This window comes from Biomphalaria glabrata, chromosome 10, assembly GCF_947242115.1.
Source record: "Biomphalaria glabrata chromosome 10, xgBioGlab47.1, whole genome shotgun sequence".
In the NCBI taxonomy this organism is placed as follows: domain Eukaryota; kingdom Metazoa; phylum Mollusca; class Gastropoda; family Planorbidae; genus Biomphalaria; species Biomphalaria glabrata.
Genome location: NC_074720.1, coordinates 9525832 through 9597920, shown reverse-complemented (window position 1 = coordinate 9597920; position 72089 = coordinate 9525832). Strand labels below are relative to the sequence as shown.

General features: G+C 34.5%; 2 protein-coding genes across 5 annotated transcripts; one reads left to right on the top strand and one right to left on the bottom strand.

Annotated features, from left to right (window-relative positions):
• Positions 1-21957: 21957 nt before the first annotated feature.
• On the bottom strand, positions 21958-28691 carry LOC106051409 (uncharacterized). 2 transcript variants are annotated; one of them, XM_056045380.1, is made up of 3 exons: positions 28546-28691; positions 25602-25796; positions 21958-22471 (listed from the first exon to the last, which is right to left on the bottom strand). In XM_056045380.1, exons 2-3 carry the CDS (start codon positions 25746-25748, stop codon positions 22151-22153), a joined length of 468 nt encoding a protein of 155 aa, XP_055901355.1. In that variant the 5' UTR covers positions 25749-25796; positions 28546-28691; the 3' UTR covers positions 21958-22150. The 2 variants fall into 2 exon arrangements, with proteins under 2 accessions (XP_055901355.1, XP_055901356.1); XM_056045381.1 differs by having other exon boundaries at positions 25602-25754; positions 28546-28666.
• Positions 28692-38509: 9818 nt separating this feature from the next.
• On the top strand, positions 38510-70826 carry LOC106076078 (cartilage matrix protein-like). 3 transcript variants are annotated; one of them, XM_056043833.1, is made up of 19 exons: positions 38510-38527; positions 38906-38998; positions 39428-39512; positions 50168-50269; positions 52763-52876; positions 53254-53395; positions 53805-53928; positions 55706-55781; positions 59902-60003; positions 60703-60816; positions 61865-62003; positions 62867-62990; positions 64089-64155; positions 64967-65068; positions 65524-65637; positions 65880-66021; positions 67143-67266; positions 68447-68522; positions 70685-70826. In XM_056043833.1, the coding sequence occupies exons 3-19, from the start codon at positions 39452-39454 to the stop codon at positions 70696-70698; spliced, it is 1737 nt and encodes a 578-aa protein (XP_055899808.1). In that variant the 5' UTR covers positions 38510-38527; positions 38906-38998; positions 39428-39451; the 3' UTR covers positions 70699-70826. The 3 variants fall into 3 exon arrangements, with proteins under 3 accessions (XP_055899808.1, XP_055899807.1, XP_055899806.1); XM_056043832.1 differs by lacking the exon at positions 38510-38527 and adding an exon at positions 38537-38554; XM_056043831.1 differs by lacking the exon at positions 38510-38527 and having other exon boundaries at positions 38591-38998.
• The last annotated feature ends 1263 nt before the right edge of the window (positions 70827-72089 follow it).

The window sequence follows — 72089 nt, the reverse complement described above, 5'->3', positions numbered from 1 at the left end:
TTAGAGAATATTAGGTTAGACAAAGAAATTTTAGGAATAAAACCCCCGGTCCAAGCCCCGTAGTCAAAATTAAAGCTTATGCCGACGATACCACACTTTTCCCCACCTCAGAAACAGACATAGCTAAAATTATAGAGAAATTTACATTATTTGGGAGGGCGAGCGGGTCCAAAATAAACATAAATAAATCCTCAATTATGGGACTGGGTAGGTGGGAAATCCCCCTCCCCCCCAACATTCCCTTTAACCTTAAAATACAGAAAGAAATAAAAGAATGTGGCATCGTGTGGACTAGCAACCCAGCACATTATTGCCATGAACAGTGGGCGGAGATTCTGGCCCACACAAAGAACGTGATTAGAATGTTTCAATATATGGCGACTACCATATTTGGGAGAGCTATATTAATAAACAACTTGCTCATCCCGAAGATAATCTGCTTAGCAAATATAGTAGAACCTCCTCCTAATTTCATAAATAACATCAATACCACTATCAGAAATTTTATTTTCAAAAACACAATAAGGAACATAAAACATACAACACTCATACAAGACAAAAAGATGGAGGGATAGGCTTACAAGACATTCACACAAAAATCAAAACGCTTAGAATAAAATTTGTAGGGAAAGTAGTAAGGTCTCCCAATAACTTCAACTTAGTATTATATTATTTTGGACTTAGATTAAACAAACTCCTCCCAATTCAAAACAACACACCCCATCATTTTGGTAACCATACACATCCATTCTACAGATCACTCACAAGACACCTACCCAGCAATGAAAACATAACGCACCACGACTCAAAAACAATATACACTATACTCAGAGACAAGTTGAAAGAAAACCTAGAAGTTAGAATAAAGTGGATCAGGGAGTTAGGGGTTAAACCAACCAACTGGACAGACACATTCACGCATTTACACAACAAATACATAACACCCAAAGCACGAGAAGTGGCCTACAGATTACTCTTCGGGATGACCCCAATAAAAGGAAGACTCTCAACTACAACAGGGTTCAAATATACCAGTGTAATTTGTAAAAAAGAAAACCAAAACCCAGAGAAACACTTATTTAGTGAATGTGAGCTGGTTGAGGAAGCAAAAAAAAACTTTAGAAGATTGACGCAAACAGTCAAACCTGTGCAAATGTAAATACTGCTATTTTCTTTAATAAAGTACCTAAAGCCATAAATAAAAAAACTAAGAGACATCAATGTAATTATTTTATCAGAATATAGAAACCTTATTTGGAATACCTACCTACAAATTGTCTACCATAATAAACTATATTGTAGAGTATTATTAGATCACATTTTTAAGAAAATTATTGAACGCAAAGTTAAACAATATAGCGCTAAATAAAAATACCAAGATTGTCCATTAACTTAAAGAAAAGGGAATATATTTATAAATATGTGTATGCGAGTGTGTATGAGTGTGTATAGATATATATCCCAAATTATCTTTTTTATATATTTAAAGACCCTTTAACCATATCATTAAAAAAGCTAGTACTCCAAATAAAAAAAAACAGTGATCGCCCCTTGAAATTGACAAGGGTTAAGACAATTCAAGACAGTACACAATCACGAGGCCACGCCTTGACCTTGTGACTGTAAAGACTTTAACCAAAGTTTTGATCTACAAAGACGAGAGAGTTAGGCAGGAGAAAACGAGAGATCTCATCCGACTAAAACAGAGAATCATATCGAAATGGAACATTAGGCCGGCAAGTCAAGGAACGGAAACACAATAAGGAACAAGGAGCGAACACGTGAAAACCCAAGAAAAGGGAAAGAAGAGTAACTCCAAGAAATCAAGAACAAGGGCAGACCTTTACGTTTTATGTAAACACTGTTTTTCTTCTGTTGTTCCTGTATTGAGAATCAGGCATGACCACATGATATCTAAGCAAACAATTCTTTGTATAAATTTGTACTTTTTAACAATTATGTCCATAGTGACTTCTTTACGAATATTGAAAAAATACAACTACTATCCGTATTGTGCATACCTGTGCAGTCTACATACAAATATATTATTTCTTACTACCTTGCAGACGTTTACCTTGCAGACATTTGCAGTCCGTACAGATATTATTATTATTCTGTTTTTCTAATATTGAGCATCAATATAACCTCATATCTCAACAAGATTCTACATCAAATTGTTACTAAATTGGTATTTAGTTTCATTTTTTTACATATGTCAAAGTTTTTTTTTGTTTTGTTTTTTTACATATGTCAAAGTTTTTACTATTGTTAAAAAAAAATTCTCCACCACCATTGTCAATATTGCGCATGCTTGTGCAGTCTACAGAGAAATTATATATTAAAGAGAGGAAGAGGAAAAATTAAAAAAGCGGGAAAATAAAAAGGGGGAAAATATTCAAGAAAAAAAAAGTATATATATATACATATACATATATAGATACATATAAAATAACTTCCAGTACGACTCTAATTGGCCCCTGTGACCAAAAAAAAAAAAAAAGCCACAGAGAAATTGTTTCTGAACAGAAACTCCCGATATACTGACTCTAGCAGACAGGATTTCCACCTTGATGATGAGGAAGTAGTTTCCCAAATCTCAAGGGAGGAAAAAAAAATTGTCATTAAAAGGGAGACAACAAAAGAAACAATATAAATGTTTAAATGCCTATGTTCGCATAAGTGTGTACACACATAGATGTATGCACGTTTGATAGAAGTTAATATAAAGAACTGGGGTAATGCAGCAAAGCACAAGGGAAACAACCATAAGCAATGTAGACAAAGTGGGAAAAAAATGTGACTACGATGTTTAAAATGTTTTAATATCATTTAAGTTTCTACTTTCACTCTTTGATTGTTTCTATTTAATTATCTATTGTTAACATTCTCACCACATATATTTTAAGAACCTTAAATTTCAAAAATATTCATTATATGCTATTGGAAAAAAATAACGCCATATACAAAGCAATTTAAATCGTTAAAATATTAGGACAACCTAAATGTAACTATATGCATTGCTATGTTTTGCAATCATTGTACTTTAAAATGTAACTACTTAATTTGTACGCTTACTAATAAAATATGCATCTTTTTGTTATTAAAAAAAAAAAAAAAAAAAAAAAAAAAAAAAGCCCAATAAAGAGGCCAATAGCCCAAAAAAGAGGCAAAGAAAAGAGGCAAAGGCCCAAGGATTCCTAGGATGTAAACAGCTCGACAACTGAAGTCAAAAGCTAAAAAGCTCAGGTATCCTAAAACAAAAAACAAAAACAAAAAAAAGAATAAGAGATTGAGCCTTTTCAAAACAATTAGATCAATTATAAGACATCAGTTAAGCCAGGGGAGTCGCGGTGGCTGAGCGGTACAGCGCTTGGCTTCCGAACCGGGGGTCCCGGGTTCGAATCCTGGTGAAGACTGGGATTTTCAAGTTAGGAATCTTTGGGCGCCTCCTAGTCCACTCAGCTCTAATGGATACCTGACATTAGTTGGGGAAGAGTAACGGCGGTTGGTCGTTGTGCTGGCTACATAACACCCTCGTTAACCGTAGGCCACAAAAACAGATGAACTTTACATCATCTGAACTATAGGCCACAAGGTCTGAAAGGGGAACTAGTTAGGCCAGGTTCACATCTAACTTTACATTCACTTTCACCTATCCTTTGATCTGCTGGACCGTTTGGGCACTACACAAGATCTGTTAACCTTCTTTCTCCATTCTTATCTCTCATTTGTCTTTGATATAATTTCATTCGGATGTTCTTTCTGAAAATATTGAAGCCTGCCTGGGTGGACTACTTCGGGGTCCGATTTTGAGTTTGTGTTTCCACACAAACTGTCTTTTGTAGCTTTTTTTTTTTTTTTTTTTACGTTTCTGAATCGAGAATTTTCATTTTTCTTTTTTAATGTAATTGTGTTTTCTAACTATTTGTTTTACTATCTTTATTTCCTTTTTCAACCAACCATCTTTACTTTCCCCAACCAAGATCCATATATTATTAAATAGTCCTTTAGTATTTCTAACATTTATCAGAGCAAGCTATTGGGGTCGTTGCTCGACGTATTCTGTATTCTGTAATGTATTATTGATTATTAGTCTCTGTTTTCTTCACTATGTTTATTTATGTATAATATATTATGTGGTTCAAGTGATTATTCTATTGTACAAGTGGCGTATAATTCATTGCTTGCTCATTGCTGGATCATTTGTTGAATTGACGTTGAAAGCATTGAACTCAACAAAAATATAGTTAAAGCTATGGATCTACGGTAATCGAGACTAATCGATATAGAAGGCCTGATCACTGACCTGCAACGTCACAAACTGTGGGTAGTTTAGGCCAGTAGCTCGTTGCCATGTCACATGTATGTACGACGTGGCAACGAGCTATAGGTCTAAACCAAAACTTTTATATCAAATGTATAGAGACAACTACGAATCCGCCTGTCGTGTTATTTCAGGAGACATTACAGACAATACAATACACTCCACAAAACAACTCATGACATAAGCTGCTACTTCCTACGGAATAATTAAATACATTTATAATTTTATACATATGATATAATTTATGATATTTGTGGAGTGTTTTTTTAATATGTACAACTTTATATACTTTTTTTTTTCAAACAAATTTTTTTCTAGACACTGTAACTGTGATATGTAGTGAACATTTAATCTCTACGTTCATGTTTTTACTTTATTAAACATTTGCTTGTGGTGACTAAGTGTTTAAGCGCATGGCTTTCGAGCCTGGGGTCCTGGTTTAAAATCTGGGTGAAGACTAAATTTGAATCCGAGATTTTTTAGCGCGCTCCTGAGTCCACCCAACTCTAATGGCTATCTGACTTTAGTTGGAAAAATTAAAAATGGTTGGTCGTTGTGCTGGCCACATAACACCCTGCTCTTTAACAGTTTGCCTAATAAGCAGACGATCTTAACATCATCTGCCCTATAGGTCACAAGATCTGAAAGGGGTACTTTACTTTTTTTACTTGCCGAGTGGCAATGTAAGGACCTGAGGGTCTAATTTTTCATTCAGGATTTTCCTCCTGTCCATCTTAGTAAGGTGTACGAAATTCTACTGCTCTACCCATTCCAACTTCAAATGTCTCTAACAAAAATATTTCACCTGCTTTATAATGCCAATTTAAAAAAATATGTACATGTACATGCATTGTAAGATGCGTCTTAAAAGATAGTAATAAGATAGGCGTATGTTTTGGAAGCTGAAAATGGAGACTAGTGAATTAAGCCCATGTGGCATGTCACCAGAGAATGCCGATCAATACCAAAAAATACCAAATAGTTAATAGTTACTGATGATTTAAATATGTTGTTTGAAACCAACTACGGAAATTAATCCTTCAGTATTTAAAAATATGGAGACTTTTGTCCCCTTAGATAACCGAATACATTATCCCTCCAACGCTCAATCTCGAGGCAAGTTGAAACTTTTAACAATTTTTATCGTACTTAACAAAACAGGAAATCAATTTAAAAAATTAACTAAACATTCAATTAATTATTAGTATTAGTATTGCATTAAATAAGGGAAATAACTTCTACATCATTAAATATATAGTTGTAAGTGCGGAGTTTTTTTTTCATAGATAAGATTTTTAAAAAAAAAGGATTTTTAAAATGATTTGCTTGATTCTCTATTCTAGACATTCAAAGCCAATCATTGTATATTTCAGATAATGAGAACCAGCAAGATGGATTCAACAGCCACCTTCCATTATCTGTCCATATTTACTTTACTATTGAAACAATGAATAAAAATTAGTACAAGTGTTGCTGCCATGTTGTTGAAAGAATTTTATTTTTCTAAATTACTTCTGTTCCGACTTAACTTACACTCTTCCTAAACTTGGCACTCGTTCAAGCATTAAAAATGTACAAAACTATAATTAATTAGTACCCAGTGGAAAATGGTTTTGTTCAAAGATATTTAAAATATATTGTAATTGTCACTTTTTTTCTTATCTTTCACACTTTCCGGAGGGTTGGAGTACTTTCTGCCATGAACTGTTTATATATTGAATTTATGTATTGAAAATATATGTATGGGATAATAAGCCAGGCAAGTTTCATGATAAAAGATACTTCTTAGCCCCGTGTGGCTGGAGATATAGTAATTACAATGCTAAAATATCTTGATGATAACAAAACCGAATTATTGAGTAAGAAAAAGGAATGTTGAAATGTTTTGCGTCAGACTCAGATATAATTTTTACTTTCAATAAGGGGGGTAATAAATATATTCGAATAGTCAAGGAATGTAAATTCTTTTATTTATGCTGTCCCTTTATAAGAGAAATAATTGTAAGAATTTGTTATTTTCCATTACTAAAAAAATAACAATGTTTGATTTTGTATTCATTGCTATATTTAGTAAAGTTTCTATTTTGTTTTTGTAACAATGAATTGTAAAATCTTAGTTGTAAAAAAAATGATTCGAAAAAACAGCAACACTTGCTAAATCTATTTGGAGTTCAATTTTGTTTCAATGTCTTTAATTTATGTATGTATTTTTATTGTATCTATACAAACTTTTCACATCTCATCGTATATAATACAGACCTCTCTAAATTTACAAAATATGGAATCCAAATTATAACTAAAACAAAACTTCTGGCATACATTTTGTGCAATGAGATTCGTGACATAAAGCTACCCGAAGGATCTCGAGTTCCCATCGATATGCCACCATGTTGACTCGAGATTAATCTCGAGTTAGTTGTATGTGATCTTGCGTTAGCCTAGATATGTCACCATGTTGATTCAAGATTAAGCTCGAGTTAAGTTGTTTGTGATGAGCAATTGAAGACAGCATGGAAACTCTTTGCCACTATGTTGATTCGAGATTAAGCTCGATTTAAGTTGTTTGTGATGAGCACCTGTAGACAGCATGGAAACTCTGTGCCACAACCTCCCCCACCACCACTACATGGCCACAATTCAAGATAATTCAACATTAATGATTACAAAGTTTATAGGAAAACAAAGTGTGCATGAAGCAAACATTTTAAAGACAGACATCATAAAAACGTCATTTTAAATGACAAAATCTCACTCTCTCTGTCTGGTAAAAAGTTTGCACACGTTATTTCTTCCACACCCAAACTCGGATAAGCTGAAATCTCGCAAAATTATTTCTTTTTTCCTGACAACACAAGAATCATAAAAAAAAACGATTAGTTAATTAGCTATTGGTAATAAATTATTTTGTTTCATTTATCGAACAAGGGAAAGAAATTGTTTTTTGACTGAAGTGGTGGTATAAGCTGAATTAGTCCCCTTTAAATGTCGCTGCTCTAAATTGAAACAAACAATATATAACTACGCAATCTTCTCCAGTCTTAAGTACCCTACTAGCAAAGAGGTTTGCACGTTTGCCTGAGGAGGCAAGAGTCACTAGGTGGAATTCAGGTAGTTTTGTAAATGCTTTTAAAAACCAATTACGTAAAAATCCACCCAGATATCCCTTTTATTCCCCACTAGAGTCCAGACTAGACCAGATCTCTATTACTATAGTATTATAAATTAATATAAATTGATGAATGAATGTATTCATCATCATCATCAAACTCCATTAGAATGAGGGCTTGAGAGGCTCAAATCCTCTCTTGCAAAAGCCCTGGACAGAAACCCTGCTGTCTTGCGTAGTGCATAAATGTCGCCATACAGGTCGAGAATTTTGGATTTCCCAGACTTGTTGAGACTTGCTGATCTCCGTCTCAACAAGTCTGGGGCAGTCAAACAGAATATAAGGCACGGTTTCCTCTTCTTCCCCGCAGGGGGGCACCGTGAATCGAAATTTGGCCATAACCGCGAGAAATATGAGCCAAAAGGACAGTGGCCTAGTCCTGTACTGTGCTATAATAGCTTGCTCAGGCCTGGGCAGCCTCCACCACGGGGAAGTGCGGTCAGGGCACCTCATGCGCTCCCAGACTCCACGGGCTTTTTGGGACTTGTCCCAGCACTCAAACCACTTTTCCATTTCTGTTTTTTTTTATTATAGCCAGGGCTTGATGAAAGCTTACAGCCTCATTAGTGGGTGGAATTTGCGCTCCCTGGTGGGCCAAAGAGTCTGCAATTGTGTTGCCAGTCACACCTATGTGACTCGGTACCCACTGCATAATTACAAGGGTGCTACAGCGTTGCTTAATGTTATGTGAAGCCATGATGACAGTGTTGATATCGGGGGGCCATGGTCCGGGGCTTTGGAAAGCCTGTAGTACAGATTTTGAGTCAATGACCACAACAATCTGTGTTGCCCTCAAATGTCCCTCGCCGAGTTGAGAGTCAATGACTTTTAAGGCTTCACAGACTGCCATGGTCTCCGCATAAAAATTGCAAACACTACCACATGGTCCAAAGATTTTGACTGTGTAAGAGCCAAGAAAGTCGATGTAGGCTCCATAGCCTGCTCTTCCAGAATCAGTGTATGCAAAAATAGCACTGGGCTTGAAGGTATTAATGGTCTCCAGAGCTAGGATTTGAATGTCGTGTTAGATGAAAGGCTTTGCTTAGTGGCATTAGGGTCTACTAATTTCAAGCGTATGTCTGGGGTCGTTGGGCGACACCAAGGGGGAAGGGGATGAAAGCGTTGAATGTTTTGTCGGTTGGTGGAGAGGCCAGCTTCATCAGCTAGTCTAGTGGTATGATTCATAAAAAACTGCATCTGGATACGTCTTCTGCATCTCCAACCATCCACTAGTTTTCTAGCTGGGAGGTATTCATCCAGCCTTTTATACCGCTAATAGCAGGTCAGTACTGACCTTTCCCTCCTAAGGTTTAGTGGACCTGTATTAGCCATTATTTCAGCCGCATTTACTGGACTTGTCCAGTTCCACAGACAAATCTTAGTGCTTGGGACTGTATTAGATTCATTTAGATTTTAGATCTAGTGACAATCTAGTCTCTCTGAACTACTAGATTAATGGATTATGATTGATTATCTAGATCTAGATTCCAAATTTACTAGTGGCAGTTGTGATACAAATTCGAAGGCCTGTTTTAATTGAAAAGTAAATAGTCTTCTTTAATATATAGATATAAAGATCTATCTAGATCTAAATATAATGTTTTTTTGCTTTTAAATAATATATATATTTGACAAAACAGTCGATAGCGGAAGTGTCTTCCATTCTTGTTCCAACCCATTTTGACCATCAGTGTTACACATTTGGACTTTTTTAGGTAGGCAGGTCTGTTAACATTAGGCAATTCTGGATGTTAATAAGTTAAAATAGTTTAAGCGTATTCGAGTGGTTTTAAATTAACTTACAAAATTGCCTACAAGTTTACATCTTCACAGCTTGCTCGCCTTACTTCCAGACCAACACGACTTTAAACTGTACAGATCAGATCATTGAAGTGCCTGTTATACAAACTTACAAAGACAGTATGAAACAAGTACAGTGACTCTCAAACTTTCGTAGATCTCACTGCTGGTGACAAAATAGTAATGTCTGTCGCTATAAAAATTAAAGTACCTCATTTCAGACCTTACTATCTATTGTACGGCAGACGATGTAAAGATCACCTGTTTCTATGTCCGCTGGATAACGACGATGTCCAGTGGCCAGCACAACGAACTGCCACGTTTATCTTACGCAACTTAAGTCAGGTACCCACTAGAGTTGGATGCGTACTGGGTTATTTTAAAAATTTCTAATTCCAGTCTTCAGCATAGGCCAACAAGCCTTTCTGCATAGCTAAATTATATATTACATTCCTCCTGGTCGTGTGGTGTGCGATCTTGACTACCATTTCGTAGATATCTGTTATGGGTACCTTATACGACCTTAGCCTCCCAAGGGACGTGAAGAAAGATCCGAAATATGTGAAACAAAACAAGTTTTTATGGTTGAGAATATTATTTTCACAAATTTGATTCCCAGACTTTATATTTTTGAAACGTTTTTTTTTAAATTTACTTCATTAACTTGTAAATGGATGTAAATAATAAAAATATTTTTTCTCTAAAATATTGAGTCTTTAACAAAATGGCGTCTAAACGGGAATGTTATCTGGTGCTCTCCAACAGTAATTAACAAGATCCGATGCGAACATAGGCTAAACTTCTTTGTTTTAATAGAGCACTTTCTTTCCTATTTATGCATTTGTTGTTTTTTTTAATTGAGCGTTTTTGTTAATTAACTTGTGTCATTAGCGTATTAACTTGTGTCATTAGCGTTTAAGTTATAATTTTTATGTTATTGAATCATCTTTTTGTCTTCTTATCTTGCCCAGATTGAGCCTCTCTTCGCCACATTTTGGCATTGTGTCCGCCCCAGAGTCCAAATGTCAAGTTGAATTTACTCCTAAATCTGGGGAGACGACGAGACAATTAAGGTCGCTGTCGGCAACAAGCGAGACAGAGACAGGGGTACGTGCTTTACAGTACTCTGAAGTACCGACAGATATTGTTGTGATAATTTTCAGTGTGTAACTACACTGTTTTGCAAACACGAAAACTGCAATTTTGTGGCTGTCAAGTAAGGAGCTTGACGTTACTCCATATTGTTTATAGAGTTCATACCATTATCTTAATTTGTGGCAAGTGAAGGTTAGGCTGTTCTTTTCTTGTTTTGTAAACTATAGTTAATCAAAGCGGATCTCTCGTTTTAATTGTATTAACATATCAGGAAGGGCAAAGTCTAACAAGCAAATTAAAGCTACTTTGTTGTTTCTGGATCTCATAATCTTAATATTACTTCCCTCCCCCCTCTGCCTTGGGCGGACTGGGTGTCAAAATCAGCCAGGGTAATTTTTTACAATAAGGCCCATAAATTGCATATCGTATGACTTGATTCCATATCTAAGTCTACCTGTCCTCAAAATCATTACTTTAAGTTTTATTATGTATCGATAACTGTACGCATGCATATATTAGACTCTTTAAAAAAAATATAGTCCTTATGTTGCTTTTTAATCACTCGGCGTGTAGGCCCTAAATAAATGAAGCCTACTTAAAGCACTGTCTATTGATTTAGGCTCTCAGCCATAGCTCCATCATTAGAGTATTGCATATTTTTTTCTAGCCATTTAGGAGTTGCGAGTTTAATTCAATATGAAAGTATATTAGTTTTCAAATGAGTCTACTTTCTTCAAACCAATATTTTGTTAGGAAAAAAACTGGTTGAAAGAACTTTAGAATTAAAAAGTTATATATGTACAAATAGTTAACTTCATAGAAAAAATTACTATAATGTATTATCTTTCTACAAAACATTAACGAGCATATAGCTTATACCTTTGTGCAACTTTTTAACTTTTAAGATTATAAAATGACTCAAATATTATCTTTATTTAGATGTAGGCTCTTATTTCTATCTCGTGCACTTTTTCTTGATAACTCTCTCTTTCTTATTTTCTCTCTCTCTTTCTCTCTTTCACTTCTTTTTGTTTCTTTCTTTCTCTTTTCTCCCTTTTGTCCTTCTCTTTTCTCTCTCTTTTGTCTCTCTCTTTCTCTTCTCTCTCTTTCCTTTTTTCCCTTTCTGTTTAAACATTTCAGTTTCTCTAATTTCCTTCCAATACATAGTCGGTCCTCTTTTTTAGTTATCGTCTTGAAAAGTGTAACACAGGGAATGACTCATGACACATCTCTGAGCTTTGGCTAATCCTAACTCAACATCTGGGTTTCTTCCAGACCACACTGCGAGTACAAATATTTAATTAAGTTGTATACCGTGGAGTCTATGTCGCCTCTGCTACACCGTTACCTTATTCGATGTCCCCGACATGAGTTTGCTAAGAACAGTCTCTACAAGCTTCAGAACTATAACCAGCAATTAAAAGTCCTGGTCTCTGCGTCATCATTCGAAGACAATGAAAAAATCTTAATGGCTGCTGATTAGAATTTAAGGTTAATATGTATTCCTAGTAATTCCTACGAATAATAATAATAAAATGTTTCTTTTGATAGTCAGATCAAATCATGAACAACATATTGTAGATCAGTTGAGCACTGAGGATTACGTTTGTTACTAACCCCAGAAAAAGAAATAGTGTAAAGAAAAGAAATTAGTTCACAACTAAAACAATATCTTTTAAATCAGAAGCAGACGGCGAAAATGGTGCAGATAATGTAAACGTCACCTATTTCTGTGGCCCACTGTTAACGAGAGTGTCATATATCCAACACAAGTTTTTTTTTTTGCTTTACCACAACTTATGTTAGGTACCCATTCGAGTTAGATGGACACAGGGACGCCTATAGACATTCCGAAATTCAACATTCCCAGTTTTCACTGGGATTTAAGCACGAGGTCATCGGCTCGGGAGCCAAGTGCTTGAGCGCTCAGCCACCACGCTGAATTAAATAACAGCAAAGTTAAGTCCCCTAGCTTTTTAATAAACAGCTTCAACGTAGAGTATGACAAATAAATATCTACTATTCAGTTCTTCCTTTGGTCTACCGATCTCTCTCCAGACTCTAACTACAAGACTGAAATTCCTTTTAGGTCTACCAGTTAATTAGCATATCTACTCTTTCCATGGGCGTAGCAAGGGGGGTTAGGGTTAACCCCCCCCCCCCCGAAAAAATCATGGCTCTGTCCATGACTCGTTCAATTAAGAACTGGCACTTGCGAACAGCCTTATAAGTCACTTTAAGTACATAAGAAGCAAGGTAGTTCATGCTAGTGGTGTATCGTGCACTGACCTGCATTAAGGTACCCAAAGTTTATGTACCTATATTTCTAGACAATAAGCATCTCTACTATAGCTAGCCTAGAATGAGCTTGTGATCCTTATGTGTCCGCAGTGGTCCAAATAATTGAACAAAGCAACTTAATAAGTAACTTAAAAAGTAATTGAAGAAAATAATTGAACAAAGTTATTTTAAAAGTAATTTAACAAAGTAATTTAAAAAGTAATTGAGCAAAGCAATTGAATAAATTAATGGAACAGATTATAGAACCAATTAATTTAAAACCCCTGGGTGGAGCTTATAGCACTACCCCAGAACCCCTAGCTGTCAAGAGAAAGGCCACCAACGTAATTAACAGGTTGTTTTTCTTCTCGAAGGCTGAAAAACACTGCTCAAAGTGTAATATGACCACTTTTTATTTTTCTCTATATCACACACACACAGGGTTAGGGTTTACTGGCCGTTAGGGTTAGGGTTTGGAAACAAATCGCTACTCCACTCAAAAGTTCTGGATCCGTTAGTGCATCTCATTATTTTGTGATTTTTAGACAGAAGGATCTAGGCAATCATCCATCCATCCCACCCAGTGGCGCTACAGCCCATGGAGGGCTCTGGCCTGCTTCAACACATCCTTCCATTCAGATCTCTCCTGGGCCTTTCGTCTCCACGCCCTAACCCCAAGCTGCTTCAGATCTGCTTCCACATCATCGATCCATCTAGGCAATCAATCTACTTTAATGTACAATGTATAATGTAATTATATGATTGAGTTTTCTTCTTGGATAGTATGCTAGGGCTAGGGCTAGATTGGATGCTCCTGTGTTCTTTGGCAGGATTTAAGTCAATGATTAACATGTATGACTAGATTGGAAACTCCTGTGTTCTTTGGCAGGATTTAAGTCAATGATTAACATGTATGACTAGATTGGATGCTCCTGTGTTCTTTGGCAGGATTTAAGTCAATTATTAACATGTATGACTAGATTGACCTAGGACGTAATCGTTTGTTTTTTAAATAGTAATAATAATAATCTTTATTGACAGTATTGAAATTTGTCTTACAATTTGTGCATTACACCAAACAAAAAACATTATAACTATAAGAAACCAAAGTGTACATTCACACCAGACTCACTCATAATTTACATGTGACAAAGTTTATATTAGATTGTTCTTATTAAATGGTTTGATTGCCAGGGGAACAAAAGAAGCAACGTCCGTATTTCATAAGGTAAGATAATATCACTGTGTCGGCAATTCAAGTGGACAATGGTTAGTTAATTAATAAGTCTCAGGAATTAAGGAAACAATCAACTGAGGCAACCTCTCTTGTCAGGGTACATCCCATCCTCTTCCAGCGAATTCTTTATTTTTTAATTTAAGTATTTATCTGAATAATAAATTTTGAGTCTTAAAACATTTCAACCTTTTGTATATTTCGACGCTTGTATTCTTTGTTTATTTTCCCGTTGTCTACGACCAATATAGTAGCGGCTCATTAATCATAGTACATTTCCAATAAGGATCAATAAAGCAATCATATTCCTAGAAGTCTTAAACCTTGCCTAGACAGACAATCCATGAAAAAATGTGTAGGCACAATGGTAGGTAAAAGTGGTCGAATTCCATGTCACTCAAAGTCTTCTTGAAATGACCTTGTGTTGTTACCGGATGTTGACTTGTAGCACCAAACTGCTGGTAGACAACTAAACAGTTGTAGGCGTAACATATATAACTAATAAAACTTTAAATAACTTGATTAACTTCATTTAGTGAACAAATTCAATTACACTTTATTATTTATAATATAAACAAAATCAACTTGTGATCAAATGAAATAAATGTAGTAATATTTCTTAACAAAATCTAACTCACTAGAGTAACACAACCTTTCAGTCTCACGTTCTGGAGTCGTCTACCCTAAGACTGAGTGACGACAATACCACCTATGTTGCATCATTCACAACCACTTGGTAACCTCTTCCCAACGTCACCATAGAAACACACACACACACACACACACACGCCATAATAGGGGCCTACACTGTCTATCAAAGTCCTCTCCAATGACCCTGTCGATCAAACTCAAACTGAAGAATGGAGAAAAAATGGTTAACAGATCTTGTGTGGTGCCCCAGCTGTCTAGCAGACGTATAGGTGAAAGTAAATGTGAAGTAAGAACAACAGAGAGTACTTCACCCCTCTCCATCCCCACTTTCCTTTACCCTCTAGAAAGAATCCTGGTTAAAGCAAAAGTATAGATCTACTACACTTTATAACATTCCAATGATAGGCCTTTGGATCTAGACTTAGACGTCGATGCGCAAAAGTTATCTGAACATTAATTTTTTAAGCTCTTCAATCTATAATGTCTAATATTCGGTAATTCCCGAATGCGATATTCTTTTCAAGACTGCGATAGTTCTTTTAAAAATCGATGTTGGATCTAGATCTAGACCTAGTTCTCTAGCCAGATTTAAACTTCTTTTTTATTTTCCTTTGAAAACCCTAAACGGTCAAATTACAGTTTTCTCAGTGTGGAGAACACGACACATTTTGTGCATCCAGCCCTTCTGATATCCTTAAATATCTCAATCTACATAGCTGGAAGAAAAGAATATCTTATTACGATAGGATTAAGAAAAGCGATATTGTAAACTAATGTCTTTCTTAGATTCGTCATATACAAAAGTTAAGAGAACCAAAGACATGTAAAAAATACAATAACTATTTAGCTACTTACGTTGGTTACAATGTCCTACTATCAATAGCTAGCAGTATCAGAATTAAAACTCTTCAAGTCAGATTACTTTGTTAATAAGGCAAGCTGCGCAATATATAATGTTATGGTGTGAGTACACAGTTGTGACAATTTTTTTATAACTTCCACGTAACCATTTTGAAAAACAAAACCTCCTAAACATTTTCTTTGGTTGAGCTCTGCAACGTCTTCCATGTAGGTTTCTTTTCAACCAATCGATAGTCGGTTTACAAAATGTAATGCTATTGTTTTGTTAGGAAAATGTCTCTTTTGTCACAGCAGACTTGAAGAAATTCAAATCTATTTTCGAAGATAATCTACTAATTTATCAGTTAATTGATTATTTGTGTTTTTTGGAGGGACGTATTATTGTTTGTATACATAAATTTATTGTGTGTAGTGTGTGTGTGTGTGTGTGTGTAAGGTAAAATTTAAATCAGTGGCGTAGCTAGATTATATGATGCACAGTGCGGCAGCCCCCAAAAATAAAATAAAATAAATGAAACAGCGAAACACGCGTTGCTTTTTCGATCTATTGTGTATTCATTGTTAAAGTATGACTAATTTGCAACAAAAATATTAATTTAAAAGAAAGAAACCAGAAATAAATCTTAAGTGCTTTGTTGCTCGCAAAAATATCAACATTTGTTAAGAAATGTATTCTTTTCCATTAATTCCAAATTAGAGTTGGAAATTTTTCATCGTTGATCGCAATTGATTCGCTCGCATAGAACCACGCTTATCACAACTGTCAGAAATAAAAAAAAAAAAAAAAAAAAAACATTATATTTTTGAACTGATTCATCTAGCCTATACCTTTAACTTATTTTAACTCCAGATCTTAAACCAACCCTTGTTTCAGAAGTTCAGAGGTTTCTCAAGAAACTACGACAAACCGTTAGGGTCTCTTTGTATCTTTCGCTCCAGACGAGATTTGTATCTGTAAATGTCGCTTTGAGCATTATCGAGATTAATTTCGATCTGAGCATTCAATAGCTGGGATGGCGACAGCAATTCACATTCACCAACCACATCCTGATATTGCTCTTATCAGGTGATTATTTCTTGAATTATCCCATCCAAGACAGAATAAATTTCCATCCGTAACTCTTTCATTTGTGTTTATACACCTTCATTATTCATGACAATCTAACCTTAACATTTGAGAACATTGATCCAGTTTTGATATGTCATTTGTACTAAATAATCGAGAAATATTTGACCCGTAATCTTATCACAATAAGTTTGTTTTGTATTTGTAGGGACATGTAAGTATTAGGTCTGGATCTAGCTTGGTTCTGAGAATATGTACTCTCCGGAGAAGATTTTTTTCTACTTAGATTTTAGATAGTAGTTTCACAAACTTTTAGACATTACCTAGATTTTTTTTTCTTTGCTTTTTTTTTAACCTGTTCGCTATGCCTATTGAGTGAAGATTTCGCTTTGAGAGAACAAAAAAATGATTTCTTTGATTCTCTTAAGGTAGTATTTTCAGATTTTTACCTTTATCTTGCTCAAGGAGTTTTTGTTTCTTTTTTTTTCTTTTTTTGGACGGAAGGATACTCTTCTGTGTCTCTTTTAAAACAGAAACAACATCAATGGGGCTGTATCATAAAAATACGATGACTTTTAAAAATAAGAATTTTTTCATGGCTTTGTTATGACATGATTAGAAAATTAGGTAGTTGTTTCGGGAATAATGGGAGAGTGTTACTGAGTGACGAATGACGTGGTAGATATTTTTAAAAAGAAGAACGCTCTATTCGACACTATCAACAAGACGCTTTTCAGTATACAGACGGCTAGTAACGGAGGACATTAGACGGATCCCTTCTAAAGTATTAAAAGTGTTTATAGTTTCAACACTAGTGTCCACTACCTATATTGATTGTTTTGGCATTTCGCCGGTGTTCCTGAATTAGTTTGAAGGTTACCTCCTGTTTATTTCATTGATTTTATCGACTCCGCGGAAGAGCCACTACAGCTTCCATGAAAGATTTTCCTATTTGTCGATTAGTAATTTTTACGAAAGCCTATATTTACTCACTGTATCTCTGCGTACGAGTTTTGTATTATTAAGCCCGTTCTTGGATCAAGTTGAAACTGAACACAGTTATATAGTGTACCTAACGAAAGATGAATCAATGAAAAAAGTTAATTAATTAATTAATTAATTAGTAGTAATTAATTATTTTCTTTGATATCCTAAAGGGAAATACGTCATACAATATTCAATGATGTAACTGTACATGTGAGGCTATTCCACTTAGATTCGATGTCAAAAACAATTTAATATATTTTGCTTAGTTTACTATTAACTACGGAAACATTTAGTGATAGCATTTAATTACCTTATTAGATCCATTTTTAATCTATTCTATTTGCATCATAAGCTATCTGTAAATGTACACACATTAGTTAGACCCTGACTGTCTTAACTTTGGTCAATCTAGAACGTTACCAAAAATAACTTTAGATTACAGATTTCAAAATGTAGATTGATCTAGTTTTCACAGACTCTTAGAGACCTGTGGAGGGGCGAGACAGATGGCGCTATGTTGTACACGTGTAATTGCGAGTAGACTGCTCCAACCGAGGACAATACGAGCTCATACAAAGAACACATCTCAGTCCATCAATGATAATGAGTTCCATTCTCTTCAACATACAACGTTTAAATAAAATATTAACAAAAAAAAAAACATCTCGCTAAAAAGAGAACAGCTTTTAAACGTTAGGAAACAACTAAGCTGTTTCTTAGCAAAGTAGGACCGAAAGACATCTTAGCTGATGTCGCAACGAACTTTAGAGTTCAAACAGAATAGAATGTTCAAATTTCGAATGTGTCCAATATATAAGGAAGACTCAACTAAAGGGTGCGGGAGGTGCGGTCCTCACCGGGTGACATCCGTTAGGGGGATGACACCCGCGTAAAACATGCCAATGAACAAAATAAACTACAGTGGCTAAATATTAGAACAATTAACGATTAACAAATAGCTTTATGGGTTTTTTTTTCATTTCGACGAACCAAATTTTATTTTTATTTATGAAATTCTATAAAAAGGTTTAAAATGCTGTATGATACTATATATGATACAATATATATCAAGGAAAACGTGAAACCTTACTTTCAGAAAGTTTACCAGGCGCATATATCTATCTTAACACTGCTTTGATTTTAACAAAAAAAGTTCTAATCGAATCTATTGAATTTGTAGCTTGCACCGTAATATCAGGATGCCAGCCAATAGTCACTGTTTAACAAATGACGACATTCTTTTAGCATAAAATATGATTGAAATCTCACATGTAATTAATGTAAATTTTGCAAAATTGGAAAGTAAATAAGTGGCCATTGAGATTTATGAAGATGAAGATGTTTCTATAAAAGCAGAGAATGTTTGATATTTTATAACCATATTAACAACGAGTTTTTATTAAATAAAGAATGTCTATAATATGTTGGAAATGTAATGTAGATTAAACCCTTTGCTTGAATGTACATCGGTCATGTTCAAAGTTGATAAATGTTTTAGCAAACGACGTAAAAGATATTAGAGTCAGAATGAATGTAAAAAACCTTTGTATTTTATTTGACAACACACCTGACATAGCACACCTGACATTAGGCTGACATAGCACACCTGACATAGCACACACTGATCAAATTCAGAAGTTATACAATTTTAAGGGCGACCAAAAAAAGCTGAGGAGATCAACTTAATATCTTAAAATGTCTGGAAAAGGTTGAGCTTGAATGTATAGGTGGAGCTCAAACATATGAAAATGCAGCTTCAATGTCTGGAACGATGGAGGAGTACAAAGAATTTATTATATATGTAGTTCGTCCACTTTAGTGTAAAGTGTTATAAAAGAAAAGGACTCTTCTAAAAAAAAGCATCGTGATTCAGAAGAAAAAAAAAATTAAACAAGTAGAAAATGTCTGGCGAACAATCACACGATGTCGGACTTCCTGTTTAAGAACAGAAAAAAAGAGTATGTGTATTGATCGTTTTTTGAACACACACACACTCCATAATACCCTGTCTATCAAAGTCTTCTCAAAATGACCCTGTTGACTAAAGTCTTTTAAAATCTTCTACAAATGACCCTGTCGATCAAAGTCTTCTTTAAATGACCATGTTAATCAAAGTCTTCTACAAATGAAACTGTCGATCAAAGTGTCCTCCAAATATAAGGTTTCAATAATAGTCTCGTCTCACCAAAGAAATCTCATCCAAAGATATTGAGTTTGGTAGTCACCTTATCAAGTAAAGTAAAAAAAAAAATTTGCGAAGAAAAAAAATCAAAATTCGTGTGGTTAAAAAGTTGATATTTGATGTTTGTGTAACGTCGTGATAATGTGCTCAAAACATTGATCTAGTGTGTTACTATCCAAGTATCTTTGTTTGTTCGTGTGTCGTTCTAGTTTAGGTTACTCTCCAGTGTTACTTTTATTAATATCATATTATCTTAATATAGTAAAATGAAAACAGGACTCAATAGGTTAGTTAATATTATTAATGTGTTATTACGACATAACTAAAACCGAAACCATCTTAGCTACGTATATCACCTTAAATTAACTTTCCTTCAAATCTTATCTTATCTTATCTTATATAATACAGACGTTACTTCAAAAAAAGAAGATGATTACGTCCTACTCGTCATGCATTTAGTCATGCATATTAACCAATGACTTAAATTCTGACAAGTCACTGGTTTTCCTGGCTAGCTCTGGCAACCCATTCCATGCTCTAATAGCACTAGGGAAGAAGGAGTATTTTTACAAATTTGTCCTAGCATATGGGACGAGGAATGTGCCTTTATCTTTGTGTCTTTCTGAGTATTTTATTAAATTTTGTTTTTGTATTTGAAGATTATGGTTCAGTGTTTTATGTATGATTGCTACTTTACTTTTGAGCCTTCTGTCCTAAAGGCTTTCTAAATTTAGTCATTTTACTAAAGGTGTTACTCTAGTCAAATGTGAATATTCGTTTGTTATGAATCTCACTGCTCTATTTTGTGTCTGTTCTAGTTTCTTAATGTTTTCTTGAGTTGAGGGGTCCCAAACGGAGGATGCATATTCTATTATTGGTCTAACCAAGGTTAAATAACATTTTAGTTTTATGTTCTTATTTGATTTATAGAAATTTCTTTTAATAAATCCTAATGCTTTGTTTGATTTTTTTGTAGTTTGATCAATATGTGGATTCCATGACAGTTTTTCATTTATTATAACACCTAGTTATTTTGCGTTTTTAGTCTGTGTTACTGGTTTGCCATGAATAAGATAAGTGGAATTAATTTGTTTTAGTTTTTTTGTTACTCTTAACAACTGACATTTTTCTGGGTGGAAAGACATGCTCCAATTTAATTCCCATTTTTGTAATTCATCTAATTCTCTTTGTAAAATATCTGTGTCTTGTGTTGTTTTTATTGTTCTATATATTATGCAATCGTCTGCAAATAATCTGACTTTTGTTCCTGAAGTAATGCAATTTGGTAAATCATTTATGTAAATTAAAAATAGTAGTGGACACAAGACTGTTCCTTGAGGTACACCTGAGTTTACTGTTATCGGTGTTGATTTAGAGCCATTTATTATTACAGTTTGTTCTCTCCCTATCAGAAAATCTTAAATCCACTAATGCAGTGGACCATAAATGCCGAAATATTTTAATTTTTTAAGCAAACTATGGTGGTGAACTTTGTCAAAAGCCTTAGAAAAAGCTAGTAAGATAGCATCTATTTGTTCACTATTATCTAAACCTTTTGAAAATCATCAATTAGTCCTATTAGTTGTGTTTCACATGATCTATATTTCCTAAAGCCATGTTGGTATGGTGTGAGGACATTATGTTTGTCTAAGTGGTTTATGATGTTGTTGCATATTATGTGTTCTATGATTTTACATGTGATGCTGGTAAGTGATACTGGTCTGTAGTTTCCTGGGTCAGATTTTTCTCCTTTTTTAAATAGGGGGGTGACATTAGCTTCTTTCCAGTCATTTGGTACTCTGCCCTGGTTAAGTGAAGCATGGAAGAGTATTTTGAACACTGGGGCTAGCTCATTGCTTAGTTCTTTGAGTAATCTAGCAGGAATACCATCAGGTCCAGATGCTTTATTTGGTTTGGTGTTGGCTAATAGTTTTTGAATTCCATTTTCTTGTACTACTATATCTTCTATGTTGTCTACTTGGTTCAAATTCAGTAATACGTCTTTGTCTCCTGGGGCTGAGAATGCTGATGCAAAGTATTTGTTTAGGATGTTTGCTTTAGTTTCATTATCATTATGTATTATGTTATGTTCATCTTTTAATGGTGCTATGCCTGTTGTTTCCATTTTCTTAGACTTATTGTATGACCATATGTTTTTGTTGTTATCTTTAGATATTATATTGTTTATGTATTCACTCTGCAGCTGTCTGCTTACTTTTTGGGTTAAGTGTTTAATTATATAAAAGACACTATAGCTGTTTAGAGATTGCAAAGTGCTAAGAAAAACTAAAGTAAACTTATTACTAAATGCTGGTATTTGCTTCAACGGTGATTTATTAAAAACAACATTAAATCGAAAAGTTATATGGTCAAACATGAAACCTTTTGCACTCACGCGAATGTGGCAATCTTGTTTAAAGACTTTACTTAGTAACAACAGGCCTGCTTGATTCTTATATATTTAAATACATTAATAATATTTTCAGAAAAAAAAATATGTTTGGTTAACTTTCAGTTCTCTCTGGTTCTTCACATATAGACCTATGTGGTGAATTTCCTTCAATACAATCAAGGGGAATCAAGCTTGTGCAGTTGGGCACTGACAACTTGTCTGACCACTCGGCATCCTGATAAATCAAATTCGCTAACACCAGATAGTGGTTTTCATCAGACGAAGTAAACTTAGAATCACATTTAAGTTTCTTGACATAAGGGATTCTCACAATCGATATGGATTTTTTATGCCAGTGATCTTCAGCTTCACGGCTGAATCGGAGGTATTCTTCGTGGTCAAGTAATTTAAAGGTGACTTCTCTTGTATCTGTCTGAAACAGAAAAAAACACCAATTTGAGTTAGTACATTATATGTAGATTTAGTCTACTATTTCTATGTTTACGGATTTACTCATAGAAAACAGTAATTTAAGAATATTTAACACTGGTATATAACATCACAACCTATAAAGATCCCAAAAAAGGACCGCATATCGCAAGCAGATCAAATGCGGCACTTTTGGGTGTGGTTTATTTAGTTAATTATTAAAAACAATTAATAACGCACTTGAAGTATTGGTCAACATTTTTTTAGATTTGACCAGTGACTACTGAGACATTATATGTTGTTGTAACTCTAGTTTACTAAAGTATGTAAGCATTAAGCAATAGGGTTAATGTTTTGCGACCTACAGACACATGTGACTCAGGCCCAATAATACAGTTCAGTACAATGGAAGGACTGGTATAAAGGTTACATGTTGATATGATGTGAATGAAAGCATTTCAAGAAAGAGTACGGCTGTTTACACAGAGATTCAGTCTGGGCACTATTAGTTCTTGAGTGAAGTAGTACGAATCTAGGATAAGATAGAAAGACAGTACAGTGTAGTACAGCATTATGGTGGTGTGCAGTTAAAGCATTTGTAGCCCTTGTTTCGTGCTGCCAATTGTGTAGTATTCGCTTGTATTTATGTGACCTAGAGGGGTACCACATTATTTGGGTTGTCTTGTCAAGTTCTGGAGTTCGATGATTAGTGTTGAACAGTGTTTACACTAGTTTACTGAAGGTCTAATTAAAAGAAAATCGTAACCATTCTAATTACATGTATATTAGAGACTTTATTTATTGAGAAAAGATTATAAACAGCTAGCTTTTAGGTGTGTCCTCTCAAGTCCACAGTACAGAACAAAGAGATGTGTTGATATGCTGTTGTTTTTTTAATATATGATTTATTTTTCATTTTTTTAACACTGCAGTATAGAGCTTTCGAAGCTCTTCCGTTGGAATTTCATTTGTTTCTTATTTAGTTGACACCGCTTAAGTTTTCAGCGTCCTTAGCAACGTTTGATCTAATAGGAAAATCACTGACTAAATCTACATCTACGTATAAAAAAAACAGATCTGGAAAATGTATTTCATTATAAAATATAAACAAAAATTGCTAAAACGTGGCTACTCAGAATTCAGAGGCGCGCACGTACATGGTTAACCATCCATTCCATACGCCTAGTCTAATCTACCACTACATTAACGATTGGAAGCACTACTTGTTCAGTTGCTACTTAGAAGTTACTTCATTTGAAGTTGCGAAGAAATGGCTAGAATTTGGCTACTCAGAACCCAGGGGGGAACAAGTGCACCCCCCTACTGTCGCCCATGCTTCTGAGTCTACCCAGCTCTAATAGTTACCTGGCATTAGTAGGGGAAAAGTAAAGGCGGTTGGTTGTTGTGCAGGTCACTAGACACCATCCTTAACCGTAGGTCAGAGACCTTTACATTGTCTGCCCTATAGACCACAAGGCCTAAAGGAAACTTTTAACAGCCTAGTTATATTTAATACATTAAAAATGTAGTCTTTCTTTTTTTAAGTAGTTAGATGTAGCGCAACTTTCATGCTTGTAGCATTCTGTTACGCTATAGTCCAATCAATTTTGTGGACCAGTATAAGGGGGGGGGGTATCTGCGAGATGGTTTTCGGAGAACCCAAGCAAAGACAGAGCAGCTCGAGTCAAGATTCTAACTCGATTCCACTTGACATGTAGCCAAGCGGGTCTTGACACTCAACCACACATCTCAAATCCTTTACAAAAAAATAAGAACATTAAGTGCTTTGAGCTACTTCGATTAAGAAAGTTATTTGAATCCACTTCATGAACTAGGAAAGCGATATCAATAAGAACATGTTATTAACTTTTTTGTTCTATAAGACACAAACTTTGAGAACCAATCATTTATTTTTGGTTGGCTTGGTTACATGAGTGCCTCTACAGGAAAAAAAACTTATTTAAGATTTTTAATTAGTAAAAATGTTAATTATTAACTGTATACAGGGGCGGACTGGCTATATGGGCATTCGGGCAAATGCCCGGTGGGCCGGTACCCGATTGGCCCGGAAAGCGCCGCATGAATGCCAGTAATTTTTTTTATAGATTTTGTAATGATCTCTTTAAAAGCAAAACTTTGAGCGTCGTGGTTTTTAAAAAATCATCAACATCACTTTAAAGTCTAATACTAATCTAAAGCATTCTCGTAAATTTCTTTATACATATTAAACGATAAACAAGAAACTTAAGACCTTTATTTCTTATAGAGATCGACGTTAGTGTGAATATATTCGGATATAAAGGAATAAACAACAACGTACCTAGTTCCCCTTTAAGACCTTGTGGTCTATATTGCAAATAATGTAAAGGTCATCTGTTTCAGTGGCTTACGGTTAACGAGGGTGTCCTGTGGCCAGCACAAAGACCAACCGCCTTCACTTTTCCCCAACTAATGTCAGGTACCCATTAGAGCTGGGTGGGCTCAATTGCGCTCTAAAATTCCCGAAATTCACAATCCCAATCTTCATCGAGATCCGAACCCAATACTCCAGGTTCGAAAGCCAAGCGCTTAAGCACTCAGCCACTGCGCCTCTGTAACCTTGTGAGATGGGCAGTTGAATAATGGAGGATGAAGAGTTGTATTTGTAAATTAAAAGTCCATATGCCTGACAAAATGGCCAGGAGGGAAACTGAATCATAAACAGTATGTTCGTTGATAGAGGACCACCATGGACATGTCTAGGTTAATGTCTATGGTAGCAGGAATTCGTTCACATTAAGAGATTTCCCTATTCTAAGTGTTGTACTTTATTCATTTAGTAAAAGCGATTATCAGATAGTTACAAAATCATCTAATAAACTTTTCATATGCCTATATATAACTACATTCGATACATTATTAAACTTTACACAATGCTCTTGAGGACAGGTATAAATGGATGCTTATCATGTGGTATATAATTTGTGGGCCGGATTGTATAGAAATGCCCGGGCCGATTTTGACACCCAGTCCGCCCCTGACTGTATATGTGTATAGATCTATATTTGGCACTTCTGGCTAAGCTAGTATAAAATTATTTTTTTTTTTTGTGATAATTTTTAAACTTGAAAGATGGCTCTTCGATCTTTGCATACCGAGGTATTAGTCGACAGTATTTTAGCTTTATACACTACATCAGGTTTGCAGAATTCAGATTGAGAGACGTTTCTTTTAACGTCATCACAGGCTAATGTGTTCAATGTCACTGCGACCAGACACAGGAGTTTGTACCACACGAACATCTTGGTCTGCTTCGAAAAGAATTTGGAGGATTAATTTTCTTTGAGGTTCTAAAAAAAAACAAAAAAATGTGCCATTAAAAAACTATGACTTGATTTTAAAGCAAGATGACATGGGAAGTTGCTACAAACACAAACTCGTAAATAGACCTTGGGGGTTGGTCTTTTCCTTCACATGCCAACTCATATCAAAGTCGTTTTTCACACACAGATCATATATAGACAAATACTTTGAAAAATGAACATATTTTGCTTAAAACTAGATGTCTTTTTAATTTACTGTATAACGGGTAAGTGCATGTAGCAGTGTGTAACTCTTTATGCCACAGTGACAATGTATATAAACATTTTTAGGTATATACAAAATCAATGAATCTATATTTATTTACTTATTTTATTTACTTTTTATTATTTTTTCTTTCAAATTTATATTTCTGACGTATCAATACAAAAAAAAAAATTGCTGTTTTATATTGCTAATGACAAGAAAAATTCATTCTTTAAAAATTAGTAAAAGTAGAAAGAATAGTAAGAACGTTAAATCTGATTCCCTCCCTTCCTTCAACGTTTGATTATTTTCACCGAAAAAAGATTGCACTCAAATAATCAACTCAAATGGCACAGGCAAATGGTAAACGATACAAAGTAGTCGACGCTGATAAACGATTTAAAATACTTTAAACTCAAATGGCACAGGCAAATGGTAAACGATACAAAGTAGTCGACGCTGATAAACGATTTAAAATACTTTAAACTCAAATGACACAGGCAAATGGTAAACGATACAAAGTAGTCGACGCTGATAAACGATTTAAAATACTTTAAACTCAAATGGCACAGGCAAATGGTAAACGATACAAAGTAGTCGACGCTGATAAACGATTTGAAAATACTTTAATACTAACGGAGGAAACCGTCGTCAAGCTAAATGTCTATTTCTGAAACTAAGGTCGACCTTACGCTAGAGCCAGGGCTGGCCTTAGACCACTGCAACCTATGCGGCCGAAGTGGGCCCCGCACTTTCAAAGGCCCCGCGCTAATTCTAGGTGTACATTTTTAAATTAAACTTTTATCACTTATATCTTATCTTATCTTATATAATACAGACGTTACTTCAAAAAAGAAGATGATTACGTCCTACGCGTCATGCATTTAATCATGCATATTAACCAATGACTTAAACTCTGCCAAGTCACTGGTTTTCCTGTCTGCGCCTCCTGATTTTCAAGGACCTCTTGGAAATCTCCTGAAATTGCAAAATATACCAAAAGTCCTTGAAATGTCCTGAAATTATTAAAATCTCCTGAAAACTCATATACATCTCCTGAAAAATGGACAAAATTGTCATTTTGGCGTGCCAATCACACGCGCGATAAAAAAAAATCGGCATTGTCAGCTTTTCTTTTATAAAAATATATTGCAAAGAACATTGTGTTTTCTAATACAAAATCTTTATTTTGACATTAAGCTCATTCCCACCCACACTGGGCCCCGCGCAATCCGTTTCGCATAGGGCTCGCAATAGTTAGGACCGGCCCTGGCTAGAGCTGCCCAAAATCTTCTGCTTAATTTTAGATATTCTTCCTCATACCTAGTCTTGTTTTAATAGTCACGCACAGTCTCTAATAGTCACGGCACAGTCTCTAATAGTCACGGCACAGTCTCTAATAGTCACGGCTCAGTCTCTAATAGTCACGGCACAGTCTCTAATAGTCACGACACAGTCTCTAATAGTCACGGCACAGTCTCTAATAGTCACGGCACAGTCTCTAATAGTCACGGCACAGTCTCTAAGTCAAAATTTAACCTTTTTATGAAACAAATAACTTTTCGCGCCGAATAACGGAATTTCTAGAAGACAACCAGGCTCAAAGTTGTATCGACTTTTTATTTTCAAGATATTTGTGCTGCTCATTTTATTTATTTAGGCTTTTTTATGTCATTTATTTGTAGCCACTTATTTATTCTTTAACAATAGGCCTATACAAGAAAAAAAAAAGAAATATTTTTTTTAAACACAAATAACTCCTTTACACCACTTCTCTTAATATCTTATAAATGTTAAATGTAAGAACAACAAAGGTTGCGTTACCCCTCTCCATCCCCGCTCTCCTTTAGCCTCGAGAAAGAATCATGATTAAAGCAAAAGTATAGATCTACTACACTTTATAACATTCCAATGATAGGCCTTTGGATCTAGACTTACAAGGCGATGCGCAAAAGTTATCTGAACATTAATTTTTTAAACTCTTGAATCAATAGTCCAATATTCGGTAATTCCCGAACCCGAAATTCTTTTTCAAGAGCGCGATAGTTCTTTTAAAAATCTAGACCTATCTAGCCAAATTTACACTTCTTTTTTTTTATTTTACTTTAAAAAAGAACAATAATTTACAGTTTTCCCAGTTTGGCCAACTGGTGTGACGATATATTTTAACTACTAAATTTGTCCACCTTTTTTTTAAGTTTTATTTTCCAGGTTTCACCCACAGCACACCCTCCATAAAGTTTAATAGAGGTATGTCAAAATGACTCAATTCGCTCCTTTTCTAATATGCCTTTCTTCTATAAGGTATTTGTCAACACAACACATTTCGTGCAACCAGCCCGTCTGATACCTTTATATATCTAAATCTACATGGGTGCAAAAAAAAAAACACAAAAAAAAAAAACAATGTCTTGTTACTATAGACTATAGGATAAGAAAAACGATATTGTAAAATAATTTCTTGGGTTCGTCTTATACAAAGTTATCAGAAACGAAGGCGTGTTAAAATACAATGACTATGTTCCTACTTACGCCAGTTACAATGTGTTGCTATCATTAGTTATCAGTATTATATCACTTCGTTATGAAGACAAGCTGCGCTATTTATAGAGCTCGGGTGTGAGCGGACCGCCCATCACAGTTTTTAAACTGCCACGCACTCTTCCCAATTTGGGAAAAACAAAAACATGCTAAACATTTTTATTGGTTGAACTCTGCAACGTCTTCCATGTGGGTTTGTTTTCAAACCAATCGCTAGTTGATTTGCAAAATATAATGCTATTGTTTTGTAAGGAAACTGTTTCTTTTATCACAGCAGACTTGAAAAAATTCAAATCTATTTTCCAAGATAATGTACTAACTCAGCAGTTAATGGGACGTTTTTGGTTTGTGGACGGACGTATTATTGGATGTATACACACATTTATTGTGTGTAGTGTGTGTGTGTGTGTGTGAGGTGAGATTTAAATCAGTGGCGTAGCTAGGTTATATGATGCACAGTGCGGCAACCACCAAACATAAATAAATGAAGCAGCAAAATGACATGTTTTTTTTTACGGTATTCACTGTTAAAGTATGACTAATTTTTGAGAAAAAAAAATAATTCAACAGAAAGAATCTAGAAATAGATCTTACGTGCTTTTTCTTTCTTTTTGCTCGCAAAACTATCGATATTTTTTTAGAAATGTATTTTTCCATTAATTGCAAAATTAGAGTCGCAAATTTTTTCATCGTTGATCGCAATTAATTCTTGACCAACGAAAGTCTAAAAAAACATCTTACTGGCATAGAAAAAACACTTATCACAACTGTCAGAAATATGAAAAAATCACTATATTTTGAAAGGAATCATCAAGCCGATATTTTTATTTTATATTAATTCAAGAACTCAAACCGGTCCCTGTTTCAGAAGTTCAGAGGTTTCTCAAAAAACTACGACAAACCGTTAAGGTCTCTTTGTATCTTTCGCTCCAGACGAGATTTGTATCTGTCAATGTCGCTTTGAGCATTATCGAGATTAATATCAATTTCAGAAAAAGCTAATTAGTATGCATTATAAGTTAGACCTAACTTAAAACGATTAGTAATTTTTTTTTTTTTTTTTTTTTTTTAGGATTCGAATAAAAGATGGAGCCTTTTCAAAACAATTAAATTATTTATAAGACTTCAGTTAGGCCTGGAGAGGCGCGTTAGTTGAGTGGTAAAGCACTTGTCTTCAGAACCGAGGGTCCCGGGTTCGAATCCTGGTGAAGACTGGGATATTCAACTTCGGAATCCTTGGGCGCCTCTTAGTCTACCCAGCTCTAATGGGTACCTGACATTAGTTGGGGAAAAGTAAAGGCGGTTGGACGTTGTGCTGGCTACATGACACCCTCGTTAACCGTAGGCCACAAAAACAGATGAACTTTACATCATCTGCCCTATAGACCACAAGTTCTGAATAGGGGAACTAGTTAGGCCAGGTTCACATCTAACTTTGCATTCACTTGCACCTATCCTATCTGCTGCACCGTTGGGGCACTACACAAGATCTGCCAACCTTCTTTCTCCATTCTTATCTCTCATTTGTCTCTGATATAATTTCATTTGGATGTTCTTTCTGAAAATATTGAAGCCTGCCTGGGAGGACCACTTCGGGGGCCGATTTTAAGTTTGTGTTTCCACACAAACTGTCTTTGTAACCTTGTTTTTTTCATGGCTTCCATAAACGTTTTTACTATTTGTCGAATAAAGTCAGTGATTAGTAATTTTTCCGAAAGCCTATATTTACTCATTCTTTCTCTCTATTACGATTTTTTTTACACGTTATTTCTCTTAAGCCTATTCTCGGATCAAGTGGAAACTGAACACAGTTATGTAGCCTCTATCAGGTTTGATCCCAACTACCCGTATTTTTGTGCAGAATTTTTGTCTATCAGTTACACTTAAATTCACAGCTTAATAATGTCAGTTTTATTTTGAAACGAGAACTGAAAAGTGCAAAAGATATAGTAGAAAAAATATGCTTCCGGCCCATTCTAGTTTTCACCAAGAAAAGAAAGGCGCCTACGCAATATCGACCAATAGTTTGGATAAGTCATGTAATAATAATAATAATAATAATAATAAGGCGTGTCTTCGAGTCCGAAGATTAGTGAGGAATGCAGTATTTCTCGTGGCTGCGCATTTGCAGCTGTGACCTACATATTTTGCCACACCCAATGCAAGCTTAACTATTGTCAGCAGATCCATATTGAAGGGTTGAGAGAACAGGTGGCAGGTGGAGCGATTTATTCCTCCAAACTCTCGCCTGAAGGCGTCCAAAAGCGCTACTGGCCCTGGCCAGGCGGTTATCAACTTATCTTGAAAGTGAGGCGTCATTGACACTATACTACCCAGATATGTGAAGTGGTCTACCTACCTACCTAATAGACCTACACTAGCAATAAAAAAGAGATTATAAAAATAAAAGAGGGAACGAACTGAATTCGAACTCATGCCTCTAGCCAACACTGTAACCACTGTGCTGGTGGAGAGCCTATGAACATGGAACATAGTTATCTATTGTTTCTATTGTCTTGTCTTGTTTTTGTATTTGCATTTACCAAGACTCTGACGACGATCTATAAATGAGACTACTTCAGCTTATACCACCACTTCAGTCAAGTACAAATTATTTCCCTTGTTTGAGATACCAAACAAAATTATTTATTACCAATAGTTAATTTACTTTTTTTTTTCATTCTTGTGTTAAGTAAAAGAAATAATTGTGCAAAGTATCAGCTTGATCCGAGATTGGTGTTTATTGTTGGAGAAATAACGTGTGTGATGTTGTTGCTTATTCAGGCTGTCTTGAAGTCAACCAATTACTCTGCAAGCGTTTGGGTGTAATTGTTCGGGTGTATTCCGTGTAGTTGAACAACAATACATATAGAATAAAACAACACCTGTTTTAACGAGTGAAGAGATGTAGTCAACTCTGATGAACAAGTTCACATGGATTTATTCTGATAAAAGGCCACAGTAGAAGTCTCTGTCACTAAACACGTCGTTACCCTGGAGTATTCTATCGCTAACTGATTTTCCGGTCTCTAACCCAACATATCCCAAACGTCACTAGTCCCGTTCAATATGCGTCTTCTATGGTGCGTCGCTAAAATAACTAACCTATATAAATAAGGTGTCTAACACGTGTACAAATTTTTTACCAGATAGAGTTAATATAAGCTTTGTAATACCAGGTTTACAAAGAGGCGGCCCGAGAAGGTTTTGATAAGTATTAAAGTATTAACCTGGCAAAGTATATATTTCCCACACTATGACCAACTACCAAGCAGATTATACAAACAAATAATTTTGAAGGTTATATAGCAGAAAGAACCACACAATTACTGCAATCTCTTAATTTGCAAGATTTATCTAATTTGCTTGTAGAGAAAAGAGAAATTAATTAATCACCATTAAGATAAGATACAAAAAGATAAGATAAGATAAGATAATTTTATTGATTCAATCAAATGGAAATTCAGTTTGACTACAATTGACAACAATTGACAACAATAGCGTAGTTGACTGACTACTTCTTGGTTTTTCCCTCGAGTGATTCGTGTAGAGTCTCCCTCTATGAATAAGTTGTACTACATTTCAACTTGGTCCGAGAATGGGAAGTAATGGGAGAAAAAAAAAGTGTAAAAGAATCCACCCAGACAGACAGAAAGACGAAGTGAGGTAACACAAGCTTTGTAATAAGGCGCCTCACGCTAATGACGTCGACTACTAAACAGTGGGCGGTCAAAAGAACGTCTGTCTGAATCAGGTCCTGGGTGTTTAATGTTGACTTAAAAATTACATTCACACGATTCACGGCGTACCTTTAAATCTTCTTTCAATAAAGATGTTTTTCTTTACTCGTCTCCCGCCTCGTTCTTTCTCTTTCTCTTTCTCTTTCATGTCCGTAGCGCACATGAGGAGACTCAATATAGACTTTAACCAATCGGAGCCTTGTTATTTTATGTTAAAAAAAAAAAATGGACAAGTATTGAAGACCCTTTTTTTTTTTTTGCGTTCTATGTCATTTGTGAGTCATAGGTCTTCCCAGGGGCGGCCCAACAGATTTTTTGTGATGTCGAATGAAAACGTAATTGTGAAAAAGTGAAGCAGTTTACCAGGAAAACTTTTGGAAGAGCTCTCCAAGCAATTTTCTTATTAAATACAAAAAAAAATTATCAATTAATCTTTAGATACTTTATCTCAAGATACTAAATTTAGTGATCACTAAATAGTAGGCTATTACAAAATATGTGCTGTTATATAGGCATGTCATTAAAAAGGTTTACATTGTTAGCATTAAAAAAGAATTACGTTGACAGAGGTGAGCTTTTAATATAGCGTCCTTGACATTGATTAGAATGGAAAATGTATCCTGAAAATCCTCAGAATTAATATTTGTCCTTTTTTTTATGTCTGTGACACAAATGGTTAAAAATTAACCATTTCTCTCCTGTCTTGTGGCTAGATTTGATTATTCTTCAATCAGGTGATTTTTTATGTTTGTTTGTGGACATTTTCATGTAAAATAGAGAGGGGGAGCGGGTGAAGAGAGGGAAAGAACGTAACTTTGCCTTGTAACAATTCTAGGATTCTTGGTCTCCACTAGGTCGTCTCCATGAGAACAAGTCGTGACCTTCTTTGGAGCTTTTATTCCTTTTCAATTTTTGTCTGCAGTAGTTGTCACTTTCTTAAGCACGTCGTTATTTTACTCTCTCTCTCTTTCTCTCTCTCTTTCTCTCTTCTCTCTCTTCTCTCGCTCTCTCTCTCTCTCTTCTCTCGCTCTCTCTCTTCTCTCGCTCTCTCTCTCTTCTCTCTCTCTTTCTCTCTCTTCTCTCTCTCTCTCGCTCTCCTCTCGCTCTGTCTCTCTTCTCTCGCTCTCTCTTTTTCTCTCTTACTTTCTCTCTCTCTCTCTTCTCTCTCTCTTCTCTCGCTCTCTTTCTCTTCTCTCTCTCTCATCTATCGCTCTCTCTCTTCTTTCGCTCTCTTTCACTCTCTCTCTCTCCCTTCTCTCGCTCTCTCTCTCTCTTCTCTCGCTCTCTCTCTCTCTTCTCTCGATCTCTCTCTCTCTTTCTCTATTTCTTTCTCTCTTCTCTATCTCTTTTCTCGCTTTCTCTCTGTTGCTCTCCCTCTCTTTCTCTATCTCATTCTCTCTCTCCTTCTTTCGCTTTCTCTCTCCTCTTCTCTCTACTCTCGCTCTTTCTCTTTCTCTCTTCTCTCTTTCTCTCTCTCTCTCTCTTGCTCTCACTCTCCTTTTCTCTCATCTTACTCTCACTTTCTCTCACTTTCTCTCACTTTCTATCTTGCTGTTTCTCTCCTTGCTGTCACACATTTCCCTCCTCAAAAGTACTACTCTCTGTTTAACTCTGTTACAACATCTGGGAAAGTTTTCAAAGCACGATTTCAAAGACCTACGTACATACACACACACACTCACCTAACTTGTCCAGGTAAGGGTTGGGTTAAACCTCATTCGATCATCTATTGACATTCCAAAGTCCCACAGATGCACTCGGCAAGTACTTGAAGTTTCTGCAAATGTTCTCACCCCTGACACACTCACACATATGCATACAGACACACACACACTCATACGCCAAACACATGCATACGCACTCTTACACACACACACACAAGCGTCACGAAGCATAACATTCTAATAACACTTTTCTTTCACCTCGATTTTTGTGTTACATTTTATTAAAAGGGGCCTAAGTAATACAAATGCGCTTTCCCAATGAGGGTAAAACCGTTCAAAAAGAAGGGAATCTTATAGCTGACTGGTCGTGTGGTAAGCACCTCGTCCAGACATCTCAATGGTCTCAGGTTCGAACGTTGCCTGCTCCCGTTCCCTACATTCCTGCAGGAGAGTGGAGATTGGTTCCCTTAACGTCCTGCAGAAGAGTGGAGATTGGTTTCTTACCTTCCTGCAGAAGAGTGGAGATTAGTTTCTTACCTTCCTGCAGAAGAGTGGAGATTGGTTTCTTACCTTCCTGCAGAAGAGTGGAGATTGGTTTCTAACCTACCTGCATGAGAGTGGAGACTGCGCTTAACAATGATTTCTGAAAAAAAAATTGAAACTTATATTTAACAAAAAGACACATAAAGGTCTTTCATACATAAACGAAGTAATACTTTGGAAATGTATATGATCAACATTCTGTACTGATATTGGTTGAGAATCAATAATCTCTTCATTGGTTATCTAATAGAGAACTTTGAATTATATAAGGCTCTAATATTTGATGTCTGAATGCAGATATAGCCACGATTTATTTTCTATACCAAGTTACACTAAATCTGTTTTATACAGATTTGATAATAAATGTTCAAATATTTAAAATATTAATACTGAACTGAAGAATAACAAAAAAGAAGAATCTAAGCCATGCAATTGTGTATTGATGATTAAGGAACAGCGATAACATTTGACAAGAAAGTGTGCAGTTCAATACAAACAAAACTCGCTTGACTTATTTGCAAATGAAGCTATGTGTTGTTTATCATTCCATTATCAAACATAATATTGTCCTATCTCTGTTAAAATCGATGCGACAATTTTAGAATATCCAAAACTCGGGCTAGGTAGTCATCTATTCTTCGGACTTGAAGACAGTTCTCACATTTCATTTACAAAGTCATTTAGGTCATAGAAGCTAATACCGTAATTTTGATAACCATGATATTTATTGTGATCCAATTTACACCAAAATCAGACTGATGCGCTCCCTGGTCATGACCACATTCTTATATGCTTGCGAGTCTAGGACGCTGACTTCAGACTGGAGAGGAGAATCCTGGCAATGGAATGGAGGCGCTACAGAAAGATCCTAGGTGTCACATACAAAGACCACATCACAAACCAAGAGATTAGAGATAAGGAAATTACAGCGGTTGGACCCCACGGTGACCTGCTAACGACTGTTAAAAAAAAACGGAAATTAAAACTATATGGCCATATTGTAAGGTTTCCAAGGCTGGCTAAGACTTTCCTTCAGGGAACAGTACCAGGAAAAAGAAGAAGAAGAAGCCAGAGAAAGAGATGAGAAGATAACATAAAAGAGTAGACGAGCCTACTATTGAAAGAGTTTCTATCCAAGGCAAAAGACAGAGAAATTGAGGAAGACGGTCAACTGATCTTGTGTGGTGCTCCAAAGAAACTAAGGAATATGTGAAGGTGGTGAATTGTGAAGGTGGCGAATTAAGATCGCTTGTAAAGAAATTTTCTTTAATGAGACATCTTAATAGCATTAGTCGTTTTAATGGATTATGGAAACATCCAGTATAAGATTGATATAAATTTGTATCAGATGTTTGTGTTGGATAATCCCAAACCTCGTCCTCTGGGTATTTACGTTGTTTCAATACCAACTGGGCGGCTGGACCATTAATAAAATAATGTATTCATAGGTATTCACGATGCATGTATTTTTTAATTGATCACTAAATATTACATGATATAAAATTATTTTACTTTGTTTTGTTTTCCTTTTGATCAATTTGAATTAGAAAACTTTCTGTAAAATAGAAAAATAAAAAAGAAAGTTTTGGGACTTTCCGAAGCAATACTTGACCCTGACATTGACCTTATTGACCAGGAAGTGAATGTATGTCAAACTACTGAACACGTTCTTCCAAAGAAAGTGAATTTTAAAAAGCTAGTTCCCCACATAAATTAGACTCTAATTGATTTTAATTTTACGAAGTTTTTTCTGTTAACGATTAAAATCAATTGAAGCGTTTTTAAATTTAGATTCAGATTTCGAATTACTTTACAAAATAACGGAGTTTTTCGTGTATTAACAGCCAAAATAAACATCTGTAAAAATCCCAGGAGATGTTGACAATGTCAATGTCAAGCACCTGGTCTATTTTCCTAACCCATGTCTGAACTGATGACACAAGCCAACCCATCCACTTCCAACCTATTTCTTGCTATTTTAATGTTAGTCATCGCTCACCGTTTACTACAAGATGAGACTGAGGCTGGAAAATCCATCTTCCTTGTGAGAATTTTTATCCTCTGGAAAATACATCTCTGTAAAAATCGTATGTCAAATAAATGATAAAATAATGGTTGAGAAAAAAAAAAGGTTTTTGGTATCAGTAAATTGTCATTCAGAAAAAATAATTTTCAGCTAATGGGGATCTTAAAAAGTTCATTTTTAGCGGCCCCCGATAGGGAAAAGACGCTATTATTTTTGTGTGCAATGTCAGTCGGTCCGTCCGTCCGTCCGTCCTGTTTAGACCTTGGAAACTAAAAAAGATAGTGAAAATCCGACATCATAATATTTTAGACCATTCAAAGTTCTGATACAACGGCTACTTTTTTCTTTTCTGAAAGCGAAAAATCTAATTTTTTAAATCACTTATGCAAGCAGTTTTTCAGAAAAATACACCACTTTTACAATTATTCACTATTAATAGCAACAAACACGTGAGGCTCTTTAGTAGGAGAGATGACTTTCTAACATATTTTTAACACATTTATTCAAATGGTTTAAGTTTTTTTGTAAAATTTTTTTTTACAATTGTATTGCTAAGTTATGTTAGTTCTGTCATACTAACTACTTCATTTACACACAAAAAAATGTTTCATTTTTTTAAAGAAAAAAGATCTATTTAGTATGCATATAAGTTGGGCATAATTTAAAACAACAATTAATAAGTTAGTTTTTCATATTATCGCGTGAACTGTCGCAACCCGTATTGGCAGAAGAAACTAAACTAATGACTAAAGGAATTTTTTAAGAAAAATGTTTTATTCTTGAGGATATGAATAAGAGATTGACTTTTTATAAAAACAATTAGATCAATTAGATATTCATTATAAGACATCAGTTTGGCCAGGTTCACATCTAACGTCACATTCACTTTCACCTATCCTTTGGTCTGCTGGACCGCTGGGGCATCACACAAGATCTGTCAACCTTATTTCTCCATTCTTCTCTGTCATTTATCTTTGATAGAATTTCATTATGATGTTCTTTCTGATGATATTGAAACCTGCCTTTTTACCTGGCTGGGTGGACCACTTCGTGGGGCCGATTTTGAGTTTGTGTTTCCACCCAAACTGTCTTTGTAATCTTGATTTTTATTTTCTTTTATGCCATAAATGAACTTCTTGAAGGTTTAAAAAAAATGCATTGTGAGCCTAAAGGCTTACGTTCCACAAAACTTTCTATGTATTAAACGGTATACCAAGGATGAAATAAGCAAGGTATAGCAATGTTCCTAGAGTACATTGCGTAATGATGTATTCCCAATACTCTTAATCTGCCTTCAAAAACTAAAGTTACGTTTGAATCTGGTCAAACAGCCTATGCAAAAAAAAAATATAGTAGAAAACTTGTTAGAGTTCTTTTGTTTGCTGCCAACTTTTATATGATTAAAATCGTTCCTCTTTTTGTACACATTTTTAACAACAGGGGTAGGATGGTCATGTGGGCATTGGGGCCAATACTCGGAAGGCAGGCACCTAGTGAGCAGGTGGGGACAGTGCAATAGGCATCATGGCGACAAGTATATAAATCGATGCTCATCATTGCAAACTATATATCGTACAACAGCTGGTGGGCCGGATTGTATGGTCATGCTTGGGCCGATTCCTACATACAACCCGCCCTTGTTTCAGAATGTATTACATTATATTTTATTACTTATATGTTGTGTAGTACAGTTTGTTTAAAATATTTGTATTCTTTCATTTATAGAGAGTTTTTAAATCGGTTACTGGAGACCTATTTACTTCTAATGTTTTCATCGTCTGAGCCAATGTATCCTTGCGCCATTGAACTCATAGATTCCACGCGTAGTGTACATAAGCATAAGAAAAGTAAGTCGGAAAAACACGCAGTGTCAAAGTTCATTCTATTTTTAGCAACCAATCGCAAATCTCAAAAGTGACATCTTACGGTACCTAAATGTTTTAAAATAGAATTCCTTTCTTAACTTTCACCGTACGCCATCCTTGTGAGACGAGAGAAACGTAAGGAATGGCGTCATCACTTTACGTGTAATGTTGGCGGGTGGGATTGAATATTGATGAAAGGGGATGAGGCCTCAATCTTTACCGAATAAGGAATGCTTAGCCTTTTAAATAACAGAGAACACTAATTTTTTCTCATTATTTTAGATATCAGTTTAGCTTAACAAGCAGAGGGTTAAATATATAGGGGCTATATTTAAAATATTTATTTTAATTGTATTAATAATAAGGCTTGTCTTCCGAGACTGTATTAAGTATTTTAATCTCATTAATATCAGAGAGTTTTAATTAACCTTGATGTAAAATAAGAGATTTAAAAAAATACAGACTACACTAGTTCGTGAAAAAAGTTATGTAATTTTTTCTTTAATTTTATAGTGAGATACAAAAAAAAACAAGTCTTTAAAAAAAGAAAAGTGTAGACAATTTGTTTTGAACATAAGGAGAATATTACCCGTGCAATATTAACAAGTAAGTCGATTATTGTATCCATTTGTATAACATTTAGAATATTCCATAAAATTACATTTTTATTATCTTTAGTTTTAAAAAGAGTTTTCCCACATTTTTCTTTTACTTCTTGCAAGTTAATTATTTTTTAATAAAGGTTGTGCTTTAAATGTGGAACTTATACATTAGAAACAACCAAAACTATCAAATGTATCACGGACTATAATTAATCATGAATATTATGTTGTTTTTTTATTCAAACTTCAAGAAATTAAATAAACTCGTGGAGTGCCTTTGCTGAACAACGGAGTTATTACCCTTGTTACTTTGCATCTTAGAAGGTAGACATAGTGATAATAGATCGTCTGCTGAAGATCTAGTCCATCTTGACATATTTTCATAATTAAAGAACGGGAAATGTTGCCAATATTTTTCTAATTCTTATTACAGGTCAAAATAAGAACACTAGAGACGATGAAGTATTTGACTTCACTGTTTATCATATTTACCTGTAACAGACTCACGCAGCAAGCAGGTAACTTAGTAACATCTAAAGTTATTTTCTCTGACCATAGTCCTACAGTCCAATGTATCGTTAGTATTAGAACTTGAACCAAAGCCAAATGACTTGAAAGTAAAAAGTTGAAATAACTCATTTCTCCAACACTTAAACAGATGTTTTACTAAGTCTGTCTGTCTGTCAGGTACAATTTAGCACACGTTATTTCTCCCACTTCGCTTGGTCGGATTAAGTTGAAACTTTGCACAATTATTCATATTACCAATAGAACTTGAACCAATTCAAAACAAAAAACTAGTAAATCAAATTATTAGTGGTAATTATTTAATTTAGCTCAATTCGATTAGCCGAAATAAATGTACAATTTCTATTATTAGATCGCAATGTAAAAACATGAAACAATAAAAAACAAGATTACAAAGAGAGTTTGTGTTACACAAACTCAGAGGCGGCCCCCGTCGAAGTCGGATCCCTGTCGGATCTGCATATTCGCAAATAATATTCAAGAGGTGATTTAATTTTGATGTAAAATGTTTTACACGTTTCGGATGTTCCTTCAGAGTTGAAGATAATTACTTCCTAGTCCAAACCTCCCGCAGGACGACGGGGGATGGGAGCGGGCAGGGTTTGAACCCTGGGCCATCAATAAATCTGAACGACAGTCCAGCGCGCAAACCGCACGACCAGGCAGCCATCCGATGGTTAAAAGTAATAATGTTTCAAAGATTCATTTGCCATAAATTTAAATTTAAATTTAATAAAAAATAGTAGATTAGTTTTAGTATATTAAAACATTACAATATTGATCAAAACGTTTGGAAATGAAAATCTACACTTTTTTTACACTTTAAGTTTAGAAATTGAAATTCTACATCTTAATCTAGTCTATTTTAGTCTAAACTAGATCTAGAAATTCTAGATCTAGACTCTAAAATAATTTTAATTAGAATATAAATCCAGATCTAGATATACTGTAATAAAAATCTAGATCTAGTTTAAAAAATCTAGATTAGATCTAAATCAAGATATCATTCCTTTTTTAAACGCGAGTCACATAACGAGGCTTAATAAACATTACTATGCCGAGTTCTTTTTTCATTTCGTTTGAAGAATTTATTCCATATAACGTCAGAGGGAAAAAAAAAACACTACGTCACACGGCCTAGCTAGACTAAAAATCGCCTTCATCTATAAGAGCCATTTATCGAGTGTTCATAGACTTAGGTGCACCGAGTGCGTTCTTTAAGCATTTCTTTTAAAGAATTCATTCCATATGACGTCAAAGGAAAAAAACACTACGTCACACGGCCTAGCTAGAATAAAAATCGCCTTCATCATTACGAGCCTTTTATCGAGTGTTCATAGACATTGGTGCACCGAGTGCGTTCTTTTAGCATTTCTTTTAAAGAATTCATTCCATATGACGTCAAAGGAAAAAAAAACACTACGTCACAAGGCCTAGCTAGACTAAAAATCACCTTCATCAACACGAGCCATTTCTCGAGTGTTCATAGACATTGGTGCACCGAGTGCGTTCTTTTAGCATTTCATTTAAAGAATTCATTCCATGTGACGTCAAAGGAAAAAAAAACACTACGTCACACGGCTTAGTTAGACTAAAATATGTTTTCATTAATACAAGCAATATTTTCGAGGGTTTATAGACATTGGTGCACCGAGTGCGTTCTTTTAACATTACATTTAAAGAGTCCATTCATATGACGTCAAAGAAAAAAAATTCCATTACCTCACAATAGGCTAGTACCGGTACCATAAAAAAAAATGTCTTTATTTACACGAGATATTTAACGAGGGTTCATAGACATTGATGCACTGAGTTCTAATAGAATTTATTTAAAAAGGATCAAAGCCGCATTGTTTTTGCGTTTTGTCTGTCAGTCGGTCTGTCCGTCATCTTGATATAAAAAAACAACTAAAAGTTATTAAAAATTGATTAACCTTTATTTTACGTTTCAAAACATCGCAATAATTTTTAGGTATGAACACAATTGAAAAGTTTATATAATAGACTGTTCCGGATGTTTGTATAAATAGTAAAAGAAAAAGAGAATTTCAGATAAATGTAATACCGTTAATTAAATTTTTTGGATGGTCTCGTATAAAAATTAGATGTACTACAGCCACGTGGAGAGATTTTCATACCTTACTTTGGTGTTTGGATTCTGTTTTCCTTAAAAATCGGAACATAATATTAACGATAATTAGATTTTTTAATGTTTTAGGTAGAAAGTTAAATGTACTGTAAGAGAGTAGTGAGTTAAAATATTTTTCATAAAAATCCGTAAAAACATTATTTCGTAAATGAGAAGATTATTTGTTTATTAATTAGAAGAGGGAGTTCAAACAATTATTTGGCTTTAGTAGATTTTTAAATAAATTCGGAAATTTCTGGCGACGATTTGTAAGAAACAAAATCCGGAACTTTCTTTATCGATTACAAAACTTCTATGTTATGTTTTACAAGAAAATTAAATGTCTAAAAAGTAATTTTCAGTAATCAATTCTAGTAAATTACTTTTTTTTAAAGCCTTACGCGATTTCAAACAATCATTAGGCATAATTCATGTTTTATAAAACAATATCCGGAACATTTTTACACTTAATGAAATATAAGTCAGTATAGAGATTTTGATTTAGCATTAATATGCTATTTACATAAAAAACGGAACAACATATTATTGATAATCTGTTTTTGCAACGTTTAAGCATGGAAATTGAATGTAATATAAGTTAGAAGAGCAAACAAACATTTGTTGGCGTTGATTAGTTTTGCACAAAAAAATCCGGAACAATCAATTTTAGATGCTTAAAACTATTGAGATGTTATGGGAGGAACATTAAAGGGTAAATCAGATTTTCAATAGCTTTTAGAGTTCTAGTTTTTTAAATCTAATCGTGACGGACAGACCGACTAACAGACAAAACGCACAAAAATAAGCTTCTTTTATTCGGATGGGGGCACTAAACAAAAAATAAATAAAATCTGATTTTTAAAAAAAGTTTAAGGAATTGGTTTAGCACCTGATCATGTTGCGACATTACGCTACTGCACGAAAATCGCTGCATAAAAAGTCCATTTAAAAAAATGTGCGTGATATTTACATACACAGTGCATTATTAGACTTTATAAAAAAACAGAAATGTTTTCTTTTAATTTTAGCAGCTAGTTGACCAGAAAAAACGTCTTTAACTATTATTTATATTTGTTATAAACATTTCCTGTACATTTTTAAAATATATTTGACTTAGTGATACTGAAAATACGCTTAAAATTGTCCATCTTTGTTAGCATATTGTAACATTGCCTCCCTTACATTTACGTAATTGTTTTAGAATTGGTGTATTTTTATGAAAAAATCGCTTGCATAATTAATTTTATAAATTAAACGGTTTGCTTTTAGAAAACCAAAAGTAGCCGTTGCACCTAAACTTTTCAAGCCGGATTTAATGATGAAATAATATTTTTCATATCTCTTCTAGTTTTCGAGATCTGAGTGTGACAGACGGACAGACGGACAGACGGACATTTTGCACAAACCTAATAGCGGCTTTTTCCCCTTACGCGGGCCGCTAAAAATATGAAAAGTCCTACAAGTGTTTTTGAGTGTCTATCACCTTGCTGGGAAGAGTCCCTTACATGAGCCAGACTCATCTCTCTCATAAGTGGCTTGCGTTATAGTCTCAACGTCTAACATCACAGTAGTCGTGAGTTCGAAATATGCTAGCGGTTTTCTCCCTGTGAACTTCAAACCTGAGGCTCGCGAGCAGCATGCGGTTCGTTGGAGGATTAGCTGCGGCTCTTGAGTTCCATACGCAAATATTGTTTATTTTTAACGGAAACAAATTGAATCGATTAACGAGGATTAGGCCCCTATTTTATCTCTCAACTTCTTGCATTCACTTTTCACCGCCTCCAGCCCCCCCCCCCCCACCATGTCTGGAAATGTAACATATTTGCAGTTGGAAGATTTCAACTTCTTTGGCCTTATCACCGGCTATAGTATAGTCTTGCGAAATAAAAGACACGGCACCAGTTGGCCTTTTTGACAGGTATATCTATTCCCAAGGTCCAAAAGAAGAACTTCTAGGATTGCTACCGCTCTCGTGACAAACTAGAGGATAAGATTTAGCGAATGTCGTGCAAAAATGCATTGAAGACTACAAGATTGATTTAAATGGAATCGTTTAACTAGCAACTGATGGAGCCAAAAGTATAACAGGAAAAACAACGATTCTTGGAAGCCAAATAAACCACGAAATTACTAACGTTTCACTGAATAATACACCAGGAAGTGCTAGTCAAAAGCATTCCACCATCGTCAGAGGAAAGAATTCTTTAAGGAAATGGAGACTGAGTATTTCTACCTCCTTCTTCCTAATAAATTGCGATGGCTTTCCTAAGGTAAGGCGTTGAAACGTTTTGCTTTGTGCTTGTCTTAAATAAATACATCCGAAATAAATGAGGCATTAATCACCCTGAGAACGACAAATGGTTGCAAAAAAAATACTTCATGGTGGATATAACAGCGAAATTAAATGAGCTGAATCTAAAACTGCAAGGAAATGGAAACCCAGCCGATAAAAGAAAAATTTGAACAAAAATTAATTCTTTTAGTTAAAGACATTTAGAGTGGTGGCTGAGCGAATCCATCGTGAAGACTGGAGTTTTTAATCTAATGGGTACCTGACATTAGTTGGGGAAATTTAAGTCGGTCGGTCGTTGTGCTGGCCACATAACACTCTTGTTAACCGTGGGCCGCAGAAACAGATGACCATTACCTCATCTGCCCAATAGATCGTAAGGTCTGAAAGAGAAACGTAACTTGACTTATTCAGAATGGTAAATGACTTCATTTTGAATTTCCAAAGCACTATCGTGATAAAACCTGTGCAACAGTTGACAAGAATTACTTTAGCACAGTTAGAAAAATAAAGATGAATTTGCTGACAGATTTGAGCAACTTAAAACCAACAAAACCATTCTAGCATTTAGAGTAAATCCTCTCAACGCTAAAAGTAACGAAATCCACATTGAGCCATTTAGATTTGATAATGTATCTAGACTTTAAAAAGTAAAACTTTGTGGAGAATTTACAGAGTTGAAAATCAAGTTGGAAGAGTTGGAGCTCCAGAAATGTATGTAACGCAACAAAAGTGCGAGACGAGGTACTTATATTCGACGCTTGGAATAGTCTTACAGATTGCTACATTGAAGTGAAAAAGTTGGCTATTTGAGTGCTGACTATTTTTTAGATCGACATATTCGTGCGAATAAGCGTTCTCTTGCATGAATAGAATTAAAAATAAAGTAAAAAGCCAACAAACAAATGAAAATTTAGAGTCGGGTTTGAAACTAAAAGCAAGTTATGAGCCAAATTTATCCAGACTTTCTAAAACCATGCAAAGCCATCGCTCCCAATTAATTTGTTTGCTCGATTGTTTGTTAGTGATGTACAATTTAGTGTTGTATGTAAATGTTGATGCGTTTTAATTTATTTACTTACATAATAAGTGATTATCTAATAATGACATATAATAGTATCTAACTTGTTGTGAAAAAAAAACAACTTAAATAAAAATAGATTTATTTCTTATGAACAAATAGATTCATTGTCCTTTTTTACAACATAATCTTTATTTATGCGAGTACTATTTATAGTTGGTAAGAAAAAAATTATGGTTCTTTAAAAACTTTGAAATTTTGTAAATTGTATTTTTTACTATGCCGACCCCTGGGTAAAAGGGATTTACGTTTTTATATATGCTTGCAGGGCCCAATCCCCCGGGCAGTATTTTTTGTAGAGGCTCGTAAACTTTTTGAAACTCTTAGATGAAAGGGCTAGGGGTTATTAATGAAAATGCGAATATCTAAAAGCATGTCATAATACAAAAGAAAGTACTTGTCCATTAAATGTCATTTTCCTTCGGTTAGAAAAATGCAGATTTTACTATTAAAAATGAAAATGAAAATTTTAGGGTTTGCGCAATGAAATAAATCCGCAGTATTTTACGAGCACACTATAAACAGAAACTTGTTAACAACGACAGTGCTGCCAACTGCAAAATGTAAATTATTGTCGGCAAAATGTGAAAAAAAGACGAGGATAAAGCTGCTGACCCATCTAAATATTGTTAGCCCTTTCTTGTGGATTCTCCTGGACTGTAGCCCCACCTGCCCTTTCTTAGATCCGGCCCTGTAGGTTCGGATCTTTCCCAGACTCAGTTTTGTTTCAGGCAGGCTGATGAGGGCAAGATTCAGTGGGCTTAAAGTTCCAAGAATCTTAGACTCAACTCTTGGGATACTTACGAAAGGGAAGTAACCTATAAATAAAATTACATATTTATAGTACGTGCAAATTGAAAAAAAAAAATGCGTATTTTTATCAGAAATAGAAATAGTTATAAAATGTAAGTTCTGCAAGCTAGTTTGAGACTGAGTTGTCTCCGTTGGATCTGCGCTCTTGCAGCACCCTCTCGACTTAACTGCTTCCCAGGCCTTCTGAATATTACGCTTTATGAAGAGTTTAATGATTGCTTTTCTATATCTTTCTTTCTTCTTGGATACACTCCAGACTTCTAACCCAGAGGTTCACTCCAGACTTCCAACCCAGAGGTTCACTCCAGACCTCTAACCCAGAGGTTCACTCCAGACTTCCAACCCAGAGGTTCATGAACTTTTGACGTGCATCGCTATTCTTAATGGCAATTAGTGTCTGGAGATTCCAAAACTGTTTTTGTAACGTCATCAGTAGAGTGTTCCTTTATTACATTTGAAAGAACTATTTGCATTTCTCACGCAAAAAGTAAATATAAAGGATGTTGAAAGGTATGCACTGGAATTACTCTGATTGGTCGACTTTCTTTTTGTTACATTAGCATATCAAACAGGGGACGTAATACGAAAATAAGTTTAAACTTCCTTTAGGAAGTAAAAAAAAAAATTGTTTGACAGGAGCAGATAATTCTCTTTGTCAATGCATCAGTCGTTAACTTGACAGTGAACATCACGATTTTGAGTTATTTTGAAAATGTATTATTAAAAACTAGGGAAAGCTATCAGAGTTTATTTTTAAAGTCGACTAGATTTTTTTTTAGAGATCTAGAAATTGTGAAGAGAAAATAAATAACGAAATTAATATAAAGTAACAACTATATACACTAAGGCCAATAAACCCAATGAATTCTCTCTACTCTCCAGGATATAATGCGTATGTACACGTGCAAATCCACAACCATTCACAGTGACATAATTTTAGTAAGCAGAATATTATGTCTCAGGTTAACATTAGCACTAAATAAACGCGTAGAGCGGCATAACCTTTTTTTTTAAAGTCATTTACTTATAAGAGAAGAATCTCAAACTGCGCTTCTTCTAGTGACTGATGAGAACTATTCTGGAGAAACATTGGCGCCCGCACACACCACAATTAAAAAATTGGCGCCAGCTATTTTTCTTTGGACTTGTTTTTCTCTCTCATTGCTACCTCGATTACTTTTAGACCTCAGGTCTTTTAATTTCTATAGGTAATAGTTGGTCCTTAATTTGTTAGTTAGAGAACAATGTAACTACTTTCCCTTTAGGAGATGTAACATTGTTATAATGGACTACAGTCTTACGTCTGAAGATTTGAAACAGGTCGAAGTCTTGGGTTCACATTTAGGTGATTAGTTTACCATTGATGTAGTAATGTATATTTCCATGACGTTTGGTAAATTCAAGCTAATGATGGCTCTAATGTATGCCTCTTTATTTATGCTACAAGAAAATTTGTATTTACTTTAACCTTCTCAAAAAAAAAAGATCGTTGTTGAAAATGATCTTTTACAGGATAATTGTTTAATACAGAAAGTGTGTCGCCAATAGTTTTGTTTTAATTAAAGGGTTTGAAGGGAGAGGAGGCGTCAATATTAAGTGGAGTATTGTTTTCTGTTCTCAAGAAAAGTTAAATACATAAATATTAAAAAACATATTGTCCGAGTCCAAGTTAATCTATAGGCCTATAGGTAATGAGACAACGAAGGAGGATTTATATATATATATATGTTTTATATAGCGCTACTTTCATGCTTATAGCATGCTCAGAGCGCTATGGTCAAATCTCATATGTGGACCAGTGGGTGGGGAGGGGGGTTCTTGGAGAAGGTTTTTCCGTGCTGCCTTTAGGCGCTCAGTTAACACAACCCTGCCCGAGTAGGGTGCCGAACTTCGAGCCCCTTTCATACGTAGCCAAGCCAAGCCAAGTTCAAGCGTACATACCCTCTTGACCATGCTTCCCACTAAAAAAAAAGTAAATGTAGCTATTGTTAGTAACAAGATAGCTAAACGCAGATTTGTTGTAAAAGATATCTTTTTTTTTTTCAGGGCGCTCACATAGTTAAATTTAGACCCACACTTTAGCACTGTTTAAAATCAGTTTATTTAATGCTCAAACTTTAACATTTTGACCTGGTCCATTGGGTCTCCAGCCAGAAGTTCCTGGTTTACACGACGTTTGACATAACGCGAACTTTATTTCTAGCATGTTACATAAACTAACAGAGCATCGCAGCATCTGATTGATCCAAGGATGTCTGTTTGCTCTTTCAATTTGGAGAGAGCCCTAGCTAATGTTTAACTTAGATAGGAGTTAAGTAGATTAACACAGCAGAACAAATAGGCAGACATCTGGGCAGTTTTCCCACGCAAATCTTCAGACCGTAGACACCCCTAGCAGTTTCTAGTATTGCACTGCGAGATTATAGTGTAGGCTTATGAATTTTTCCCGTTAATTCGTTAGTAATCTTAAGTAACCAAGTAGTTACCCATAATTCGTTAGATCGGAAAAGAAAATACGAGTTCATTTTTAAAATTCCTTTTCCATTGAACTTAGATATACATATATAGTTTTTTTGTTGTTGTTGTTTTTTTTTGGTATTTGTTGAGTTTTTCTAACGAATAGAATTTGAATATGTACACACACTGCCTAGTCGTGCGGTATGCGCGCTGGACTGTCGTTCGGTCGTCTTGATGGTCCTGAGTTCAGTCCCTGTCCCCTACCATTCCCCACCCATCGTATTGCGAGAGATTTGTACTAGGAGGTAATTTATCTTTAACTCTGAAGGAAGATCCAAATTATGTCAATCATTTTACGAGTAATTTTTTTCTTATTTTACTTTCAAGATTTTAACCGTAATTATAAACTGTTATACGCTCAATATTTTTCTATTACAACTAAGCCCAAATGGTTTGCTTTCATCATTGTAAAAAAAAAAAAACCTCGAGCTGCGTGACAAAACATTTACAAAAATTGTAGAAAGATCACGTCATAAATTTCTGAGCACACACAATCGTATTTTTGTGTTTACGTTATGGGGGGTCATGGGGACAGCAGTGAAGGAGAAGTATTATTATAAATATAGATCTACAAATTTATCTTATAGTGTTGTGATTCCGCTGGTCAGCTAAGTTGTTTTAGGGCGTCATGATAAAAACGCCAATGTCTTGTGTTCACTCCCCATCACTGGCCTTTGTTGTTTTTGTTTTCTAATTATTTTTCAATTACAAATAAAATATAAATGTTTAGTTCAGTATATTTCCTGAACATAAAGTTGTTATTGATTTTTAGCAGCCCCCGAAAGGGATAAAGACGACATTAGTTTTGTGCGGAATGTCTGTTCGTCCGTCCGTCCGTCTGTCCCGTTAAGATCTCGTAAACTAGAAAAGATTGTAAAAATCCGACATCACAATATTTTAGATGTGATGCAACAGCTACTTTTTTCTTTCTGAAAGCGAAAAATCTAATTTTTTAAATCACTTATGCAAGCAGTTTTTTCATAAAAATACACCACTTTTACAACTATTCACTATTAATTGTAACAAACATCTGAGGCTATTTATCAGGGGAATCACATATATGCAGTATTTTCAACACATTTATGCAAACGGTTGTAGATTTGTGTCAAAAAAATATTTTGTTTATATTTGTATTGTTGAGTTATGTAAGTTCTGTTACACTATGTATTATATTTACACACAATAATAAGTTGTTTTTCATATTATTGCGTGAACTGCAGTGATGCATATCATCTATGGAACACCTAACCAAAGAAAAATTATTTTTTTTTTTGGTTTTCCTTTTTTTTTTTACGGAAATGTTTTATTCTTGAGGAATAAGAGATTGGCCCTTAACAAAATAATTAGATAAATTAGATATTCATTATAAAACATCAGTTAGGTCAGGTTCACATCTAACTTTACATTCACTTTCAGCTATCCTATGGTCTGCTGGACCGCTGGGGTACCACACAAGATCAGTTAACCCTTTTTTCTCCATTATTTTCTGCCATTTGTCTTTGATAGAATTTCATTCTGATAATATTGAAACCTGCCTTTTTACCTGCCTGGGTGGACCACTTCGGGGGCCGATTTTCAATTAGTGTTTCCACACAAACTGTCTTTGTAACATTGTTTTTATTATATTCCTTTTTCAAGTCTTGTACACACACACTCACACACTCACATGCTCACAAATATTTTGAATTTCCCCTTTGGCAAATGATTCACTTAGCATCGAATATGTAATAGTTGTTTCAAAACCCGACCAAGGAAAGTTTAGATTAAATCAATATTTATTAATATGTTGCTAATTTATTATCGGTCTCTTCCATAGATCCAGTTTGTCACAACCAAATGGACTTAGTATTTGTCATAGACGGGTCCAACAGTCTGGGACCAGACAACTGGGAAAAAGCAAAATTCACTGTGTCCAATGGTGAGTTGTTTGAATCCTCGTTTGATACTTGTAACCATGATTAGCCATTTACTAAACAACTTATTCCATTTTGTTATCTAGACTTCGCTAAACTGACTAATAGAAGCATGGGCGTAGCAAGGGGGTGGGGAAACGGAATTTAGTGACTAATTTTTTGCTTTGATTTTGATTATTTTAGAAGAGATTTTAATACTAAACCATCACTTGCCCCAGCGCAGCCAAAAGGGTTTTGAGCTTAAAACCCCCTAAAAGGGTATTTTTGCATTTAAACCCCCTCTTCTATAAAACAAAACAAAAAAAAAATAATGCAAACGACAATGCCCTAATTCCAAGAGCATAGCTAAGGAAGATTTTGATTTTAAAACCCCCTCCTAAATTTACGATCAAACCAATATAAGACTATCCATACATCAGTCACCAGATTCTAAGAGCGTATCCAAGAGGGGTTTTATCTTTAACACCCCCCCCCCAGTGGTGTTTGCAGCTTAAAACCACCTCTTCAATATTAAAAAAAAGCAAAGTATGATGCACTCAAAATGCTCTGACTGTATCCAAAAGGGTTTTGAGTTTAAACCCCTTCAGTTGGGTTTGAAGCTAAAAAAATACCTCTTCGATATAAAATAAAAGCAAATTACACACTCAAAAATCTATTAGCGTAGCCAAAGGGGTTTTTAGTTTATCCCCCCCCCCTTTTTTCCTTCAGCTGAGTTTGAAGCTTAAAAATACCTTTTCAATACAAAAAAAAAAGCAAATTACACACTCAAAATGCCATGATCGTAGTCTAAAGAGTTTTGAGTTTAAACACCCCTTCCATCCGTTTTTAATGCTAAAAAATACCTCTTCAATATAAAACAAAGTAAATTACGCACTCAAAATTCTATGATCGTAGCCAAAGGAGCTTTTGAGTTTAAACCCCCCTTCAGCGGGGTTTGATGTTAAAAAAAACAACTCTTCAATATATACAAAAAAAAAGCAAATTACACACTCAAAATTTCATAAGCGTTGCCAAGCCAATGGGGTTTTGAATTTGTTGTAAAAATAACTCCAGAGATTAGTTAGTTTAAAAACCCCCAACAGATGATTTTGATGATAAAACTTCCCTTTTCGATATAAAATCGAAAGCAAACTAAAGTCACCTAATTCCAAGAGCGTAGCCAAGAGAGGTTACAAAATTTCTACCAGTGGCTGGGCTCCATTAATAATGTGCAGTGAATAGTTATCTGCCGAAATTGAAAAACACTAAATGTGGCTCAACAAAGATGGCTAAGACAGATTTTAGGAGTCAGTTATAGAGATCGGGTCTCAATCAAGGAAATCCTATGCCGAACTGGGAGTCGACCCCTTGGTAAGGTTGTGACAGAGCGTCGCATGAGGTTTGCGGGACATGTTCTCCAAGAAAATGAATTACGCATAATAAGAGTTATGATAACATGGAGGCCATTACAAGGAAAGAGTAAACAGGGACATACTAGTACAACTTGGCGTCACACTTTCATGGAAGTCCTTAGAGTAGGTAGGAAGAGGCTTCAGACATTGCCAATGACAGATTTTTGTGAAAGCAGCTTGCTGCCCAATGCGCCGAACGACGAGGGAGGATCTATATCAGTAAAATTAGCACATAAGGTTTTTGAAATAAAACTTTTTAATATCAGGATAAGGCACCGTAGATACCTCAGAATATGCATCTTGTTGGCTTTCAGTACCAGAAATAGTGCTTGGCGGCGGGGCTCCGACCCGCGCTGGGGTAGCTCACAGCGCTCGGATAAGCTCTCAATAATCCGTTACAACACTAACCCACTCCAGTCTTGCAGGAAACTATTTTTGCCAAACTGTGGCAGCGATATTCGGATGGTGACACAAGCATAAGTGAGATGACATTGTCCCCCAAGACAACAAAGTTAAGCCGCCTACGATCTTAACCATAGAATCATACGAAAAACTCATATTTATATAAAAAAAGCGAGCAAGAGCAGACCCAAATAGGCTCCGTGTCCAGAGTAGGGGGCCTCAGGCTCGGGCACGCAGAGTACTCTACTCCTGACCCCGCAGCTTCTGTTTTGGGGAAAATGTCAAGCACCACAAAATGGAAGAATGTTCCCTATGGTCTTAACGAATAGATACCTCCATCAGTGGTACGATTTAGTCTATGATGTTGTTTACTAATCGTTGTTTTATAAGAGTTGTGACACGGTTACTGTGTGGTCAACCGTGACACACGGTCAAGTGTTAGGTATCGAGAGTTAGGGGACTTAGGGGAAGTGACGATTGTGTAAACAAGAAGAGAGAAAGTCAGCGAGTGAAGTTGGGTATCTGTATATAACGTTTGCCGTGTATATATGTTATGATGAAATGTTACACAATTAAAAGGCACTTTAAACGTAAAAGGACTTGTTTCTTCACAATAAGCTACTTTATACATTGTAAACTTGAGCGCTTGTTATCATACTGATGTCTTTAATAAAGAACAATAAATATTATTAATTGCTTTGCTAGCTGTTAATGGTCTGTCTATTGGAGTTAATGAAACAAGAGTCGGGGCGGTGGTCTACAGTAAAGACGTCACAGTATCGATACCTCTGCAGACAGATGTATACATGTTTAAACAAAGTGAGTGCTTTAAAGCTTTTTGTTTTGTAACATTGACTTTAAATTTGAAAAGCCAAAAGCCACATCTAACGCATATAAAGCAGATGTCTATCGGAAGTCTAGTTCAGTTTTCTTTTCGACGTCTGTGCCTGGCAAGTGTTATTCTTCTGGTCTTAAATGTTTGTTCTTCGATTAAGTGAGATTTCACCAGCTGCCTTTTTCAGTTGCTATCGAATGCTAGCTCTTCATAGACCAATATCATCTTCCTTCCTTGAGACTTCATTAAGCTTGCCCTATTTCTTGATATTTTTTTTTAGCATTTCTTTACATTCTCTAACTATTAACGCTGCGTTATAAAAAAAAATGTGTTTGTCAATGTGTTGTTTGTTTGTTCTTAGAGGTGAACGCTTCGGACTATCCCGATGAGTCCACGGCCACAGATTTGGGAATTGCGGCAGCCGTGGATCTCCTCACGTCACAAAGGCGCACCAACGTCTCCACAGTCATGATTATCATAACAGACGGTGAATCAGACGACAAGTAAGAATGAAGATTAGCTAGCACTTTTCTCTACCCTTTTTTATGATGAAGAAGATGGAGTTGAGACGAGATTAAGTAATTTAATGACTTGATAGTAACTTTATAGGATCGTTTTACTACAATGTTATAAGTATATGTAATTTTTTTTTAATCTTCCCTTAGTCTGTTGGGCGTTAGGGCACCACACAAGATCTTTTGACCATCTTTCTCTATTCTTCTATGTCTTTTACCCTGGATAGAATCTCTTTCAATGGAAGTCACGCCCATTTTTTATGTTGTTTTCCCATCGCTTTCTCTGTCTGCCTCTTCTTCTTTTCTTGATAATATTCCCTGAACGAAGGTCTTTGCAAGCCCTGAGGACCTTGTGATATCACATATATTTTTTTTTTTTACAATTGTATTATTTCAGACTCAAAACGAAGCAAGCGGCTCAGTATGCCAGATCCCTGGGGATCAACATCTGGGCTGTAGGAGTTGGGGATGCTATCAGCGAGAATGAGCTGTATGACCTTGCTACCAACAGACAACTACAGGTAAACATAATTTTTTTTATTGTTTTCCAAATGAGCATTTTTTTTTGTTTGGCCCTTCGTTATTGGTGAAAAAGGGGTTTCGAGAGTCTTCTGTAAAAGGCACACATCTCTTATAATTGCACAGCCTATAAACTAGGCTACGTAGAAGTAATCTTATCTTCTGTGCGCATTTGAATTAACTTACATAAACCGATTGAAATCTCCTAAGTCTATTACAATAGTTCATGAAGATGACGTAACGGAAACATTGTTTTATAACAACATGTCTCTGGAGAGAGATGACAATGTCGTGAGTTGGCATCTGAATTTCAATTTGTATGAAATGCTTGCCGTTCTAATTTATTTTTATTTTTTTTTTAAGTTGCACACTTTTGTTGTTTTCTAATTGGTTTTCAAAAATATGCATATAATATTTAGCGTTTTTTTCTGAACTAGTTTCCTTTGTTTTGTATTGAGTTACGGAAATTTTCACTTCTAGAGTAAACAATGCCAAGGTCGCTAAATTGAGCGTGAGTAGAAAAGAGCTTATAATGTTAACAATAACTCCATCCGTGGCAGAGGATCTCCCTATCATGTCTCATTTGTTAACGCTACGTAGTCGACTATTTCGTTTTAAATACGTTTTTTTTTTTTTCAATTCATAACGCTAGAACTAACGCTTCCTCCATATTCAATTTTTAAATGTGCTACAAACGGAAAGAGCTTAGAATATTTGATTCAGCGGTTCTAAAAAGTGCTCTATCTTCCACAGACCTATATATATATATTATATCTAGACAGGAAAACGGAAACAAATTTTTATCCGCGATCGATCAACTCACAGACCTATATATATATATTGTTATGTATTAATCACAGAACTATATATTCATGCAAATTCATGAAATAAAGCCGTTTCCTTTTAGTTTCCATTAAAATAATGCACCAGTTATTATAGATCGACATAATTCACGTCTATTTATTTTAGTCCTCTTATGTACATTTAAATAGATTTATTACCAATATCTTTCTAGATTATGTATCTAAAAATTGCAAAATAATAATTATGACACGAGATTGCTCTTTTTTTTTTTTTTCGATGTTCAATTACTAGATCTAGATCTAAACAATAAATTATATGCTACATAGATGAGGGTTGAAAAAAAACAAAACTTAACTTCTTATAACTACTTTACAATACAACACCTTGTTTCAACTTTTTATTTTTGTAGTGTTAAAAGATCTCCATGTCCAGTCTAGATACAATATATATAGGTCTAAGGTATCTTGATCTATATAGACATAAAATATAATTTATGTTTATGACTATCTTAAACCTTTTAAAGAAACATATCTTATTGACACGTCCTTTTGTACACCGGATACACCAAATAGCTAGCTATTTATACAGGCCTAGAGGAAAGGAATTTTATATTGAACAATTTGGTATAATGTAATGCATAATATATTGAAATAAGTCTATATGTAGTCATTGTTGAGCACTGGGAATCCATACCAAAAACGGTTCGTTTTTTTTTTAATTGCATTGTTTACTCTAGATTTTGTCAAAAGCATTCATTTGTTAGTAAACTCGTGGCTCTATTTAGCATTTGTTCTAGTTTCTTTATGTTTTCTTGAGTTGAAGGGTTCTCAAACAAAGGATGCATATTCTAACGAAGGTTAAATAACATTTCGAATATATGTTCTTAGATTTGTAATTATTTTTTTTAATTAAACCTTGATGACTTGCTTAATACTTTTGCTTGATTTGTGAAATATCTTTTGTTCATTTTAAAAGACAAGTATACATAAGGATTACGTTCAACTGTCTGAACAACTGAAGAATCTAACGACACTTGCTTGTGAACAGCCAGGTAGAAAAGTTTTAAATTTTGTCCCAATGTCTTAACCTTAAGGATATGCTTTTAAAAATAAAATGAAAATTAGAAAATAGAGATACTGGATATTACGTGAGATTAATGCTCATTTACTTCGGTGAAGATTGCTGTGAACACATAGACCATCAAATTTGCACGACACAATTATAGAAAGATGAAAAATTAAATTTTAGATCTTAATATTGTGTACATGTCCACAATTCTAACTGGCATCGCTACTTTACTCTTTAGTCCTACGCTATGAAGCGTCACTAAATTAAGAGATTTTACTAATGGTGTTACTCTAATCCAGGGGTTCTCAACCTGTGGGTCGCGACCCCCTTGGGGGTCGATTGACGATTTGCCAGGGGTCGCCAATGACCATCGAAAAAGTGGATTGTTTTGTCTATTCTTCTATTGCTGTGTATGTGAGCAGGGGGGGGGGAGTCGCGGCAAAGTGGGGGATTGTAAAAAGGGGTCGCCGAGTTTAAAAGGTTGAGAACCGCTGCTTTAATCAGATGTTAATACTCGTTTACTTAAAACCTCACGGATCTATTTTACGTCAGTTCTAGTTTCTTCGCTTTCTTGAGTTGAGGGATTCTAAACACAGGACGCACCTTCTGGTATACTTAAATTGGAACGGCTCGCTTTCTAAGGGCATGAGCCGCAAACCTCATGCTAAGTTCGGTCACAACGTCATTAAGTGGTCGAGTCCCAGTTCGGCATATGATTTCTTTGTTTGAGACACGAGCTTTGAAACTGACTCATTAGATTCGCCTTGTCCATTTATTGCTGAGTCACAACAACAACAAAAAGTACTATAATGCAATATCTTTGACTTTTCTTCGGCTTCTCAATTCAATATCCAAATATTTAATATCCTATATTCTATGCTGCTTTTTGACCGGAATCCATTCCCCTAACCCACTTTGATATTTTTTGCCCTTTTTTCTAACAATGACAACCCCTGACGTTTTTAAACATGCAATTAATGATTTACCCCTCACGACTCACACTTTTCAGCTTAAACACCCCTTAGAAGGTTCAATTTGCCTGCCAGATGGCATTACTGCCAAATCACACACAAAAATTGCTCGATGGAAACTGTTAAAATGTTAAAGGGACTACAATGAATTGTGTGTTCCTCTATTGAATTTCGACCCTAGCAGTTCAAAAGATTGAATATTAATTTCTAAAATAATATCTTTATGAATCATGGTGATATAAATTGAATATTTGTCAATTAAGTTCAGCCTTTTGTAAATAGTCATATATCTAAATCTATGCATCTAGATCAATAACTAACGGTAACCAACCATAGATAATATAGTTCAACAATAGTATTTTCTAATGGGCCTACATCTAAATCTGGGCACATATCTTGTCATAACTATAGATAATAATTTTAGACCTAGAAACTATTAAAATCTAGACTAAACCTCTTGTCTAGAAGTAGAAAAGATGTCACTATAAGCAATGGCCATTTCAGCTGACGAAATAAGGTTTATTAAATGAGAATAAAAGAGAATAATACTGCAACTTTAAGCATTCAGTTACAAATCACTAGGTTAAATAAGAAATGGCATGACATCCTTCATGGTAGTTACATAAAGACAATGAGTATAATCCAAAATAAAATCAGTAGCCTACATCAAACAATGTAACATAGCAGAAGTCTTCTAGAATAGGTGTACATACAATTTCACTAGTAAATCACGTCCGCATCACAGCGGATAACAAAACAATTCTCAAACGTCTGTACCGTTCCGAGTACAGGAAACTACTCTCAAATTAAGTTTAATGATTCTTACTTCCTCTTATAATCCAGAAGTTTTTCTCGTGCTTTTCACCTTCATGACCCAAGGAGAACAAATAACACTCAATGTCAAACGAGGCTGTGACAGATACCAAATATAATTATGCTAGTTTATGGATCTAGGTTCTAGATATTTTACTTCCTAGTCCAAACCTCCCGCAGGAAGACGGGGGATGGGAGCGGGCAGAGTTTGAACCCGAGACCATCGATAAATCCAAACGACAGTCCAGCGTGCAAACCGCACAACCAGAATTGTAGAAAAACCGGATCTTCCCCTAATCCCGACGTCTATTTTAGTCAGGGTTCTATTATCTTATCTTATCTTATGAAATATAGACGTTACTTCAAAATCGAAGATGATTACGTCCTACACGTGTTCTTAAGTCAACCTAATCATGCATAACATATAAAAAAAAATAATTAAAACTGACTCCTAATTTTACAGTTGTGAAACATTAAGTGAATTTCGAAAATTAGTTAAATACTAACGATAATTTTGTTAGGAAAATTTTGGGTAAAAGTTGATGGGGAGGGGGGTCACTCTGTGTTAACCGCACCTAGTAATGCCACTGGCACTGATTGGCTAAAACTCATAGAGAACACAGACATAATTAAATGCGCAATAAAAATGGCGAAACAACAGTGGCAAAAGAAAAGTACTTCCACTTCCTGTCTTGAAGGACAAGGCGGCATACTTAGGCCTATTTGTTTTTTTCAAAAATGGATTTGACTTTTTATCAAGTATTTCATTTGTTAAAATTACTCATGAAAAAATATATTTCTAGGATCATCATACGTCATAAGAATTACTCCTGAGGCTGATCCTCTTTAATTTTTATTAATTTATAGATCTAGTAGATCTAATTAAGTCTCTCATATCATATAGTTATAGGATACATTGTTGTATTACATTGTTTTACTTTTGCACAGATCATGAGAAATTATAATCACACCTTAATATGAGATTTCTACAAAGAGACCATGCAATTAGTTGTTGATGCTGTAATTACTCAAGGCTTTTCAAGTCACTAAGTTAATCTTTAGTAAGAAGAAAAATACCAGTTTAGATTCATGAGCAAAGTTTTGGCTACAAACAGGCAAAGAAAATGTTCTAGAAATATCTTATCACCACTTCAAAGAGTTTTCATTGGCTAAATATAGATATGATAGATCTAAGAGAATGAGCTTTATGTCTAGCAGAAATCTAAGTAGAAGTGTCCAAAAACTTGGATCTTAAAATTTGCATGCTGGAGTTGAATGGGCCTCTGGTCTTATGAAGAGAAACAATGTCAATATTTCTATGCACACACTAGAAGCAATATCTATTCAGCGTATGTCCTCTTTAAACTAGCACTATATGGACGTTCTCTATTTGGAAAAAGTGATGTAAAAATGATTCCCTTGTGATCAAATTATGGATGCAGATGAAACGGAAATAACTGTTTAACAAAAATCAGTCAAGCAGATTGCAAAAAAAGGACAAGAATTAGCACCCATTATAGTGCCTGCTTCTTTATGGCTTCAAGAAGGTATATTAAGATGTCTACTGATAATGATATCAATGACACAGAATCTGAATTTTCTGTTAATGTTGAAAGTAATAGATGTGCATCATAGTCAGAAGAAGAAAATGGACATAGAACTTGTCACCATTATATGTATCAAAGACTATAGATGTTCTAGCAACTTTTTTAAAAAAGGGAAAAGAAATCAAATATCAGGTTGGACTTAATACATTTAGGAAAGAGATGGATATGATGAGCTCTCTTTTTCAAGAAGCAACACCAAAACAGGATTTATAAGCTGGAGCACCAGATTTTCGCACAAGGCATAGCACAGCCAGGACAAAGTCTTGTTTAATTTTTTATATTTATTTTACCTGTATCATACTTAGGTGATTTTTTGTTAGTGTGTGACTTTTTACCCTATGCCATGTTTCATCTGACCTCTGTTTTGGGTAACATCTCAAAACTCAACTTGACCGCTTTCTTGTTGTATAACACTGATAAATAAAGAAATTATTTCAATTGTTCTATTCATTGTTTCTGAATGTCTCATGTCCAGTTTGGTAAGGATGAATTTCAAATGGGTGTCAACCATCAAAAATTGAAATCTGTCTTTCTTCACCACCTTCCACAACCATGAACATACACTAGATTTAGCAGTAGATCAAGAAGACTATAAATAGGTGGAAACAATCAAGACATGGCTTTAAGCATGTTACTAGATGGTATCTAGTTTACAACCTTTATCTTCTTCTAGGCTAGTTTAGAGTATTATTTTTTTCAATTATATTTACAGCTCCTATATGCAGGCGTAAATTGGATTTGGTCTTTGTGTTTGATGGTTCCAACAGCGTTGGAGAAAATAACTTCAAAGGAGCTTTAGAAGTTGTGGCCAATGGTAAGAGCTGTCAACTTAGAAACTTTATCATTTTCTATCAATTTTTTAGTGTAGATTTAAATTCGTCATACTTAAAATCTAAATGTAGGCTCTAAATCTTGTTAAATCTTAAAGTACACTAAAAAATTTAGAAAGTTAAAAAACGTAGGGTTTGTTCTTTGAAATCTATTAGTTGTTGTTTTTTTCTTAAATTATGTAAACAGTGTGCATTAAATATTTAATTAAAACAAATTGTCCTTTTGGAACAACAAAAAAAGATCTACATCTATGACTTTCCTTTTTTTATATATCATATATGGCTGATTAACATGTTTTAATGTTAAGATTTGAAGTAGCATTTTAAATTAAATTGTTATATTGATTTGTCCATGTTGAAATGTTTCTATAAAAGGTTACTGCAATGGGTGGCTAAGAGAACCTGCACAGCATAAATATAATTCTCTTGATATGTACTGCTAAATTCTTTGCAGTACAGTTTCCCTTTGGTAATCTGACACCACGCCGGATGGCGTAACCATCTGAATTTTAAAAGTCAACTGTAGTTTAAACAGTGTAAAAGGGTAGTTTATTAATTACAGTTAGTTCAAGAACCTTACCATTAATTTATGCACATCAGATTTCAAAGACTGAAGTCTGGGTATTTATTAGTAAATTTTGACAGGTTTTCATTATTAGTTTATAATTTTGTCTACTTTCCAGCTGTGGACATTTTTGTTGTGGGACCAGAGGACACTCGTGTGGGTGTGGTGCTTTTCAGTACAAATGTCTCTGACAGTATTGGTCTCCAGACAGATAGCAATACTTTTAAAATACGTAAGTTTATTAATTCATCTAATTGTTTCAAATTCTTCTATTAATGAAAAAAAAAAATTTCTTATATCAAAGAAGTAATTTTAGCAAAGGAAATGTACATGTTTATTTTTTAATCTTGTTTGTTTGTTTATTTAAAATGTATTCCTTAAAGTTTGATTGGCCAGTTCATATATGTGAGCATATGAAATATGCTCGATAGACAGTTCACATGTTTAGATCATTAAGTAGCCAATACAGACATTAGTCGAAGCAGTGGCTGATAAGAAAAGACTTTGGCTTCTGAAAAGGATTCCTGAGTTGAATCTCAGTAAGGACTAAGATTTTTAATTATGGGACTTTAGTGCTAATGTGCCCGAAGTCCATCCCAATCTTATGGGTACCTGACATTAGTTGGAAAAATTTCAAGTTGTTTGTTGCTGTGCTGGCATATTGGCTCCCTTGTGGCCAGAGAAATAGATGATCTTTACATCATCTGCCCTATAGATTTCAAGGTCTGAAAGGGCACTTCACTTCATAGACATTAACGGACATACTCATCTCATTCACAAGTTAATATTCATTAATTTGAGCTGCACAGAGATAAAAAAAATAACATGAAGTTTTTTTTGTTTGTTGTTTTTGTTAAAACCTTGTACTTAATTTGTTCAAACAAAACCATTAAGCTTATACACTTTTCAAAGCTATAAGTCTATCTGCAGTTTGCCTGTACCTTTTACTACAGTCCTTTCCATTAGTTTCTATCATTAATTATATAATCATAAAAATCAGGTTGTGAATATTATGTTTTACTTAACTTTTGTTTTTTACTTGCTAAAATCATCTGCTTCCTAAAGGTTTTTAAAGATATTGAATTTAAACATAAATTTTAAATTTAAAAAAAGTGTAAAAAAAAAATTAATTGTCATTACTAAATGAAATGAGCAAAAATGCTTTGCTAATTATAAGGCTAAAAGTATCTCCCTCATCAAAAACACAACCCAGTAAATGTATAGGACTATTGCTTTTTGCATAACATACATTTTGAAATGTATTATTCCTCCCTCTGAAGGTGTTAAAAACTTAGTGTATCCTGATGAGACGACCTCTACTCACTTGGGCATCAACAAGGCTGCAGAAATTCTGACTGCCAACCGAAGAGATGCTGACATGATGATTATTTTAATAACAGATGGACAGTCAAACAACAGGTTGGTGGCATTACCAATAATTATCTTAAACTATCAGAGCTCTAGAATTTGTTACTTTTCATGTGTTTATATGTAGGTGGTGCTTGGCTTTATCTTGCATTTTCAATAAAATGGTTGAAGAGCTCCCAAGAAAAGCTCTCAAAAGAAAATTCAAATTGACTGCTGTTAGACAACAGCTTTGTTTGCTTGAGATACAGAAAAATATGCAGGTCGCAACTGGGTTTTCATAGTCATGCAAAACACTGTACTCTTCAGAATCAAAGACATTTCCATTATTATCTTATCCATCTGGTTATGGGTAAAAGCTAAGTGGCAAAACTCACTGCTTCCACATTGGGATTTCAAAGCTAGTTGAATTTCTGAATTTTATATTCTTTATTTAAAGGACTGGCGAGAAAATGTGTTTTTCACATTTTTTTGTGTACATTGTGAACACATTTGATTTTGTACTGACAGCTGAAAATGTAAACAGTGTTTACAATCATGTGCATGGCCATAGACTTCTATTGAAAACAAAAGTACCCTTATTAATTTTTAAATGTAAAACACAGATCTATTATCAGAGCTGGCCTAAGGTATAGGTAATAACTAAACAACTGCCTAGTGACTCTGAGTGGTTAGGGCACAAGATTCTCAAACAAAATTTTTAGAGAAAAAAATTGCTTAACTTGGATACTAATAATAGAACTACTTGGAAAGAATTGTTCAGAAAAAAATAACAGGATTAATTATTCTAAAATTCTAAGCTCATAGCCAATATAATGTATCTTATTTCTAGCCTGTAGAATAGTAGATGTTTTAAATGACAGGCATCATTTATAAAACTTTTAAGATGTTATTGTATCTATTGTCATTTACCTCAGAGACCAAACTATTTATGAAGCTACTGTAGCTAAAAGTAAGTTCATCAACATCTGGACTATTGGAGTCTCCAAGGCTGTTGACCAATCTGAACTTGAGAGCATAGCCAGTAATGGAAAAAACCAGGTAAGTCCAGTCTGCAGAGCAGACAGAACATATAGGTTAGGGATGATGTATCCCTTCTTGTATCCTTTTTGTAGCTTATGTGGAATTTAAACATAGAGTAAAATGTAGCCAAGCTGCCAATCTTGTTTTTAATAGATTCTTTCCCACTGAGCAAAGTAATCCTCGTAACGCTAAAAATAGATGATCTCTTTGTTTGCAATAAATTTAACATTTTAAAATATGGCTCGGACATGTCACCCGCATGCCAGATGGCAGAATCCCGAAAGATATCTTATATGCTGAGCTTGTGGAAGGAGTCAGACCCAAGGGCCGCCCAAGACTAACATATAGAGATGTCTGCAAGTGAGACATGAGAGCCTCAGGCATCAGCGAAAGTATGTGGGAAAACATAGCCAAAGACCGGAGTGCATGGAGACAGACTGTGCGTGCTGGGACAACCCTTGCTGAGAACAAAAGAATTGAAGCGGCTTTAATCAAGAGGGATAAAAAGAAAGCTGCCCTGTCTGCTAGCCCTAAATCAGAGGCATACACATGTACGAATTGTGGCAAAGTCTGCCGTTCTAGAATTGGCTTGATTAGCCACACCAGATTCTGCCCCGTCTCAAGATTAAGCCAAAACCAGTGACTCATTTGGGCGCATCCATTGCCTTTCGAGACAAAAGGAGCCATATATAAAATATTTTGAACACTGTCTAGTGTTTTTTTCTTTGCTCAAAATTTGAGTCTTCTAGTGTTAAGATTTAATGACAGATATAGAGATAACACAGGCATGAAAATAAAACTTAATAATATCTTTATTTCATTTGAATTTATTGTTTCAATATTTAATTTGGATTACAAAAAAAAATACTATTTGTTTTCTGCTTTTGACATTTAAGTTAATATATAGCATGTGTCCTATGAGTGGGGGGATATAAAATATACCAGCATGCAGACTAGTATAGTAAGTAAGTAAAATAAATAGTACATGTTGGTAGACTCTCCATTGGTCAAGGGAAATGTTATGTTGCTTTCATAGCTTTAGGAAAGACTTATAATTCAACATTTATTGCCATCTATATAATTGTAAAATTCTCTTTTGTTCTTAATGATTTTCAGACATATCTTCTTGCTGATTATCAAGAATTTTCTGAAAAGTTGAAACTTGTTACTTACGAGGCCTGCGGTAAGTTGTACAACGTTTAAAAATATGGTGATTGAATAAATATATTTCCATAAATAATATTATACTATGATATATACTATACACCTTTGAGCTGTTATATGCAAAGCTTTATATAGCTAAGTAACTTAAACTACTAGTCAACTAACCTAAGTCTAAATCCCAGTGCAATTATTTTATAACATTTGAGATTTTCCTCAAATTTAGCTGATCGTGTTAAAATAGTATTTCATAAATGTCCCTTCCATGTCTTTATAATATTTTATAATATTTATATATAATTTATAATAATGATCTTATCAGGCACAATAAGCCACAGAGCATGCACTATAGAAAAATGAATCATTTTACTACATATGTGTATTATTTCAATTTTTAAAGAACTGAAACACTAATTTGATTTAGCTCTCAGGTGGAAACTCTTTGGAGACTATAATAGGCTTAGAATGTCTTAATTTTCTTTTTGATGCAGAATCTCTATAATTGAGAACTTTTAGTATATGTGTATGTTAAATTATAATTAAACTATTTAAATTTATGTTGGTAAATTGTGACCATCACATAAATGCATAAATAGGAGTTTTGTATTGAGGTCTATTCCAAAGTCTCTAAGGTTAACTAAATGTACAAGTGTCTGAGCTGCTTATAAATAGTTTGTCAAGATGAATGACTATGTTTGTTTTGGACTCTTTCTTCTTGCTCCCTCCACTGTAACTTAAATGATGATTATGTATTGAGAAGTTCTATATGTATTAGGTATGAATGTAATTGGACATATATATTTATTATATCCATTTGTGTGTTTATGACCCAGGAAGGAAATGTTACAACTACCTGGATCTTGTCATTCTGATTGACGGTTCAAACAGTGTGGGTGAAGACACATTCAGATCTGCTCTTCAAACTGTGGCTAATGGTAAGTAAAGACATTCACTCCCGTGAAGTAAAATCTTTTGTTTTCTGAAACTGATTGATATAGAGCTGTAATAGACAAATATTTTTTTTGTTACTGAATGAACCCCTAAAACTTGCAAAACAAAAACAAAAGTAATTAACCTTTTTTCATATATTTTATTGTTAAAGTTGTTGAATTTATTTTTCAATTCTCTTGCTCTAATATTATGGGTCATACATATTTATAGAATTATTGTTTTTTATAGTTTTTACTTCATTTTGGCTAGCGATAAAAAAAATTTTTTATTACAAACTTTAATTAAGTTTGATTATTCTTTTTATATCTTCATTGAATTTTGCATTCAGACCATTACAATAATTTCACACCATATTATTTTTTTTTTAGTTGTTATATATTGTATTGTGATAAAATACTTATGTAAGAACTGTTTCAACGTTTATTTTTACTTTTATCAGCTGTTGATAGTTTGGAGTTTGGGCCATCCTACACTAGAGTGGCTGCTATTGTTTATAGTGATGATGTTGACAGTTTTATGCCATTTCAGTCAGCAAAGGATGTTTTTCAAACAGGTTTTTATGTTGTTGTTTTGTTTTTTTAATATTAAATAAGTCTGGTAACTTTTATTCTAAGAAAGCCTTAAATTTTATGTTTCCATATGAAACTGTCAATGTTTTTTTTAAATACCAAGATTCTGGTTATTTAGGTATTTTCACAAATTTAAGCATATTGTTTATTGTATTCTCAATCTATATAGTGTTTCTTTGTCTCGTCTGACAATGAAATAAATATTATCTTTAATACATCACTACAGGTGTCAGAAATTTTGATTATCCTGATCGCTCAACATTTACCCACCTGGCTATCAAGAAAGCAATAGAGTTGCTGGACAACTCAACTAGGTCACAGGTGAACAAGGCCATCCTTATCATAACAGATGGACAGTCCACTAACAGGTGAGAAGTTTTATTAGATGAATGCCTTTAAACCTTCATTTGTTAAGATGATAAATAAATAAATCAGTGGAAGTTAGATTATTAAATCCCACGCATCCTGCCCACTATAGACACTGCATCTAAGTTACTAAACAGTTCTTGTTATCCTCTTACAATACCCCAATCTGATTCACCTCAGACAGACACCACGACAACAGACCATAATCAACATTAGATATGGCAATGTGAAACACCATATGATACTATAATATTACTTTTTAGTTCTTAAAAAAGTAAAGAGCTTTCAAGTGAGTGTAGTTATCTGGTCTCGCACCACTAGGCAATAGCACTGTGTTGCAGTCAGTCCACTTCTGGACTCGTGTATGTTTTGCCATATTTTCTTCCCCTTCTTCTCTTTATAACTTTGGTACTTTGTTATGATCCTAGCATACAGCTTCGGATAGTCCACCTTAATCTGAATCGGCATTTCATGCTGAAATGGATATATGTCCATTCAATTGCAGAGCGATACGAGGCCGATGTCCTCATGTGTCAGGAAACTCATTGCTCGGATGAGAGGTCACCCCTTCTTTATGGCTTTACAGCTTACCAGTGTTCCCGCTCGCAAGTGCCAAGTACTAGTAACGTTTGTGAGAAATCCGTTAACGGCCCACGTTTTGGAATTCAGGTCCCCTGTGGGACCCGGATAGACAGATACGTTGACAGTTGAGGTCTACGATTCGGTCGGCGATTCACATGTGTCAGTCAGTTCTCTTCTGGGCTCATCTTGTTTTGCCATGTTTTCTTCACCTTTTTCTCTCTATAACCTTGGTACCTTGTGATTCTATTATTATATGTTCATATCATATATTTGAACTGCGTAAAATATTCATTCACTAGTATTTATAGTTTATAATAAAAACTACATCTACCAACAGTCTTTTTCTTTATAGGTCAACACATTTATAAATTTGATCAACCTTAAATTTTGCTTATGGCAACATTGCTGAATTGATTCCTAGTTGATGTTAAAGCTATATTAGTCATTACAAAACAAATTTCCATGCTGTCAATATACATCAGTGCCCACATCTTTATTGATATTGGTCATCACAAAAAATCGCATTTCATTTCCTCTCTAGGACTGAGACTCTGAGTCAAGGTAACTTGGCTAAAACCAAAGGGATCAGCGTTTGGGGCATTGGAGTGGGGAAAATTGCAGACCTTGCGGAATTGGCCAGCATAGCTTCCAACGGAAATAGCCAGGTAAATAGGAATATTAATAGTAACCTATGATTGATTTACAGATGAAGTAAAAAGAAATTTGATGAATGTTCATAACAAACTGAGGTAACTAGTAATGTTAAGTGGGAGCATAGTGTAACTTGTATAGATGTTAAAGCTTAATAATCATTTTATAATCAGTTGGAACAGTGTTTGAAAATATTCACAGCTAATGTTTTTCTTGTACATCACTGCTAAGGCAATCATATTTTTAAATGGTAATATATTTCTTAATTTTGTTTTGTTCTAAACAAGAGAAGTCATTATTCAGAAATGTGATGTGCAATATCATATTACATAAAATTGTGCAATAGCATATATTACATAAAATTGTCTTTGGTAACATAACATATAAATGAATCAAATCATCAATTTTTTTTTTCAATTAACTTTCATACATCTAATAACTTTTTATATGTGATATTAAGGGAGAAATTTTTCTTTAGATAACCTGGTACTATTTGGAAGTTTGCAAAGGACTTAGAATCTCATTTGCCATATATATAATATTTAAGTCTTTTTCAAAAAATTGTTTAAGTGCTGAGATTTCTCGCTAATGTTATTTAACTCTTTCAGTGCGAATTATTTTGATAGAAACAATTGAGTTTTCTTAAACGAACAAAAATCTGCTGGATGGTTAGAGTTACTAAAACTAACATAACTTTTGTACTTTATTATATAATTTAACATTTTTTATTTTATTTAAAAGAAAATAGGTCCCCACAAGCTGTGTTAGCTAAGCTACTCCATGAGAGTAACTTGGTACTGAAAGAGTTAACTAAGAGTGTATATATTGTAATATTTATGGCAGTGAGCTGGTTCTGCCATATTGTAAGGCATGACTCACTGTCAAATTTCATCCTTCATGGTACAGTAGAGGCAGCACAAATAAAGTGTCTTCCAAGGAAAAGCTGGCTATACAGCATAAAAGAATGGACTGGCCTATCTTTGTTACCCTACTGAGAACTGTTACTAACCAGTAAAGCGGAGGGATTTGATTATGCGAACTGTCACAGCACCCCTACAACGACAGTCAAGGGGAAGATCATGATTTAAATAGACAAGTGATCTCTTCATTGATTCACAATAAAATTAGAGAAATCTTACAAGAGTACAATACTAAACAAAAGAATTACAATATTGAACATTCTTTTTTCTCCAGGTCTTCAGTTCCAGTTCCTACACAGCTCTTTCACTACAGCTTAAAGATCTCACAAAAATTGTTTGCGTCAGCACAAGTAAGTACCTAATGGAAGTGCAAGCAATGCTATGGGGCCGTGGTGGCTGAGTGGGTTTCAAGTTTGAATCTGTGAAAAACTGGGCTTTTGAATTTCATCACTGTCAGAGCATGCCAGAGTCCAACCAACTCCAATGGTTACCTGACATTAGTTGGGTGAAGTTAAAGCAGGTGGTCATTGTGCTAGTCATTAATAGAAACAGATGAGCTTTACATTGTCTGAAAGAGGTATTCTATTCTATAATTCTAAATCTGTGTTTAAAGTTGGAGTGTAGTTATAAGGATGGAGTGTAGTTACAATCCAATATAAACCTTGAACTTACCCACTCAGAATATATTGAAAACATCTAATAATAGAGGTTAGGTCAACAGATTTTTCAACAACATACAACAAAGAAGAAGAAAGTAAATAAGGTTTCTATAGTTCTATTAGATTCTTTAGAGCTTAGTTTTAAATATGAGACATTTTGAGGATGTACACCAGGGGTGGACAACCTCTTGCTTCCGTGCGCCATTTTTTTTTCACTTATTCAGATGCGCCACACACATCATTACCCTCCTTCGCAGTCTTAAAAGCATTTGATAATTTTAATAGATTATTTCTAAATGTACTATTAATAATATATGAACTGTTAGCAGTTTAAAATACAAAATAATCTCATTATCTTTCTTAGTGAACTTTGTTATGCATTGTTTAAGAAGTGGTTATTTTTTAAAAAATCATTTGTATAATTGATTTTAAAAACAAAATTTTTTTTTTTTTGTTAGAAAACAAAACAAAAGTAGCAGTTGCAGCTAAACTTCTGGGTTTTGAGATCTGACAGATGAACATTGTACACAAACCAAATAGAGGCTTTTCGCCTTATGGGTGCCGCTAAAAATGAGCATGCATGGACCATGGAATAAAAACAAATATTAAAAATAGAATACAGTGGCGTAGTTAGAGTGAGGGTCCCAAATGAGTGGGGTTTTTTTACATTAAAAATTAAATATTACGCAAAATGCTAGATTAGATTCCCAGAATACTTAGGAATTCCGGTCATAGTATATAGATTTTAAATCTTTTTTTTTTTCTAAAATTACCTTATGAACGGGCCAGTTCCATTGTAATTGGGGGTAGATGGTGTAACACTTAATCTATTTCTGTGGCCCACTGTTAACGATACAATGTCCAAACTGCCTTTACTTCTCCAAAGTAACGTCGGGTATCCATTAGAGTTGAGTGGAGTTTAGCACTCTAAAAATCCTGATAATGTGCTTTGCCTCTGGATTGAGTTTGTATCCTGGGGAAGTTGTACTATTGAGTCTTACTTATTTGTTAAAGGAGTGTTTTTGTTTTTTTAAAAAAGGAAATAGTTCAGCCCAAGCAAAGTAGAGACAAGTTTTACTTGGAGGTTATATCTGTGGATAATTTTTTTATTTTTTTGAAGTCCTCACAATACAAAAAAAAGTTTGGTAGATAAAAGCTAAAAATATCAGTAGTATGGTCTCCCCATTGATGTTGTGAACTTTGAACTTGATCAGCTTCAAGTGTCCTTTGTTGTAGCAACAGAGGGAAGACTGTCATCCTATACATAACCTGGCCATCTCTAGGGGAGAGGTCTGTCCCTTAAACCTTCCCCAGCTGAGGCTAGGTGTACAGTAAGACCTGGTCTAAGTACCTCAGCCCATAAGTCATATCAGTCCTTCAAATCAAACTAAATGCTTTTATTTGTTGACACACAATTTAGTCTTGGGTTTTTCTTTAATAAGGGAAGAAACAAAAAGACGGAAGTGGGTCTGGGTGGGAAAGGATTACCAGTAATATATAAACTATCCAATGGATATTATGAATAACTAGCAAACACTGAGAAATACCTTTCAGTTTAGTTTCAACACTATTATATGAAGTAATCACTTATTTTTGTGTGTATGTAGCGGTGTAAATTCTGCCCTATAATACAAACATTCACTATCATCATCAAACTCTGTTTGAGTTAGGACTTCAGAGCTTTCTTTCTTGTAAAAACTCTGCTGATGTGTGCAATGCATATTATATGTAGATTCATTAAATTGCTATCTGAAATTAATGTATGCTCTTAGTAGTGTCATTTTTAGTTGTTGTATATTTAACTTTTATAATTTAATAAAATTAATGAAAATCTTTCTTAATTTTTTCTTTAGATGCCCAGAAGTAAAAAGGGAGATAATTACAAAAAAGAAGTATGTCCTCTTTAACTCAGAATTTCTTGTTATCCTGATTTGTATTTATAAATTTGTTCCTGATTGAATGTCAAAATAATTTAATAAAATATAAGAAACATGAGGATTGTGTTCATGTTTTTATTAGATTGCTTATAAACATAAAATACCAAGCATTTGTTATTTCTTTTCCCAAATAATGTTCAAGTTATCAAAGTTTATATCCTCCATCATCTTCATATCTTATTAATTAATACACATAACATGTCCAAATCAATGATATCACAATACGTAAAATCAGCACTTCTAAATTATAATACATTTAATATTCATACTACGATGTTGAGCAATCTCAGTATCAATAACAGCTCTAGGTAGTTCTGGATTTTTAATGTCAAACATCTGAACCCTGATTGTTGAAATCTTTCTTCTAATAATACATCAAATTTGTATCTCTCTTTGGACTTACTTTTGGACTTATTATTTCATTAAATTTTCATGGGAAAATGTAAACTAATCTCAATATCCATAATAAGTTGCTTCAGATTTTAGGAAATACTAAAACAATGCTAAAAGATTGTTTGAAATCGTCCTTAATTATATTATAATAGATTTTCTTGCCAAACATCAAAAAATCTCATTATCAATAATAAATTGTTCTGTCTTTTTAATGTTGCTATGGAGTGTGTGTGTTTCTATGGTGATGGTGAGAAGGTACCTATGTAGTGATAGTAGTGATAGGATCATAGCATGAAATAGCACTAAACAAAAACAATTGGTACAAATATTTCAAATCGCACAGATTTGTTATTGTTGTTTAAGATATATTACACATTTAATGACATGACTGACCCAAGCTCATTGATACAACTTCTCTTCTATGTGCTTTGTTATTGTTGTTCAAGATATATTACACATTTAATGACATGACTGACCCAAGCTCATTGATACAACTTCTCTTCTATGTGCTTTGTTATTGTTTGTTTTAAAGTATTTTAATGTTTTTCTTGTTTCAAAACAAATTTCAAGACTCAACCACAAGAACACTCTTTTTTTTTTTTTTTGAGAAACCTAAACTGACATTATTATTTAGATGCCACCCTCTCCCGAGTTAATGCATTATGTTCTTACTAGGGAGACACAATTTGTGTGATCTGATAGTTGCTGTACCCTTGTTTATTACTATAATTATAATTTATTACTGTTATTACCACTTTCATTTTTATTACTTTTTTATTTTTGTGAATATGTTGCTTATTTGTATATTGTTATTATTTCTTACTTTCATCATTATTACTATTATTATTTTATTATCGTGAATATGTTAATTATTTGTCACTTTGACTGCTTTTGTAGCACTTGTGCTTGGTGGCTAAACAAGATACAA

Bases quoted from the DNA above. Each gene is read 5' to 3' on its own strand.
- LOC106051409 (XM_056045380.1), bottom strand. From the start codon at position 25,748: ATGTTCGTGTGGTACAAACTCCTGTGTCTGGTCGCAGTGACATTGAAC. The intron at 22,472-25,601 runs GTATGCAAAGAT...TTTCTGTTTCAG, and splicing joins TACTGTCGACTAATACCTCG to ACAGATACAAGAGAAGTCAC.
- LOC106076078 (XM_056043833.1), top strand. From the start codon at position 39,452: ATGAAGTATTTGACTTCACTGTTTATCATATTTACCTGTAACAGACTC. The intron at 65,638-65,879 runs GTTTTTATGTTG...ACATCACTACAG, and splicing joins AAAGGATGTTTTTCAAACAG to GTGTCAGAAATTTTGATTAT. The intron at 66,022-67,142 runs GTGAGAAGTTTT...TTTCCTCTCTAG, and splicing joins GATGGACAGTCCACTAACAG to GACTGAGACTCTGAGTCAAG.